Here is a 72,089-nt window from a genome sequence, read left to right as displayed (position 1 = left end):
TTCCTTTCACAAAAAAACAAGGACACCTTGCCCCATGTAGAGAGCATTGCAGTAATCCAGATGAGATGTCACGAGGGCATGAGTGACCGTGCATAGGGCATCCCGGTCTAGGAAGGGGCGCAACTGGAGAACCAGGCGAACCTGGTAAAAAGCTCTCCTTTTGACGGCCGTCAAATGGTCTTCGAAAGACAGCCGTCCATCCAGGAGAACGCCCAAGTTGCGCACCCTTTCCATTGGGGCCAATGACTCGCCCCCAACAGTCAGCCGCAGCTGCAGCTGACTGTACCGGGGTGCTGGCATTCACAGCCACTCTATCTTGGAGGGATTGAGCTTGAGCCTGTTTCTCCCCATCCAGACCCGTACGGCCTCCAGACACCGGGACAGCACTTCGATAGCTATGTTGGGGTGGCCCAGTGTGGAGAAGTACAGCTGAGTATCATCAGCGTAGAGTTGGTACCTCACACCGAAACCACTGATGATCTTACCCAGCGGCTTCATATAGATGTTGAACAGGAGGGGCGAGAGAATCAACCCCTGTGGCACCCCACAAGTAAGGCGCCTCGGGGTTGACCTCTTCCCTCCCGTCAACACCGTCTGTGACCAATCAGAGAGATAGGAGGAGAACCACCGATAAACGGTGCCTCCCACTCCCAATCCCTCCAACCGGTGCAGCAAGATACCATGGTCGATGGTATCAAAAGCCGCTGAGAGGTCTAATAGGACCAAGGCAGAGGAATAACCCCTATCCCTGGCCCTCCAGAGATCATCAACCAATGCGACCAAAGCCGTCTCAGTGCTGTATTCGGGCCGAAAGCCGGACTGGAACGTGTCTAGATAGACAGTTTCATCCAGGTACCGGGGTAATTGACGTGCCACCACAGTCTCTACAACCTGATCTACAACCTTGATCAGTTTCCACCCATTGCTTCTTGTTCTACCCTCAGGTGCTTTGGAGAACAGTGGTATAAATGGATAGAAAGGGCCTCTGGTGGCTCAGACTGCTAAGACAGTCTGTTATTAACAGCAGCTACTTGCAATTACTGCAGGTTCAAGTCCCACAATGCAAATTAAAAAAAAAGGAGAGAGACTTACGTAGCTACTAAGTATAAACAATAGATAAAACAAGAACACAAATACATACAATTTAATGTTTGTAATCCTTGCACGGATTATTGTTATAAGAAAAACTGTTATGTGATATAACCTTTTCTTTTTCTTTTCTATATTTTTAATGTAAAAAAAGTTTAATAAAGTATATTTAAAAAAAAAGAAGAAGAGACTGGACAGCCATTTCTCTGAAATGGTATAGGGTCTCCTGCTTGAGCAGTGGGTTGGACTAGAAGACCTCCAAGGTTCTTTCCAGCTCTGTTATTCTGTTAAAAAGGATAGGTGTTGTTTTAAAACCAAATCAGGAAAATCTCTCTCTTTACTTTAAGAGTTTACTTTAAGAGATTCCCTCTCTTTAAGAAGAGGGAGTCGGGCTGTTCTCCAAAGCACCTGAGGGTAGAACAAGAAGCAATGGGTGGAAACTGATCAAGGTTGTAGATCAGGTTGTAGAGACTGTGGTGGCACGTCAATTACCCCGGTACCTGGATGAAACTGTCTATCTAGACACGTTCCAGTCCGGCTTTCGGCCCGAATACAGCACTGAGACGGCTTTGGTCGCGTTGGTTGATGATCTCTGGAGGGCCAGGGATAGGGGTTATTCCTCTGCCTTGGTCCTATTAGACCTCTCAGCAGCTTTTGATACCATCGACCATGGTATCTTGCTGCACCGGTTGGAGGGATTGGGAGTGGGAGGCACCGTTTATCGGTGGTTCTCCTCCTATCTCTCTGATTGGTCGCAGACGGTGTTGACGGGAGGGAAGAGGTCAACCCCGAGGCGCCTCACTTGTGGGGTGCCACAGGGGTTGATTCTCTCGCCCCTCCTGTTCAACATCTATATGAAGCCGCTGGGTAAGATCATCAGTGGTTTCGGTGTGAGGTACCAACTCTACGCTGATGATACTCAGCTGTACATCTCCACACTGGGCCACCCCAACATAGCTATCGAAGTGCTGTCCCAGTGTCTGGAGGCCGTACGGGTCTGGATGGGGAGAAACAGGCTCAAGCTCAATCCCTCCAAGACAGAGTGGCTGTGAATGCCAGCACCCCGGTACAGTCAGCTGCAGCTGCGGCTGACTGTTGGGGGCGAGTCATTGGCCCCAATGGAAAGGGTGTGCAACTTGGGCGTTCTCCTGGATGGACGGCTGTCTTTTGAAGACCATTTGACGGCCGTCAAAAGGAGAGCTTTTTACCAGGTTCGCCTGGTTCTCCAGTTGCGCCCCTTCCTAGACCGGGATGCCCTATGCACGGTCACTCATGCCCTCGTGACATCTCTTCTGGATTACTGCATTGCTCTCTACATGGGGCTCCCCCAGAAGAGCACCCAGAGGCTCCAGTTAGTCCAGAATGTGGCTGCGCGGGTGATAGAGGGAGCCCCTCGTGGCTCCCATGTGACACCTCTCCTGCACAGACTGCACTGGCTACTTGTGGCCTTTCGGGTGCACTTCAAGGTTTTGATAACTATCTTCAAAGCACTCCATGGCATAGGGCTGGGTTACCTACGGGACCGTCTGCTGCCAGCGATTGCCTCCCACCAACCCATGCGCTCTCACAGGGAGGGATTCCTTAGGGTGCCGTCAGCCAGGCAGTGCCGACTGGCGACACCCAGGGGAAGGGCCTTTTCTGTGGGGGCTCGCACCCTCTGGAATGAACTTCCCCCAGGACTCCGCCAACTTCCTGACCTTCAAACCTTTCGCCGTGAGCTTAAGACACATCTATTTATCTGTGCAGGACTGGACTAGAATTTTAAATTCTAAATTTGGTTTTAATGGGGTTTTATTATTTTTATCGTAATTTTAATATTCGGCCTTATTTAATAAGTTTTTTAATTGGTGTTTTATCTTGTATTTATATTTGTGCTTTTTATCAGGCTGTAAACCGCCCTGAGTCCCTCGGGAGATAGGGCGGTATAAAAATGTGATTAAATAAATAAATAAATAAATAAGGAAATAAGCAACTTAGAACTAAGGAGAAATTTCCTGACAGTTAGAACAATTAATAAGTGGAACGACTTGCCTGCAGAAGTTGTGAATGCTCCAACACTGGAAATTTTTAAGAAAATGTTGGATAACCATCTGACCAAGATGGTGTAGGGTTTCCTGCCTGGGCAGGGGGTTGGACTAGAAGGCCTCCAAGGTCCCTTCCAACTCTGTTGTTATATTATATTATATTATACTGCTGATATTGGCTTATGAATAATCATTTAATGAGTCATGCTTAGCAAGAGTTGCATGAGAAAGAGCTGAGTAATCCATATTTCATATGCCATAGGGCCTTGAATTTCCTGCTGAAGTAGGTTAGGTTTGAAAGTAAATGGTATATTCTTTGATTTCTGAGCTGGTAAATCTATGTCCATTACACTCACAAATCCCAAATTATTTAACACTGAATTTGAATGAAGTCTGAAAAACAGTTAATGCTTGCACAAATACCTAAAAATTTAGAAATGATGAAAGTACTCAAATTAATAATATTGGCAAAAATAACTCAGAGACTTTCCCTTCTTAATTGTTTGCTATATTCTTTAGTTGTCCTATGGGCCCTCACCAGTGATGAATGACATATCCCGAAGAGTTTTCCTTCATCAGATATTTCCAGACATCAACCAACAATATGAGGGGATTCTCCAGTTACTGCTTTTTTTCCAGTGGGTGTGGATTGGAGTGATTTTCATTAAAGATGACAGTGGGGAAAGATTTGTAGCAAATCAGCTCCCCATGTTTGCCCAAGCAGGTATCTGCTTTGATTTTATAGAAACATTTCCTGAAGTAAATTTTTCAACTGAAATCACTGAAATGGTTATGGAAGGAGAGAAAACAACTAGGATCATTATGGACGCCACTGCTAACGTAGTAGTTGTACACGGCGAAATTCAAACAATGGTGGTTTTAAGGGCAATGCTTCATATCTCTGAATTTGAGGAGATCCCAATGAAAACCAAAATATGGATTTTCGTAGCCCAGATAGATTTCACGTCAATGTCTTTTCAACGAAGCTGGTCCATTGATTTCATGCATGGTGCACTCTCTTTCGCAGTCCACAGTGAAGAAGTGCTAGGATTCTATGAGTTCCTTCAGCACAGGAAGCTGACATCTAAAGAGGAAGATGGTTTTTCTAGGGATTTCTGGAAAGAGGCATTTCAGTGTTCTTTCCCCACTGTTCCTGGAGAAACAATGGATGAAGACATCTGCACTGGAGAAGAGGACCTAAGTCAACTTCCTGGCTCAGTTTTTGAAATGAGCATGACCAGCCATAGCTACAGCATCTATAAAGCTGTCCATGTAGTGGCAGAAGCTTTGCAGGCTATGCTCTCATCTTCAATGAAGAAAGGAACAAGACGAGATAAGAAAAAAAATCAGTTTCTCAATCAGCAACCTTGGCAGGTATTTTCCCCGAGATCAATAATATAGAAGAACCCGTGTAGACACAGTTTTTTGTTTCTTCAAATAATGGTGGAATATTATTAGATCTTAGCACTTTTTTTATTTTACTTGTGACTGGATGGAAAAGATTATGGTTAACCTGAATCGATTGGGTTTCAATGTCACAATTAATTTATTGTAAAGGAATCTTCTAGGGACTCGGTGGCTCAGTGGCTAAGATGCTGATCTCATTGATCAAAAGGTTGGCAGTTCAGTGGTTAAAATCCCTAGTGCTGCAGGGTGAGCTCCCATTACTTCTACCAGCTTCTGCCAACTAATATATAGAATCATCTATTACAATGTCCTTCCTGTCGAAGACTACTTCAGCTTCAATTGCAACAATACACGAGCACACAAGAGATTTAAGCTTAATGTTAACCGCTCCAATCTTGATTGCAGAAAATATGACTTCAGTAACAGAGTTGTTAATGCTTGGAATATACTACCTGACTCTGTGGTCTCTTCCCAAAATCCCCAAAGCTTCAACCAAAAACTGTCTACTATTGACCTCACCCCATTCCTAAGAGGTCTGTAAGGGGCGTGCATAAGAGCACAAGAGTGCCTACTGTTCCTGTCCTATTGTTTCCTTTTGTTATATCCAGTTAATATAATTATTACATACTCAAACTTATATATATGCTTATATATTGTATAGTTATTTCATGCTTATGCTTATAAATACTGTGTGACTATATATATATATATATATATTCTGAGGTTTTCGCGGGTGTTTGTATGTAGGTCTTTGGTTATTCGGGTTTTCTCCCGCGTAAAATTGGAAATGTCTTGGCGACGTTTCGACGAAGTCTCATTCGTCATCTTCAGGCTTCAGCTTCATGCTTCTGGGAGCAAATATATATATTTATATATATATAAATATATAAATAATATATAATTTATATATAAACTTCACAGTTTGAAAGCATGTAAAAAATACAAGTAGAAAAATAGGGACCACCTTTGGTGTGAAGGTAACAGCATTCTGTGCACGTTTGGTGTTTGGTCATGTCGGCCACATGACCATAGAGATGTCTTTGGACAGTGCTGGCTCTCTGGCTTTAAAACGGAGATGAGCACCACCCCCTAGAGTCAGGAATGACTAGTACACATTGTTGAATAGAATAATATAGAATAAAAAATTTTATTGACCAAGTATGATTGGACACACAAGGAATTTGTCTTGGTGCATATGCTCTCAGTGTACATAAAAGAAAAGATACCTTCATCAAGGTACAACACTTACAACACTTAATGATAGTCATAGAGTACAAATAAGCAATCAGGAAACAATCAATATTAATATAAATCGTAAGGATACAAGCAACAAAGTTACAGTCATACAATCATAAGTGGAAGGTGATGGGTGATGGGAATGATGAGAAGATTAATAGTAGTGCAGTTTTAGTAAATAGTTTGACAGTGTTGAGGGAATTATTTATTTAGCAGAGTGATGAAAAGTTAGGAAAAAAACTGCCCTTGTGTCTAGTTGTTCCGGTGTGCAGTACTCTATCATTTTGAGAGTAGGAGTTGAAACAAAATATGTCCAGGATGTGAAGGGTCTTTAAATATTTGCATAGCCATCTTTTTGACTCGTGCAGTATACAGGTCCTCAGTGGAAGGCAGGTTGGTAGCCAATGTTTTTTCTGCAGTTCTAATTATCCTCTGAAGTCTGTGTCTGCCTTGTTGGGTTGCAGAACCAAACACATTCCATTTACTAAAATGAAGCAACCCAGTGTAAATTAATATCATACATTCCAATGCTATAATGACTACAAAAAATAATAATATTATTTAGGTCAACAGCAGTTGAATCACCAAAAGAAACCTAGCTAAAATGAATTGAAATTGACTTTTTAAAATCTGAACGGAAGATTTTTTTTTTAACATAAGGAATGCCTTTAAGATTCAATTTGACTGTTAACTGTATTTATTTAGTACAACGCTAAGGAAGAGGTTGATGATTTCTTGCTGTTATTTTCATCTAGCTTCATCCTTTCTTGAGAAGTGTTTCATTTAACAACAGCGCTGGCGAAATGCTTTCCTTTAGCTCCAAAGATGAATTAATAGCAGGATTTGATATTATCAACTGGATCACATTTCCAAATCAGTCCTTTCTTAGAGTCAAAGTTGGGAGAGTGGCGCCACAGGATGTCCCTGGTAAAATATTCACCATTTCTGAAGATGTGATCCAGTGGCCTAAGGCATTTAACCAGGTAGAGCTTGTACTAAGTTGTCTAAATCATTTTCCCACTGTGAATTTATGGATGTTACATGATTCATTGCTTTTCATTCAACCATTAAAAAAGTCCTTTTCATGTTCTCAATTCAATTTGTGGATTATACCTTATTCCACCAGACTTGAAATCCTGGGTTTAGAAAACTTGGAACTCCGTCGCCTTCGACAGGACCTGGGTTTAGCTCATAGAATCATCCATTGTAATGTCCTTCCTGCCAACGACTACTTCAGTTTCAACTACAATAACACAATAGATTTAAACTTAATGTCAACCGCTCCAGTTTGGATTGCAAAAAATATGATTTCTGTAACAGAATTATCTGTGCTTGGAATGCATTACCTGATTCTGTGGTCTCTGTGGTCTCTTCTCATAACCCCAAAAGCTTTAAACAAAATCTATCCACTGTTGACCTCACTCCATTCCTAAGGGGACTCTAAGGGGCGTGCATAAGAGCACAAACGTGCCTACCGTTCCTGTCCTTTTGTTTATATATATATATATATATATATGCTTATACTTCCTTGTTTCTCCTCATATATATGTTTATATATTATATAAGTGCACTCGGAGGCTTCAGTTAGTCCAGAATGCAGCTGCGCGGGTGATAGAGGGAGCTACGCGTAGCTCCCATGTAACACCGCTCCTGCGCAGACTGCACTGGCTACCTGTGGCCTTCTGAGTGCACCAAGTTGTTACGACCTTTAAAGCGCTCCATGGCTTGGGGCCTGGGTACTGCAGGACCGCCTGCTGTTACCACATGCCTCCCACCGACCCGTCGCTCTCACAGAGGGACTTCTCAGTGCGTCCACCAAACAATGTCGGCTGGCGGCCCCAGGAAGGCCCTTCTCTGTGGGGCTCCACCTCTGAACGAGCTTCCCCAGGCTTACGCCAAATACCTGACCTTGGACTTTCCGCGCGAACTGAAGACACACCTCTTTATTATGGGCTCAATTGAATTTTAAATGTCAAATGTTATTAATTTTAAATGGGGTTTTTTAGTGTAAAATTTTTTTAAATTTTCAGGCTAATTTAAATAAGTTTTTTAAATTGCATTTTAATTGTATTTTGTATTGTTTGTTTTATTCTGCCTGTACACCGCCCTGAGTCCTTCGGGAGAAGGGCGGTATAAAAATCAAATTAATAATAATAACAATAATAATAATAATAATAATAATAATAATAATAATAATAATAATAATAATAATAATAATAATAATAATAATATAATCTTTTTGTGTTATGCTTGTGTATATTGTTATGACAAAATTAAATAAATAAATAAAAAATTATACAATTTGCCTACAACATACTCTAGAAACAGTGCAAAGAAGAGCAACACAGATGATTATGGAACTGGAGATGGAACAGAATTAATGGCTAGATGCAACTCCCTGCCAAATCTGTCAAATCACTTTAGTGTATTATTGCACAATTCAGTGAAATCTCAACCAAAAACAGTCATTACTTTTTTTTAAATTGAGGATTCTACTAATATATTGATATAAAGGAGAACAAAGTGTCACATTGACACTTGAATCAAATGAATTTCTTCTGGGAAAACATCTAGCTTCTTTACGGGGAGTGGTGGAATTTAATTTATTTTTATTACCAGTTCTGTGGGTGGGCGTGGCTAGGTGGGCATGGCAGGGGAAGGATACTGCAAAATCTCCATTCCCACCCCACTCCATGGGAAGAATACTGCAAAATCTCCATTTCCACCCCACTCCAGGGGAAGAATACTGCGAAATCCCCATTCACTCCCCACTCCTGGGGGAAGGATATTGCAAAATCTCCATTCCTACCCCATTCTGGAGCCAGCCAGAATGACGTATTTGCTGGTTATCTGAACTAGTCAAAATTTCTGCTACCAGTTCTCCAGAACCTGGCAGAACCTGCTGAATTTAACCCCTGCTTAAGGGGTTTTAAACAAGTGTGATGTTTGAATTTCTTTCATTGTACAGTTCTTTTCAAGAACACCATCTAAAATCTGCCTGGGTATAAGCTAGAGGTAGATACTTGGAAACATGTCTTAGAAGTAATTTCTTATTTCCTGGTAGGAACTTCCCACTTCTCTGTGTAATTCCCATTGCAATTCTGGATACAGCAGGAAAAGGATGGAAGGGAAACCATTTTGCTGCTACAAATGCTATCGATGCCCAGAAGGAAAGATTTCTCATCCAAAGAGTAAGATTTACTGTAGAAAAAATGTATGAAAGCCCTGTCTGTGAACTTCATGTCACTTTATTGTGAGGTTATTAAAAATAGAATAGAATAGAATAGAATAGAATAGAATAGAATAGAATAGAATAGAATAGAATAGAATAGAATAGAATAGAATAGAATAGAATAGAATGTTTTATTGGCCAAGTGTGATTGGACACACAAGGAATTTGTCTTGGTACATATGCTCTGAGTGTACATAAAAGAAAAGATACGTTCATCAAGGTACAACATTTACAACACAATTGATGGTCAATATATCAATATAAATCATAAGGATTGCCAGCAACAAGTTATAGTCATACAGTCATAAGTGGAAAGAGATTGGTGATGGGAACTATGAGACGATTAATAGTAGTGCAGATTCAGTAAATAGTTTGACAGTGTTGATGGAATTATTTGTTTAGCAGAGTGATTGGCCTTGGGAAAAACTGTTCTTGTGTCTTGTTCTGCTGGTGTGCAGTGCTCTATAGCATCGTTTTGAGGATAGGAGTTGAAACAGTTTATGTCCAGGATGCGAGGGGTCTGTAAATATTTTCACGGCCCTCTTCTTCATTCGTGCAGTATACAGGTCTTCAATGGAAGGCAGGTTGGTAGCAATTATTTTTTCTGCAGTTCTAATTATCCTCTGAAGTCTATGTCTTTCTTGTTGGGTTGCAGAACTGAACCAGACAGTTATAGAGGTGCAAATGACAGACTCAATAATTCCTCTGTAGAACTGAATCAGCAGCTCCTTGGGCAGTTTGAGCTTACTGAGCTGGCACAGAAAGAACATTCTTTGTTGTCCTTTTTTAATGATGTTTTTGATGTTAAAAGGGGGTTATGGTTTTGATAAAGGTTTTGATGTTAAAAGGGGGGTAATTTAAGACTACTTTGGAAGAATTAGTTCGAAAAACAATGTATACATCTTGCATTCTTTTCACTTTTTCCATATTAATATTTTTATCAAACTGTTTAGGAATGGGTAAAGTTAAAAGACAAAAATCCACACAAAATAATATTGTGATGAACCAAAATTGGATACCTCTACTAGATGTCCCAAAGGCGTTTTTTCGAAAAGACAACAGCACTTTCTTTGATTTTCTTTCCGTTTTGAAAAAGTTTCACTTTGCATCCTGAAGTTAGAACTGAAAATGTTTCTTGGATGAGAAGTGAAATATTTCAAAAGGAAAAAAACAAACAAGAAAGTCCAGTTGCCGCTTAGAAGCAGTTTGGGGACAACTATGATCTGGATGATTGAGAAGCTCCATAGACACACTTTCATCAGAGATCTGAAACAAAGACATAAGGTGTCTTTGATATCTTAAGTATCAACCCTGAGGTATCTCTTAGTAGGTGGTACCTGGATCAAGAATAGGTAGAATCTTGCTTAATAGTAGTAACCGTGAGAAAGACAATCATTTAAATATGAGCCATTGGTGTGCTGCAGCTGTCAAACAAGCCAATGCCATCCTAGGCTCCATTAACAGAGGGACAGAATCAAGATCACGTGAAGTGTTAATGCCACTTTATGATGCTTTGGTAACTCCACACTTGGAATACTGCATCCAGTTTTGGTCACCATATTATAAAAAAGATGACTCTAGAAAGATTAAAACCGCTCCAGTTTAGATTGCAGAAAACACGATTTCTGTAACAGAATTGTATATGCTTGGAATGCATTACCTGACTCTGTGGTTTCTTCTCATAACCCCAAAGGCTTTACTCAAAAACTGTCCACGGTTGACCTCACCACTTTCCTAAGAGGACTCTAAGGGGCGTGCATAAGAGCACAAACGTGCCTACCGTTCCTGTCCTATTGTTTCTTCCCCTATGTATATATATGTTTATAGTACCTCGTTTCTCCTCATATATACGTTCATATATTATATAACCCTTTATGCAATGCTTGTATATATTGTTATGACAAATAAATAAAATAAATAAATAAATAAAATAAATAGATTGCAAAGAAGATGAGCAAAGATGGTTAGGGGACCGGAGACTAAAACATATGAAGAACAGTTGCAGGAATTCTGCATGTCTAGTTTAATGAAAAGAAGGATTAGGGGTGATATGATAGTAGTGTTCCAATGTCTAAAGGGCTGCCACACAAAAAAGGAATCAACCTATTTTTTTTATTTTATTTTGTCACAACAGTATATATAAGCATAATCATGAAACAACTATACAACATATAAGCGTATATATAATGAAAGGAAACAATAGGACAGGAACGGTAGGCACTTTGGTGCTCTTATGCACGCCCCTTATAGTCCTCTTAGGTATGGGGTGAGGTCAATGGTAGACAGTTTTTGGTTAAAGCTTTTGGGAGTTTGAGAAGAGACCACAGAGTCAGGTAGTGTGTTCCAAGCATTAACAACTCTGTTACAAAAGTCATATTTTCTGCAATCAAGATTGAAGTGGTTGACTTCCAGGTGGCTCCACCTCTTCGCTGAGCCCCTAATTAAAGGGGCTCCGCACTGAACATCGTAAAAGCCAGGAAAAGCCGGCTTTAATCTTTTTCCCTGGATGAAAGGGGAAAGATAAGAGCAGCAGGAAATGTTGGTAGACCTCCCCAGAGGCTTTGTTTTAATTAAGCAGAGCCTCGAAGGGTCAACGGGTCCCATAAATATTCCTGCCCTCCGACTTCAGTGCGTGCCTGCAAAAGCAGGAAAAGAAGAAAGTGTCCATCTCTGCTAATTGTCTTATCTTTATGGATCTCTTTAAGCAGACGGAATGAGTGCCAGCGGACAATTATTGGATTGCAAGTATTTTTGATTTCCTGACTTCTACCTTTTAAAAGAGAACTTTTTCCTTTGTTTTAATTGACTCTTAAAGATGGCGCCTGAGCGGGAGTGAAAGTGATGAATGGAATTTCAAACAGTCTGTGCAACTAAGAAGATAAGAAATGTTATGTGTGGATTTTAATGAAGTGAACTGAGCTCTCCTATACTTAAAGGGAAAAGAAGTTTCTAGACTTATATTTTGTGAATTTTAAAACTGAAATGGCTACTAAACCACCTAAGACTGGGGGCAGAAGGGTTCTGAACCAGCTTTAGAAGATCTGATTAAAGAGCAAGGAAAGTGTCTGAAGAAAGGTTTAAGGAGATTATGGATAATAATGAGAAAATAAGAGAAGAAATAAAGAGAATAATAAAAAATAAGAGAAGATATCTTGATGGCTTTTCAAGGTTTGGCAAAAAGACTGGAGGTGGTGGAGGAGGAGGTGCAAGAAATTGTTCAGTCAAATCAACAAATAGAAAATAGAATGGGGGGAATGCAAATCAAATTGGATAAAAATGAAGATCAAGTGGTGGTGATGCAGTATAGAATGATGGAAGGAGCTCTGAGAATTAGGGGTTTGAATGAGGAGAAAGGGAAGATTTAAAAAATTTTATCAGAAGCTCTGGCTGAATTTATTGAACTTGATCCACAAGAGGTTGCTTATCAAATTGACAAAATTTATAGAGTTAATTCTTGGATTGCTAGGCAAAAGAAACTTCCTAGAGACATTGTGGTTTATTTTTTGAAAAGAACAGTGAGGAATCAAATTTTGCAAGTTGCTTTTCAGAAAAACTTGAAAATAGGGAACAGGAGTTGAAGGTTTTGAAAGAGATTCCTCCCAAGATGTTAAGGGATAGAAAGGACTTTACATTTTTTACACAAGAACTTAAGAAATACCAGATTCAATTTAGATGGGAGGTTCCAGTTGGCTTGACAGTGTATTATCAAGGAAGGAGATATCGTATTGACACAGTGCTTAAGGCCAAAGATTTTCTTTCTACAGTGCTGAAATTTGAAATAGAAATAATAGAAAAAGAATTCAAGAGACTCAAATGGGTGTGGAAGCTGAGGTGATTCCAGTGATGTTACCATCAGAGGAACAACCACAAGAACAAAGACTGACGAGGGAGCCCTTAAGCATAAAGAAAAGGAGCAACAAACTCAAAGTAAAGTTCAGGATTCTGCTACAGAAGCGGTGGAGGAGCACGGCCGAAGATACGGAGGACGATCTTCAGTTGATTGCTCAAAGGCTTCAGCAGCCCAGTAATGGCAAATAAAATCTTGACTTGGAATGTCAATGGTTTGAACTCAGCTCAGAAGAGAAGAAAATATTTCATTATTTGAAACAATTTAAAAATGATGTTATTTGCTTACAAAAGCATATTAAATTATCAGATCAAAAGTACCTAATAAACTCAAAGTTAGGTAAACATTTTGTTGCTTCAGCTTTGGAGAAAAACATGGCATAGTGGTTTATTTGAGAAAAGATATACCAGCCAAGTTAATAGAGGCAGATATTCACGGAAGATATATTGCTATTGAACTTACAATAGAAACAAAAGGACTCTCTTGCTTGGTATATATGCACCCAATCAGCAACAAGAAAAATTTTATAGAATGTTATATGATAAGTTGATCTATGGGATTATAAATCGTGCATTATATTGGGAGATTGGAATGGAGTAATAGATACACGAAAGGACAAGAGAATTTCTTCCAAGAAGATACCTGCACATGCAAAGCTGCCTAAATCCTTTTTTGATATGATAGAAGATTTTGAGTTAAGAGATGTATGGAGACTGCGAATTTGGAGGAAAGAGACTATACTTTTTCTCTGATAGGCATCAATCCTTCTCACGTATTGATTTTATTTTAATTTCTAATGATTTGCTTTTTAGGGTGAAGAAAACTAAGATATTTCCAAGATGTTTGTCTGATCATAGTCCTGTTTGGATGGAATTGCAATATGGAAAAGAGGGTAGAAGAACTTGGAGATTAAATGAAAATTTGTTTAGATATCAGGATAATGTAAATCAATGTAAAAAGCAGATGAAAGAATTTTTTGATTATAATTTGAATAATGAAACATCGATAGAAATGGTTTGGGACTCCAGTAAAGCTTTTATGAGAGGTGTATTAATATATCTTAATAATAGACAGAGAAATAAGCAACAAAGACAGCGTAGGTATTTAGAAGAGGAAATTTATAAGAAACAACAATTATTAATACATAATCCACATGATCAAAAACTTAAAGATGCAATAAAGTTACTACAGAATCAATTTAATATGATAATGGCTGATCAGGTGGCAACAAATATACAATATGCCAAACATAATACTTTTGTAATGCAAATAGACCTGGTAGGTGGTTAGCATACACTTTAAGGAAAAGACAAAACAACGTACTATAGAAAAAAATAGAATATAAAGATAAAGAGAGATATTAACAGGATAAAATTAAAAAAGCTTTTTTAGAATATTATACAAATTTATATCTTAAAGATAATATATTGAACAGGGATATTGATAATTATTTGAAGGAATATAAGGTTAAAATTTAACTTTAGAACAAACGGATGAACTGAATCGGCCTATAACCTCGGAAGAAATTATTTTGGTAATTAAACAATTAAAATGGGAAAACTCCTGGTACGGATGGGCTCACAGTTAGTTATTATAGGAATTTACAGGATGAGATGTTAGGTCCACTTAAGGAATTATTTAATCAGATACAACTAGGAGAATTCCCCTCATGGAGAACCTCTTTTATTTCATTGATACCAAAAGAGGAACAGGATTGTTCTAAACCTGGGAATTATAGGCCAATCTCACTTTTAAATAATGATTATAAGATTTTGTTAAAATAATAGCTAATAGATTAATGTTGATTCTGCAGCGAAGAATTCATAATGATCAATCTGGATTTATAAAAGGGAGACAGATGAGGAATAATGTTAGGCAGATTGTTAATTTACTGGAGTACTTAGAAAAGAAAAATTTTATTCCAGCAGCATTTATTTTTCTCGATGCAGAGAAAGCTTTTGATCGATTGCATTGGGATTTTTTATTTAAATTAATAGAAAAGATGCAATTTGGAGATGGTTTTTTAAGAATAATTAGGGCAATTTATGGAGAGCAAACAGCACAGATTATAATCAATGGTAGCTTAACAGAACCTTTTAAGATTGCGAAAGGAACAAGACAGGGATGTCCTTTATCACCATTATTGTTTATTTTAACTCTAGAACCATTATTGGATAAAATACGAGAAGTAAAGGAGATAGAGGGAATTAGAGTTAGACAGTATGAATATAAGTTAAGAGCTTTTGCAGATGATTTGGTGATTACTTTAACAAACCCTATAAATTCTAGTAAATCTTTGTTGGAAATAATTGATCAATATGGGAATGTCTCAGGGTTTAAGGTAAATCAGAAAAAGACAAAAGTGATAATAAAAAATATGGCCAGACAACAGAAAGAAAAACTAGAGGAAGTAACAGGATTTGAAATTGTAAAGAAGGTTAAGTATTTAGGGGTTTATATTACGTCATCAAATGTGAAATTGTATAAGAATAACTATGAGGTTTTATGGCAAAAAGTTCAGAAGGAGTTGATTGTTTGGAAAAAATTGCAATTATCTTTGCTGGGAGAATTGCTGCTATTAAAATGAATGTTTTACCTAGATTTTTATTCCTCTTTCAGATGATACCAATAATTAAGAAAGATAAGAATCTTGAGGAATGGCAGAAGGGAATTAACAAATTTATATGGGAAGGTAAAAAAGCTAGGGTTAAAATGAAAATAATTCAAGATTCTCGGAAAGGGAGGTTTAAAATGCCTAATATTAAATTATATTATGAAGCAGCTGCTCTCTCTGCAATAAGTGATTGGTTTAATTTAACAGAGGACAGAATTTTGAATATAGAAGGTTATGATTTGCTATATGGATGGCATGCATATTTAATTTATGACAAAAACGTGGATAAGGCCTTTAAAAATCATGTGTTAAGAAATGCCCTTCATGTGTTTGGAAAAATACTCTTATAAACTAAATTATAAGGTTCCTATATGGGCAAGTCCTAGACATACAGTAGAAAATATAAACATAGAACAGAATCAGGAAATGATTACATATAAAGATCTTTTGTATACTGAAAGAGGTAATTTGCAGTTAAAATCTCTGCAAGTATTAAGAGAGGAAGGGAAAAATTATACTTGGTTTCAATATGAGCAACTACGTGCTAGATGGAAGGGAGATCAGAAAATTGGTATAGAGCAGAACGAGGGAAATTTGGTAAAGCAAATTAGAAATCAGTCTCAGGAGCATATAAAGAGATTGTATAATGTGTTACTTGAAATAGATTCTGAAAGGGACTTGGTAAAGGACTGTATGATAAAGTGGGCACAAAATTTTCAGGAGCCAATATTATTGGAAAGCGTGGGAAAAATTTGGGTTAGAAATGTTAAATTCACGCAGGCACAGAATCTGAGGAAAATTTTTATAAAATGTTTTATAGATGGCATCTAGATCCTAAAAATTATCGTATGTATCCAGAAATGCAAGCAAAATGTTGGAGATGTAATTGTGATGACGCTACATATTTTCACATTTGGTGGACTTGTAAGGACATAAAGGCCTTTTGGATAAAAATTTGGTGGATTTTACAAAATGTTCTGAAAAAGAAGATAAAGTTCCTGCCGCAATTTTTCTTGTTGGGAATTATTACGGATTGTACAGTAATTGAGACTAAATTGATTTTAAATCTAATAACTGCAGCAAGATTACTAATAGGACAATATTGGAAGAAAAAGAAGTACCAACAATAGAAGAATGGATATTGAAAGTTGCCAATTTGGCTGAGATGGCTAAGATATCAGCCTTTTGAAAGACAATACGCAAGAAAGATACTTAAAGGAATGGAAAAATGGATTGACTATATTCAACGTAGATATCAGACTAAGAGTTATCAGACTGTTTTGAATGATTATGATGTATTATTTTGATTGCTTTTGGGGAAGTTAGGAATTGATGATTGTAGGGTATAATTAAGTTGGGATGAAAATTTTTAGCATATGTTTGTTTTATTTTAACTATACCTTGTGCTCGTTCCGGGAAGTCGGGGGTTGCGAAGGGAGGGGGAGGGGGAAAGGGGAAATTTTGTAAAACTTTTTGAATAAAAAAAAAAAAGATTGAAGCGGTTAACATTAAGTTTGAATCTATTGTTTGCTCTTGTATTATTGTGATTGAAGCTGAAGTAGTCTTTAACAGGAAGGACATTGCAATAGATGATTCTATGTGTTAACCACAGATCTTGTCGGAGTCGGCGGAGTTCTAAGTTTTCTAATCCCAGGATTTCAAGTCTGGTGGGATAAGGTATTTTGTTGTTTTCAGAGGAGCGGAGAACTCTTCTTGTAAAATATTTCTGGACGCGTTCAATTGTATTAATGTCAGAGATGTGGTATGGGTTCCAGACAGGTGAGCTGTATTCAAGAATAGGTCTAGCAAATGTTTTGTATGCTCTGGTTAGTATGCTCGAAAGCACCTACAGACAGGACAAGAAGCAATGGAAGGAAATTAATCAAGGAGAGAAACAACTAGGAACTAAGAACTAAGAACTAAGGAGGAATTTCTTCATCATTAGAACAATTAATCAATAAAACAACTTGCTTCCAGTGTGGATGCTCCAACACTGGATTTTTTTTTTAAAGAGAAAACGGAGAAGCATTTGTCTGAAATAGTATATGGTGTTTTTTTCTTGAGCAGGGGATTAAACTAGAAGTCCTCCAAGGTCGTTTCCATCTCTTTTATTCTGTTAGATCACAGTTTTGAAAAAGTGCCTATTGTCATTATTCTAAGTAAGGGGCACCTGCATTTTCTCTCTGTCTTGGCAGTTAAAACCAGCAATATTTGCAGTACAAAACAAAAAATATTAAATAAAGTATGTGTACGATGGATTGCCTGTATCTTTTTAGAAGGAGATGAAAAAATAAAACAATATGTTTTTAGGTACTTGATTGAAAAAGAGAAAGAACTTCAGCATTTGGTGACAGCCCAAACATGATTATATATTCAGGTTTTCCTAAAGGTGAACTTATGATCTGTGTTATTGTTGTTTATTGACTCTTTTTTTTTTGGTCACACCTGAGATTCCTTCTGTGTCCAATCACACTTGGCCAATAAAGCATTCTATTTTATGCTATTCTATTTATGTAATAAATTTATTATGCACTCCTAATACAAGGGACGCAGTAGCTTAGTGGTTAAGATGCTGAGCTTGTCGATCGAAAGGTCAGCCGTTCAGTGGTTTGAATCCCTAGTGCCACATAATGGGATGAGCTCCCATTACTTGTCCCACCATCTGCCAACCTAGCAGTTCGAAAGCACGTAAAAAATACAAGTAGAAAAATAGGGACCATCTTTGGTGGGAAAGTAACAGCATTCCGTGCGCCTTTGGCATTGAGTCATGCCGGCCACATGACCACGGGGATGTCTTTGGACAGCGCTGGCTCTTCGGCTTTGAAACGGAGATGAGCACCGCCCCCTAGAGTCAGGAATGACTAGCACATATGTGCGAGGGGAACCTTTACCTTTACCTAATACATATAGTTCTAGTGCATTAAATAGTACATTTGTTTGTTTCAACAGACTTGGATGAGTGCTTCCAGTGTCCAGAAGATCAGTATCCCAACAAAGACCAGAATAGGTGCCTTCCAAAAGTTACCAGCTTCCTCTCATTTGAAGAACCTTTGGGAATCACTCTCAGTCTTTTTGCCCTTTTCTTTTCTTTCCTCAAAGCTTTGGTGCTTCACCTCTTCATTAAGCACCGGGAGACTCCCATTGTCAAAGCCAACAATCAGAACCTCAGCTACGTTCTTCTTGTTGCTCTTTTGTTCTGTTTCCTTTGTACTTTGCTCTTCATTGGACAGCCCACAAAGCTTATGTGTCTCCTTCGACAAACAACCTTTGGCATTATCTTCTCAATAGCCATTTCCTCAGTTTTGGCCAAGACCATCATTGTGGTCCTGGCCTTTGTGGCAACCACACCAGGTGGTGGGATGAGGAAATGGTCTGGAAAGCAAATGGCCAACTCCATTGTCCTCTCCTGCTCTTTGATTCAAGCTTTGATTTTCACTGTGTGGTTGGTAACTACTCCTCCCTTTCCAGATGTTGACATGCACTGGAAGAAATGGAAGAAATGGAAGAAATTATCCTGGGATATAATGAAGGATCTGACACTATGTTTTATATCAACCTGGGTTTTCTGGGCTTCTTGGCTATCATCAGCTTCACAGTGGCCTTCCTGGCCAGGAATCTGCCTGACAGTTTCAATGAAGCCAGGTTTATCACCTTCAGCATGTTGGTCTTCTGCAGTGTCTGGGTGTCCTTTGTTCCGACTTATTTAAGCACAAAGGGCAAATACATGGTGGCCGTGGAGATTTTTTCCATTTTGGCCTCCAGTGCTGGCTTATTGCTCTGCATCTTTTCCCCCAAAATTTATATTCTTTTACTGAAACCTGAGCTGAACTCCAGAAAGCACTTAAGGAGAAGATAATAGTAAAAATTACCTTATAATCCTACCCCTTCTAACCATCTTCTTAGAACCTGAAGCAAATACTGTGCTGGGTACTATCAGGACAAATAGTAAGGTCATGTATCAGGAGAAACTCATATGATGCCTTTGTGGCTTTGCAGTGTGTGGTTGCTATATACATTTTATTATTCTTGTCAATCAAGGGTATTGGAAGATTCCATTAGAAATGTTTTGAACTAAAAAGAGTGGTGAGGTTGGATTGAATTTGAAATTACAATAATAAATAAATACTTCAGGGTATCTAAGGAACCATCTTACCTCATTGGAATTAACTCACCCCATACATTCCAACAGATCCTATTGGCCAAAGAATTTCAGCTAATGTGGTTTAGGGGAAGAATATTTTCTGCCTCTGGCCTCTGGCCTGTGGATTAATCTCCCATCAGTGATGAGATAAATATAAAAGATAACAGATTAACAGAGTTGGAAGGGACCTTTTAGGTCATCTAGTCCAACCCCACCCCCACTCAAGCAGGAGACCTTACACCATTTCTGACAAATGGCAGTCCAATCTCTTCTTGAAAGCCTCCTGTGATGAAGCTCCCACAACTTCTGAATGCAACTTCTGTTCCATTGGTTGATTGTTCTCACTGTCAGAAAATTTCTCCTTATTTCCAGGTTCAATCTCTCCTTGTTCAGTTCCCATCCATTATTCCTTTTCTGGCCCTCAGGTGCTTTGGAAAATTCCTCTTGTGGCAGCCCCTCAAGTATTGGAACACTGCTAACATGTCTCCCTTGGTCCTTCTCTTCACTAGGCTAGCCATGCCCAGTTCCTGCAACCGTTCTTCATATGTTTTAGTCTTAATCGCCTAATCATCCTGGTTGCTCTCCTCTGCATTTTTTCTAGAGTCCCAACATCTTTTTTATAGTGTGGTGAGCAAAACTGGATGCAGTACTCTAGGTGTGGTCTTACTAAAGCTGTATGGAGTGGTATTAGTACCTCACTTGATCTTGCTTGTATCCCTCCGTTAATGCAATTTAGGATTGTATTGGCTTTTTTGGCTGCCGCTGCACACTGCTGTTTCATATTTAGCTGGCTATCCACTAAGACTTCAAGATCTGCCCTCATACTCCTGGCCTCCTGAAAGAATCTGAAAACTTGGGTCTGCTGCTTGGCCTGGGGCATTGACAGTGGTCTGCTACACTGGGGATGGCTGATGGGATAGAGACGATTTTCTCCTCCAGGCTGCCCAACATCCTATTTTGTAATTTTAATTTGTTAAGCTATTTTAATTGATTTTGCACTTTTAAACTTTTATTATTTATTTATTTATTTATTTCATTTAATTTTTATACCGCCCTTCTCCCGAAGGACTCAGGGCGGTGTACAGGCAAAAATAAAACAATACAATATACAGATTAAAATACCATTTAAAAAACTTATTTAAATTAGCCTAAGATTAAAAAATTTCCATACTAAAAACCCCATTTAAAATTAATAAAATTTCCCCTTAAAACTAATTTAAGCCAGCCCATGGATAAAAGATGTGTTTTTAGTTCGCTACAAATGTCCAAGGTCAGGTATTTGACGAACCCGGGGGAAGCTCATTCCAGAGTGTGGGCGCCCCCACAGAGAAGGCCCTTCCCCTGGGGGCCGCCAGCCGGCATTGTTTGGCGGATGGCACCCTGAGAAGTCACTCTCTATGGGAGCGTACGGGTCGGTGGGAGGCATGTGGTAGCAGCAGGCGGTCCCGTAAGTACCCAGGTCCTAAGCCATGGAGCGCTTTAAAGGTCATAACCAACACCTTAAATGCACTCGAAAGCCACAGGCAGCCAGTGCAGCCCGCGCAGGATCGGTGTTACATGGGAGCTACGTGTAGCTCCTCTATAACCCGCAGCTGCATTCTGACTAACTGAAGCCTCCGAGCGCACTTCAAGGGGAGCCCCATGTAGAGAGCATTACAGTAATCCAAGCGAGAGGTAACGAGCGCATGAGTGACCGTGCATAAGGCATCCCGATCAAGGAAGGGGCGCAACTGCCGGACCAGACGGACCTGGTGGAAGGCCCCTGAGACGGCCACAAATGATCTTCAAACGACAGCCGATCGTCCAGGAGGACACCTAAGTTGCGCACCCTATCCTTTGGGGCCAATAACTCACCTCCAACAGCCAGCCGCGGCTGCAGCTGACTGAATCAGGGTGCCGGCATCCACAGCCACTCCGTCTTGGAGGGATTAAGATTGTAAAATGCCCAGAGTCTGTGTGTCAGGATTCCGAGTGGTGATCCCAACCAAGTCAGAACTCTGAGACTGCAACTCTTCTCAAAGATTCTATTTATTGGGTGCATCATATTGGCACATTCATATTTAAAGCCAACTCTAGTTGGTTCCCATGATTCAGTATAATTAAAAGAGTAAATGATTCCCTCCCCCCAAGAATAATTTATCACATTGTTCAGCTAGGCCGGGTGTTGGCAACCTGTGGCTCTGGAGCTGCATGCGGCTCTTTAGTCTCCATTGTGGGGCTCCCTATCAGCTGAATCCACTACTGGCTGGCCCTGCCCATCACCCTTCCCTCTCAGTCACTCCTCACCTGAGAAGGTAAGGGTGATGGTGGTGGATGGAGACTCGCTCTGTTGTGTCCTCCTCCCCCTCTGATGACCGGGTCTGGGAAGTCTGTATCAAGCATGGCCATGAAGCCTCTGCAGCTTTGCCAAATTCCTTTCAGATTTCTCAGGGCAGGCAGGAACCCAAGGTGTGACTTCAGCAAACCAGATGAGACTTTGCTTGACTCAAGGAATGCCAAAAATAAGATTACCAAGCTAATCCAAAAAGAACCCCCCACTAAAATCCAAGACAGAGAACAAGAAAACGGCACAGCCCTCCTCCCATATATAAAAGGCACCACAGACAGAATCAGCAAGATCCTCCACAAACACAACATCAAGACAGCATTCTGCACAAACAGAAAAATATCCACCATCCTAAGAAACCCCAAAGAAAAAATTGAGTTAGAAAATCAAGGAGTATATGAAATCCCATGCACCGCCTGCCCCACCACATACATCGGACAAACCAACAGAAGAATAAGTGCACGCATTGAAGAACACAAGAACTCAGTCAAAAAAGAGGAACCAACTTCTTCCCTGGTCCAACACTTTAAAGTCACAGGACATGATATTGACTTTAAAAAGACCAGAACTATCACCAAAACTGAACACTTTAACAACAGAATAATCAGAGAAGCCATTGAGATAGAAAAACGCCCACACAGCATGAACAAACGAGATGATACCTCCCACCTACCAGCCATTTGGAAACCCGCCCTTATTGACAAACGAGTCCCTAACACGAGGAGTGAAACCAGACCCACACTCACGAGGTCCACACAGGATGTCACCAGCGCACATCCACCCAGAAAGCAGACCCAAACCCACACTGATCATGAAGCATGACCAAGGACCAGAGGCCAGACCGCAGCTGCGACATTAGCCATTTCAAACCCCTCCGGTCCGTGCATGCAGCGGACTGGCACCCACTGTGAGGATGTAGCACGACCACAAAGCCAGACGACAGCTGTGCAGCTCACCAGCTCAAATCCCCCTGCAATACAGACTAAACTGAGCACAACCAAGCCCCCACCCAAACAGGACATACCCCCAGCCAATCAGAGCACAAAAAAACCCCATCCAATCAGAGCACAGCCAAGCTCCCACCCAATTAGTTCAAACCCACTAGCAGTTAAAAGGAAGAAACAGCTGCGATCACACATTGCTCCCAGAAGCACGAAGCTGAAGCCTGAAGATGACGAATGAGACTTCGTCGAAACGTCGCCAAGACACTTCCAATTTTACACGGGAGAAAACCCGAACCACCAAAGACCTACATACAAACACCCGTGAAAACCTCAGAAAACAAATATATATATATATATATATATATATAATTTTATTTATTTTGTTATACAGTATATATAAGCATAAGCATGAAATAACTATACAATATATAAGCATATATATAAGCATGAGTATGTAATAACTATATTAATTGGAAATAACGAGAAGAACAATAGGACAGGAATGGTAGGCACACTTGTGCTCTTATCCACGCCCCTTACAGACCTCTTAGGAATGGGGTGAGGTCAATAGTAGACAGTTTTTGGTTGAAGCTTTGGGGATTTTGGGAAGAGACCACAGAGTCAGGAAGTGTATTCCAAGCATTAACAACTCTGTTACTGAAGTCATATTTTCTGCAATCAAGATTGGAGCAGTTAACATTAAGCTTAAATCTATTGTTTGCTCTTATATTATTGCGATTGAAGCTGATGTAGTCTTCGACAGGAAGGACATTGTAATAGTTGATTCTATAGTTAAACTCAGGTCATGTCGAAGGCAGCGTAGTTCTAAATTTTCTAAACCCAGGATTTCAAGTCTGGTAGCATAAGGTATTTTGTTGTATTCAGAGGAGTGGAGAACTCTTATGTAATGTTATGTCTGTTACATGTTTTTAATGTGCTTTTTGTTTTCTGTTGTATTTTTCTTTATTTTGTTTTTAAAAGTTAAAAGTTTAAAATTATTCTAGATTAAGGATATATAATCACATTTCTCAGAAAAGTTTGTCACCTTCCCCATTTTCTATTTAAATTTAGTTTTCCTAATACAAATTCATTTTTTTAGAATTATTGATTATTGTCACATAATTAGGAGAAAAGTGGGTAATGGACATTTCAAGGATTTCTTCTCAGAACAACGAAATGTGGTTTTAGCATAGCCGAGAAGTTGAGGATGAGGAAGATAGAACAACAGGAGAAATGGATGATGTAAGACAATGTGGGTGATGTCATTGACCAGATATTGGAGCTGAGATTAATGTGAATCTGACTAATATTGCTTGTGAAGGATTCTCCGAAGACTCAGGGTGGCTTACAGTGTGTAAGGCAATAGTCTCATTCTATTTGTATATTTACAAAGTCAACTTATTGCCCCCCCAACAATCTGGGTCCTCATTCTACCTACCTTATAAAGGATGGAAGGCTGAGTCAACCTTGGACCTGGTGGGACTAGAACCTGCAGTAATTGCAGGCAGCTGTGTTTTAATAACAGGCTTCTTACAGCCTGAGCCACACCGTGGCCCTGATGCAACATTTAGCTTTGGTAATAGTGTATACCACTTGAGGTAAAAGCATTAAAACCAAGGTTCTAAACATCACCATTTTGAATAAAAACATTCTTACTATGAGCTGATATTATATTTCATTAAATATATTTCTGCTTGTTCTTATAGCTATGACAAGCTCCCTGGACAAAGAGGTGAAGTTCAAATAACTATGTATGAATGGATAATTAAATGGAATAGGCATCAATTCAGAATCCAAATCCTAGGAGACCTTCTACTGTTTTTCTCATCTGAGTAGACATGTCCACTGGTTTTCCTCAGTGACATGGCAAAAGAGAAACAAATTGCAATTACCAGTAGTAAGAAAACAATCCTAACGTCAAATGAGAACTTCAGAATACTTTTCCATATTTTGTTGGACAACTGATCCCAAAATTTCTGTTGCTAAGTGAAACATTTGTTATGTAAATGTTGCCCCATTTTACAACCTTTCTTGCCACAGTTGTTAAGTGAATAGTAATTGTAGTAGTAATTTAATAACATGGTTGTAGTAGTAGTAGTAGTAGTAGTAGTAATTTAATAACATGGTTGTTAAATGATTCTGGTTCGCCCATTGACTTTGCTTGTCAGAAGATCACAAAAGGTGATCACATGACCCTGGGACACTGCAACCATCATAAATATGAGTCAGTTGCTAAACATCTGGATTTTGATCATGTGCCCAACAGGATGTTGTGTGAAAAACAATCATAAGTTTTTCAGTGCAGTTGTAACATTAACTGTCACTAAATGAATCTAGTTGAGGACTAACTACATCAGAATATATAACTCCTATGTTAAAATTGTATTAACATTACAAACAAAAAAAGAATGGAAAAATAGTTCAGATCACAGCAAAATCTATTGAACATAACTATGGTTAATTGAACACAAATGAAACATTATATCAGAATTACAATGATTATTTTACCTACAAGCAATTAAATATTGAAGAAATTGAAAGGGCTTACATAGTTCTAATAACTTTAAATGTTACAGTTATCATATATATTATGTACGTATGTATGTATGTATGTATGTATGTATGCAGGCCATCACTCTGCTAAACAAATAATTCCATCAACACTGTCAGACTATTTACTGAATCTGCACTACTATTAATTGTTTCATAGTTCCCATCACCAATCTCTTTCCACTTATGACTGCATGACTATAACTTGTTGCTGGCAATCCTTATGATTTATATTGATATATTGACCATCAATTGTGTTGTAAATGTTGTACCTTGATGAACGTATCTTTTCTTTTATGTACACTGAGAGCCTATGCACCAAGACAAATTCCTTGTGTGTCCAATCACACTTGGCCAATAAAATTCTATTCTATGTATGTATGTATGTATATATGTATAATTTCAAGATGACTTTGCTAAAAGTAAAGGTCCAAGAAGAGAGAGAAAGTAATGGAATATAATTGCAAATTCCCATTAGCAAAGTAACCAAAGAAGCAAACAGGAAAATAAGGTAAGGTTAAATCCAAAGGTACTTTTTCAAGAGGCAACTGGACTTTCTGTTTTTTCTTTGAAAACATTTCGCTTCTTATCCAAGAGCTGAAGATATTCAGTTGCCTCTTGAAAAAGCACCGGTTGACATCACGGCAATATCAGACACAGGGAATGGGACCCTGTTGGTGGGTTCCAAGAGAAGCCAAAGCTGCCTTGTAGGGGTGGTGAAGCAAAGAGGGACACCCTGTGAGGTCGAGGAGAGTCGCAGCTCTCCTGTCTGACTCAGGCTTCTTTTTCCCTCTTAGCCACGCAAGGGCAAGAGACAGTCTAACCCTAACCTTTGGGACAATCGTGACTTGGAATATTGAGAATCTCCATAGACAAAGTAAGGTTAAAAAAAAATAACCTGGCTTCATTGAAAGAATCAGAAGTCATCTGTCTACTTGGAAGGGCTTCTGTTGTCTTACAAGAGAAGACATATTTTGAAAGATGAGAGAAGGTATATTTGCAAAGAGAAGCAGTTAGAGAGCCACATTATCTATTCCTGAACCTGATGCAGTAGTTGGCTTTTACTGGTAACAGGTCAATTAGAAATTGCTAATCTGCTCTCAGACCATTTCAAGGTGTAGATGTTGGTCTGTTGCAGTGATGAAATCCTCTGTGGTTTTCTACCAGTTTGCTGCCCATACATATGTGCAGTGCATCCCAAATGCATGCTGTGTGTGTATGTGCAGTGTGTGCCAAATGCGCACTTTGCATGGAAAAAGGATGCTTTCTAAGGTAAATAGAACAGTGAGGGGAGGGAACAGCTGTGCTACACTATTTAGATTCACTAGAAAGCAGGATTTCCTGCTTTCTAGCAAATATAAATCACGCAGCACAGCTGATCATCGAAAATATTGGTTTGGACCAACTGGTAGCTTTTTTTTACTACCAGTTCATTGAACCAGTAGCTGTTATTACTAATGGTTCTCCCGAACTGATGCGAAGCAGTAGGATTTCACCAATGGTCTGTTGCCTCCTTATGGCTCAGGTAATCAGTTGAAAACAGGTGACTCTCTTAAGCTAAGAAATCTGACCAAACCACATTGCTTTATGGTCCCAAGGCAGTTGCACAATCTAAAAAAGGCAGCATACTGAAGGGCTGTCTCACTTACTTTGGCCATGTCATGCAGGATAATTCAATTTTGGAGAAAGCAATTTTGTTTGGAAGAGTTAATAAACTCTTTAAAAACGAAAACCAGGCTACCAAAGAACATAGTGGCTGGACACCATCAATGCTGAATCAGCCAGAGCATAAAAAAACTTGAACAAATAGTCCAAGATCAGAAGTTATGGACAGACCTGGCCTGTAGAAACACCACGAGTCAGACACAACTGAATGGATAATTTTATTAGCATCACTGAAGGGGTTTAACTCAGTGTCTCTAAACCCCAGCAACTTCCTTGATGTGAGGCTGTAAGACCAACTTCTTAAAGAACTCTATCAGGTTACTCTTAATAGGAAATCACACTGAATAGTATCCAATAGGGGTGGGGGAAATGTGAACAGCCTGCCTTCAAGGGGGTTTGTGCTAGAGATGAGCAAAACAACTGAGAGATGTGGGGGGTGGGTTGTTTTCTTCTTTTCAGGAAGAGAAGTGGCTCCTGAAATCAGTGTTTGATCACTGTATGAAATAAAGAATTGATCATTGTATATGAACTTTGCAAAATCAGTATGTAAAACTATTAAAAGTTAAATCATGTAAACTCAGTTTCAAGGAACAATACCATGGGATCAATTATGGAGGTAGCGCAAGTGATATCACTTTGCCAGGATTTTTAAAAAATTCATCCATCCATCCATCCATTTGTAGCATTTATTTTCTATGGCTTTCAGAGGGACTCCCCCTTCACTGTTATAAATAGAATATTGCAAATGACTTGGACTTTTATGGCTGCATTTATTTGTCTTGTTCATTCTTGCTGTTTTGAAGCTTGCTGTAAAATACCATTATCACTTGGTGTCAGATAGAGATTTTGTTTTGAGATATGACAGACTAACTATTCCTTCTTATTCAAGGTCCCTCAGGGCCTGGGAGTTGGTGGTTATCTCAAAGGTAATAACCAGTATAAGCATGAAGACATTAAAAAAAACCTATAATCAGAAGACAGGGAGAAACCTCAAATAGATCAAAATCTGTTAATTCCTGCACCTGAAACATCCCCATCTGCAATTCCAGTTAGCCACTCCTTTACCACACATGATTTTTATCCCAAAGTCTGAGCTTTCCAATTTTTCCATACACATAGAAACAAAAGACAAAGACAAATACAGAAGCATACAACAAATTTTCCTTAAGAATCTAGAAGGACAAGAAAAGGTGGAGAAAGGTGACACATTCAAAAATGAATTGTTTTCTTCTACGTATTATGTCCACAACGTTGCTATCAATGCTTTGTCCACAAGGAATGTGCCAGCTTTCTCATAGTAAATGCAGCACTGCAGATCCTCTGCCTATTCTCCACAAGCAATACCAGTCAGGGGACATCCACTTTGCTAGCATCATTTCTCAGATCTTCCTGTTTTATATGATGATGGACTTCAAGACACCGCCTTCTACGAACCTCTTTGAGGAAACTTTGTAAGTATTGCGTTATGGCCAGAGAGATATATGTCAAACAGACCTGAAGATGAGTGAGTGAAATGAGTGAGTGAATCATGTTAGGTAAGTAATATAATTACATGCATGCTGATGTCTTGCATCAAATTCGTGTAAGTATTCAGTTATGGTGAGAGGGAGAGAGATAAAATAGACTTGAAGGTGAGTATGTAAAAGGGTATTGTATAAATTGTATTATGCATATGATATAGTTACATGTGTGCTGATAATTTGCATTAAATTCACCATGTAGTCTTGAATCATCTGTAGAGCATGAAATAATTGCTGGTTATATTTTTTTTAAATTTGAATTTATATCCCGCCCTTCTCCGAAGACTCAGGGCAGCTTACACTATGTCAAGCAATAGTCTTCATCCATTTGTATATTATATACAAAGTCAACTTATTGCCCCCAACAATTTGGGTCCTCATTTTACCTACCTTATAAAGGATGGAAGGCTGAGTCAACCTTGGGCCTGGTGGGGCTTGAACCTGCAGTAATTGCAAGCAGCTGCTGTTAATAACAGACTGTCTTACCAGTCTGAGCCACAGAGGCCCTTATATGTGTTATAGCTGTATATTTATGATGTCCCTGCATCTACATAATGATTTTATGCACTTTCTCTATATTGGGTGCCTTTATCTGCTTGATTGACGTTGATGCCAAACAAAGAATGTTAGAGAATGGATGTATATTTCTGTCCAGCTAAGTCTTTGTCGTTGTCCCCCTCCCCTAAATTTCACCAAGATTAGATTTGGTCTACGGAATCCAGGTTCTTTTCTTTGGAGATAATGTACAATGCACTTTATTTAATTATCAGTAAGCTCAAACTGCCCAAGGAGCTGCTGATCCAATTCTACAGAGAAATTATTGAGTCTGTCATTTGCACCTCTATAACTGTCTGGTTCGGTTCTGCAACCCAACAAGAAAAACACAGACTTCAGAGGATAATTAGAACTGCAGAAAAAATAATTGCTACCAACCTGCCTTCCATTGAGGACCTGTATACTGCACGAATCAAGAAGAGGGCCGTGAATATTTGCAGACCCCTCGCATCCTGGACATAAACTGTTTCAACTCCTACCCTCAAAATGACGCTATAGAGCACTGCACACCAGAACAACTAGACACAAGAACAGTTTTTTCCCGAAGGCCATCACTCTGCTAAACAAATAATTCCATCAACACTGTCAGACTATTTACTGAATCTGCACTACTATTAATCGTTTCATAGTTCCCATCACCAATCTCTTTCCACTTATGACTGTATGACTATAACTTGTTGCTGGCAATCCTTATGATTTATATTGATATATTGACCATCAATTGTGTTGTAAATGTTGTACCTTGATGAACGTATCTTTTCTTTTATGTACACTGAGAGCATATGCACCAAGACAAATTCCTTGTGTGTCCAATCACACTTGGCCAATAAATTCTATTCTATTCTATTCTATTCTATTTTTGAATGTTTATATTTATTTATATATATGTTATTCTTCTTTCACAATGACAAAGCTCCATGGGGGGAATTGAGAGCCAAGGTTCCTTCCCTAGTAACTTCTTATGATGAACATCCTAGCCTAATCTAACAAGTAGTACTATCCTAGTCTTGCCATGTAAGTATTTCCAGAGCAAAGATGGATTTGAAGAAAAGGTGGAAAAAGGACTCCATTATAGATCTCATCGGCAACACTCATTTTTTAAAAAAAGCCCAAGAGATTGATGTTCACTGTAGCTTCCCGGATCAATAGTGATTGCATCACTGACATGCTAATAATATTCTCCTAGAATAAAAATCTTGAGATACCAGGCCGAAGAAGTAAATCTGATGGCCACTATGTATTTCAACAAGAGTGCTTTGATTATTTTATTAGCTTAAATAAGTGCAATTAATGAAACGTATTGCTTCTTACATATGTAGACTGGATCAACTCCTTATACTATATTTGAAAGGAGTGGCAAAATAGATATCATATTCTGCAAGAAATGAGTTATAGCAGATCATGTTTCTCTCTCTTCAGGGTCATAACGCAGATTTACCAACATATCCTGGCTTTAGTATTTGCTGTTAAGGAAATCAATGTTAATCCCCATATCTTACCTAATATTACCCTGGGCTTTCAAATCTATAACAGCCATTTTACTTCAAAATGGATGTACCATGCCTCAATGGAACTCCTTTCCTCGAAAAGCAGATTAATCCCCAATTACAACTGTGACATCCATAAATATCCAGTAGCAATAATTGGAGGACCTGACACTGACGTATGTCTTCATGTGGCCATCATTCTACACATCTACAAATTTCCTCAGGTAACCATGTATGTGTAGTATGGATGCAATCCAATTAAATTTTTCATTTTATTTAGATAAGACTTGATCGCTGGCATAAAGTAAAAATATACTGAAATCAAGAGGAGCATTTTAACAATTGTTAAAAGTTGGATGTTCCATGTGAGGATGGCAAACCTCAACCACGTTAACTGGATGAGAAAGTTCCTAGTGCACTAAATGTTATTGAATGAATTCACGAACTAATTTAATAAATAAATTTCTATTCAGTGCTTAAACTATTGACTGCACTAAACATGAAGGTTTATATAGGAAAGGAAGCCCCAAAGAAATCAAAGCAAAATTTAGGCAAAAAAATTTATTTAATTTTTTTTTTAAAAAAAAATACATTTAGGCAAAAAAAACAAAATGCACAGGTACCATATATGTGGTACCTTGCTCAATAGTAGTACCTGTGAGAGGGATCTTGGAGTCCTAGTGGATAACCATTTAGATATGAGCCAGCAGTATGCAGCAGCTGCTAAAAAAGCCAACACAGTTCTGGGCTGCATAAACAGAGGGATAGAATCAAGATCACGTGAAGTGTTAGTGCCACTTCATATTGCCTTGGTAAGGCCACACTTGGAATATTGCATCCAGTTTTGGTCGTCATGATGTAAAAAAGATGTTGAGACTCTAGAAAGAGTGCAACAAAAATGATTAGGGGACTGGAGGCTAAAACATATGAAGAACGGTTGCAGGAACTCGGTATGTCTAGTTTAATAAAAAGAAGGACTAGGGGAGACATGATAGCAGTGTTCCAATATCTCAGGGGTTGCCACAAAGAAGAGGGAGTCGGGCTGTTCTCCAAAGCACCTGAGGGTAGAACAAGAAGCAATGGGTGGAAACTGATCAAAGAAAGAAGCAACTTAGAACTAAGGAGAAATTTCCTGACAGTTAGAACAATTAATAAGTGGAACGACTTGCCTGCAGAAGTTGTGAATGCTCCAACACTGCAAATTTTTAAGAAAATGTTGGATAACCATCTGACTGAGATAGTGTAGGGTTTCCTGCCTGGGCAGGGGGGTGGACTAGAAGGCCTCCAAGGTCCCTTCCAACTCTGTTGTTATATTTTATTATATTATATAAAATTGAACCAAAAAGAAAAAAGAAAGGAAAAGAAAAGAAAGAAAAGATAAATTGTGTACAACTAGTCTTAAAAGATTATGGATTATGCTTGAAAGTGTTAGAAGATCTAAGCCTCTAAATATGTAATGGAAATAAACCTTTGCTTTGTGTACTATAATGAGAAGAAAATATATATTAATGTACTTTAAAAAAAATCAAAGCCAATTGTTTCCTTTCTTAATTCTTCTGTTGTTGTTTTTTCTATAGTTTATGTATGGCTCTGCTCCAGTGACAAATAAGGACAAACAGGCTGGTTTTTATCACCAAATGTTTCCAAATATGGACCTTCAGTATAAGGGAATTCTTCAGCTACTGCAGCATTTTAAATGGACATGGATTGGGGTACTATCTGTGAATAATCACAATGGGGAGAAGTTTGTACAAAACGTGATACCAATATTTTCCCGAAATGGGATTTGCTTTGACTTCATTGAAAGATTTCCTGTAATTTCTTATTCTACTGATATTGTCACAATGGTGAAGGAAGGGGTGCAAATGTACAGCGTTGTCATGAACAGCACCATCAATGCAGTTTTAACTCAAGGTGAAATTGATATAATGATAATTTTGAGAATGTTTCCCACTATGTCCAAATTTGAAGAGATACCATTACAACTAAATAGTAAAATCTGGATTATGACAGCTCAAATGGATTTCACATCTCTCCCCTTCCAGAGATGGGAAGACCTAGATTTTCTCCATGGTGCTCTATCCTTTGCGGTTCATTCAAGAGAAGTCCTAGGGTTTCGGGAATTTCTTCGGACAAGAAAACCAAACTCTAATGAAGAAGATGACTTTATTAGGGTTTTCTGGGAAGAGGCATTTGGATGTGTGTTCTCAGGCACCTTAGTTGATGAGAAGACCAACTCTGGGATAGACAGTCAACCAATTTGCACTGGGGGTGAGAAGCTGGAGACCCTCCCTGTATCCATTTTTGAAATGGAGATGACTGGCCACAGCTATAGCATCTACAATGCAGTCTATATTTTGGCACAAGCATTACATGTTGCTTATTCAACAACCTTCAAAAACAGAGCAAGAATAGGCAAAGTTGAACTCCTCAAACTTCATCCATGGAAGGTAATGTCTCAAATCATAAGGCTTTCTTCTTCAATATCATTTTGCTTTGGTTATAGTTTGTTTCCTCTCCAATAAAATAAAATACTAAAAAACAGATTGTTGTTGTTGTTGTTAGTTGCGAAGTCGTGTCCGACCCATCGCGATCCCATGGACAACATTCCTCCAGGCCTTCCTGTCCTCTACCATCCTCTGGAGTCCATTTAGACTCATGCCTACTGCTTCAGTGACTCCATTCAGCCACCTCGTTCTCTGTTGTCCCATTCTTCTTTTGCCCTCAATCTTTCCCAGCATTAGGCTCTTCTCCAGTGAGTCCTTTTTTCTCATTAGGTGGCCAAAGTATTTCAGTTTCATCTTCAGGATCTGGCCTTCTAAAGAGCAGTCAGGATTGATCTCCTCTAAAACTGACTTGTTTGTTCGCCTTGCAGTCCAAGGGACTCACAGGAGTCTTCTCCAGCACCAGAGTTCAAAGGTCTCAATTCTTTGGCGCTCAGCCTTTCTTATGGTCCAACCTTCACAGCCATACATTGCAACTGGGAAAACCATAGCTTTGACTATACGCACTTTTGTTGGCAGGGTGATGTCTCTGCTTTTTAGTACGCAGTCTAGATTTGCCATAGCTTTCCTCCCCAGGAGCAAGCATCTTTTAATTTCTTGGCTGCAGTTCCCATCTGCGGTGATCTTGGAGCCCAGGAAAATAAAATCAGCCCAGGAAATTAAAATCTAAAAAACAGATAGGGTCTGGAAAAAAGCAAAATGCCTTTCTATGAACACACAGGATTCATACTGAATACCTTGAGCTATATTCCTTTCTGCTTGGCATTTATGTTAATATCTCTTAGACAAACAAAAACAATATTCCAGTATTGCAATGCATTAATGCATCTCTGGAGGGCCAGGGATAGGGGTTATTCCTCTGCCCTGGTCCTATTAGACCTCTCAGCGGCTTTCGATACCATCGACCATGGTATCCTGCTGCGCCGGTTGGGGGGATTGGGAGTGGGAGGCACCGTTTATCGGTGGTTCTCCTCCTATCTTTCCGACCGGTCGCAGACGGTGTTGACGGGCAGAGGTCAGCGGCGCCTCACTTGTGGTGCCGCAGGGCCCATTCTCTCGCCTTCTGTTCAACATCTATATGAAGCCGCTGGGTGAGATCATCAGTGGCTTCGTGTGAGGTACCAGCTGTACGCTGATGACACCCAGCTGTACCACACCGGCCACCCCAATGAAGCTATCAAGTGCTGTCCCGGTGTTTGGAAGCCGACGGGTCTGGATGGGGAGAACAGGCTCAAGCTCAATCCTCCAAGACGGAGTGGCTGTGGATGCCGGCATCCCGCACAGTCAGCTGAGTCCGCGGCTGACTGTCGGGAGCGAGTCATTGGCCCCGGCGGAGAGGGTGCGCACTTGGCTCTCCTGGATGAACGGCTGTCTTTGAAGACCATTTGACGGCCGCTCCAGGAGAGCTTTCCACCAGGTCCGCCTGGTGCGCCAGTTGCGCCTTTCTAGACCGGGATGCCTTGTGCACAGTCACCACGCCTTGTGACGCCTCGCCTGACTACTGCAATGCTCTCTACATGGGGCTCCTTGAGGGGCATCCGGAGGCTACAGTTAGTCCAGAATGCAGCTGCTGGTGATTGAGGGAGCCCTCGTGGCTCCCAGTGACACCTATCCTCGCAGGCTGCACTGGCTACCTGTGGCCTTCCGGTGCGCTTCAAGGTGTTGGTGAATGTCTTTAAAGCGCTCCGTGGCTTAGGACCGGGATATTTACCAGACCGCCTTCTGCTACCAGTTGCCTCCCATCGACGGTGCACTCCCACAGAGAGGGTCTCTTCAGGTGCCATCGGCGCGACAGTGAGCCTGGCGACACCCAGGGAAGGGCCTTCTGTGGGGGCTCGCCTCTGGAACGAACTCCCCAGGACTTCGTCAACTTCCTGACCTCCGGACCTTTCACGCGAGCTTAAACCTACTTATTCATCTGCGCTGGACTGGGTTAGTGTTTTAATGGGTTTTAATGGGTTTTAGTTCTAAATTTTAATTTGGCCAATTTTAATAAGTTTTTAACTGTATTTTAATTTGTATTTATTGTATTGTATTTTTTATGGCTGTGAACCGCCCTGAGTCCTTGGAGAAGAGGTATAAATTAAATAATAAATAAAATAAAATAAAATAAAATAAATTAAAGATTTTTTCCTGTTTCTATTTCTTTTTATATGTTGCAAAATGTTTAGTAACTGAATTTAATTATTAGATGACATTTTCCTCATGATTATATCTAAAAGCATTTAAATTACAAGAGTTATGCCCTCGTCACTTCGCCTGGACTACTGCAATGCTCTCTACATGGGGCTTCCCTTGAAGAGCACCCGGAGGCTCCAGTTGGTCCAGAATGCAGGTGCACGGGTGATAGAGCGAGCCCCTCAAGGCTCCCATATAACACCTATCCTGCGCAGGCTGCATTGGCTTCCTGTGGTCTTCCGGGTGCACTTCAAAGTGTTGATTACCACCTTTAAAGCGCTCCGTGGCTTAGGACCGGGATATTTACCAGACCGCCTTCTGCTACCAGTTGCCTCCCATCGACCGGTGCACTCCCACAGAGAGGGTCTCTTCAGGGTGCCGTCAGCCAAACATGCTTTGGAAAGAAATAGAAACACCTACTGGAATGAGTTCCTCCAGGACTTCGTCAACTTCCTGACCTCCGGACCTTTCACATGAGCTGAAACTATTTATCCTAGGACTGGCATAAAATGGGTTTTAATGGGTTTTAATGGGTTTTAATGGGTTTTAGTTCTAAATTTTAATTTGTATTTATTGTATTGTATTTTTACTTGGCTGTGAACCGCCCTGAGTCCTTCGGGAGAAGGGCGGTATACAAATTTAAATAATAAATAAATAAATAAATAAATTAAAGACCCTGGGTTTTTTTCCTGTTTCTATTTCTTTTTTATATGTTGCAAAATGTTTAGTAACTGAATTTAATTATTAGATGACATTTTCCTCATGATTATATCTAAAAGCATTTAAATTCCCTGTGCACAGTCACTCATGCCCTCGTCACTTCTCGCCTGGACTACTGCAATGCTCTCTACATGGGGCTTCCCTTGAAGAGCACCCGGAGGCTCCAGTTGGTCCAGAATGCAGGTGCACGGGTGATAGAGCGAGCCCCTCAAGGCTCCCATATAACACCTATCCTGCGCAGGCTGCATTGGCTTCCTGTGGTCTTCCGGGTGCACTTCAAAGTGTTGATTACCACCTTTAAAGCGCTCCGTGGCTTAGGACCGGGATATTTACCAGACCGCCTTCTGTTACCAGTTGCCTCCCATCGACCGGTGCACTCCCACAGAGAGGGTCTCTTCAGGGTGCCGTCAGCCAAACAATGTCGGCTGGCGACCCCAGGGGGAGAGCCTTCCTTGTGGGAGCACCTACCCTCTGGAATGAGCTTCCTCCAGGACTTCGTCAACTTCCTGACCTCCGGACCTTTCACCGCGAGCTGAAGACGTATTTATTTTTCCGCACAGGACTGGCATAAAAATGGGTTTTAATAGGATTTTAAATGGGATTTTAAATTGGGTTTTATTTTATGTATTGTATTTTAAATTATTGCCTAAATTGAATGAGTTTTTTAATTTTGGTTTTATTGTATTGTATGTTATTGTTATTTTATCTGGCTGTTAACTGCCCTGAGTCCTTCGGAAGAAGGGAGGTATAAAAATTATATTATTATTATTATTATTATTATTATTATTATTATTATTATTATTATTATTATTATTATTATTATTATTATTATTATTAAATATTTATCTCCCTTTTAATTTTGTTATGAGACTAGTGGAAATTTTCTGAATTGGTTGAATGACAGCATGCAAATACAATAAGGTGAAACAATTAAATTTCTTTCTTCTGCATTTGGCTTTAATATTTAATTAATTGCAGAATCCCTGGTTTGTCCATTTGTTTGACACTTTCAGCTGAAAAGTTTTCCAAACAACATACTTCTAAAGAAAATCAATGCTCCTTCTGAATTTTTCCTGAATATCTGAATTTAGAATAGATATGAATGAACTGTATAAATTGCTTTACTAGTATAGGTTTAACTACCTAACTTTATTCTCAATAGAGTTAATTAACAGGGTTTAATGAAGCTTACCTTCATTAAAGTAGCCATGGTGGCTCAGTGGTTAGAGTGCAGTACTGCAGGCTACTTCTGCTGATCACTGGCTGCCAGCACTTTGGCAGATTGAATCTCACCAGGATCAAGGCTCTTTCAGCCTTCCATCCTTCTGAGGTGGGTAAAATGAGGGCCCAGATTGTTGGGGGCAATATGCTGACTCTGTAAACCTCTTAGAGAGGGCTTTAAAGCACTGTGAAGTAGTATATAAGTCGCTATTACCTGGCAATTTGGTAATTGCCACAAAGAAGAGGGAGACAAACTGTTCTCCAAAGCACCTGAAGGCAGGACTAGAAGCAATGGGTGGAAACTAATCAAGGAGAGAAGCAACTTAGAACTAAGGAGAAATTTCCTAACAATTAGAACAATTAATCTAGAACAACTTGCCTCCAGAAGTTGTTAATGCTCCAACACTGGAAGTTTTTAAGAAGAGATTAGATAACCATTTGTCTGAAGTGGTGTAGGGTTTCTTGCCTAACCAGGGGGTTGGACTAGAAGACCTCCAAGATCCCTTCCAACTCTGTTATTCTATTTTATTTGTCTTGGCTGCTTTCTTCTACACCACAACTCTGATGAAAGTCTCACACAAACTGTGAAAAAAAACTTGTAGTGTTTTCCAAGACTCAGATTATAAGGTTTAAGTATGCCGTACTGTATATTTTGAGAACTTGTCATAGGATGGTAGACATTGTTCGTCCCTTCCATTAAAATATAACTTACATCTAAAATTGTATTTCCTTTCCCATATTTCTGAAATGGATCACTTTACAGATCCTGTTTGTCACTTCTCTTTAGTCTGTTTTTTTGTTTTTTGTTTTTTGTAGTTCAATCAAATTGTAAGAAGCATCTCATTCAATAATACTGCAGGAGAAGCACTATCTTTTAATCAAAATGGAGAACTAGAGGCTGGATTGGATGTCATTAATTGGGTCACATTCCCAAATAAATCCTTCCTGAAAGTCAAAGTTGGGGGAATAGGATCTGTGACTTCCCAAGAGGATATATTAAAAATTGATGAAGAAGCCATCATTTGGCCAAGCAGGTTTAACCAGGTTTGGACAATCCAGAATGAGGTTATCAACGTTTAACTGAATGTACATGACCTGTTCCAGTGATTTTTTTTCTTGCTTTCTCTTGACTGAAATACTAAAAGATATGTCAGGGAATAATACTTGAAATGATGAATTTTAACGGATGGGTTGTTTAATTGACAATACTCCCACCACATTAAAAAAGAAAAAAACCTTCAGAAGAGATGTAATAATATAAATTAGCTGGACTGGCTTGATTTAAAAAATTTTAATTTACTTTTATGGGTTTTAAATTTTTGTTAATTTTTATAGGGTGTTATAGTATTTTAAATTTTTGGCCAATTGAATAAGTTTTTTAAGGGGTGTTCTTAATATTATATGTATTGTTTCTCTTTGTATTTTTATTCTGGCTGTGCACCGCCCTGAGTCCTTCGGGAGAAGGGCGGCATACAAATTAAATTATTATTATTATTATTATTATTATTATTATTATTATTATTATTATTATTATTATTATTATTATTATTATTATCATCATCATCATCATCATCATCATCATTATCATTATCATTATTATTATTATTATTATTATTATTATTATTATTATTATTATTATTAAATATGTAAACAAATCTTTTGTGTGCACACAGTATTGAAAAGTGGAATAATTGAATTATAACCAAAATAATTCCAAAAATTAGTATAACTATCTGAATCTATTCTATAAAACCCTCTGAATTATATAATCCATATTATTATATAATATACAGTATATAATCTTAAATCACAGCAGGAATCAGCATCTAACACAGGGCTGTGAAAGTCGCAGCTCGTGGGCCGAATGCATCATACTCTGGCCATGCTTACACCCAGGCATGGCCAGAGGGGAAACAAACAGGGGTGAAATCTAAAAAAATTCCCTACTGGTTCTGTGGGCATGGCTTAATTGGTGGGTGTGGCTTGGTGGTCAGATGACTGGCTGGGCGTGGCCAATAACAATAAATAATAAAAATAATAAAAAAGGATACAAAACAATAAGAGGTACCAAAAACCAACTGTCACACTTTACACATACACAACACAACACAACACAACTGACTCACACACAATGTAAAAGCAGCTGCACATCACCCAAAATGACCCCTGCAACAAGCAGGAACCTCACACAGCCACAAAAAGCTCAAAAACCAACTTTCACACTTTACACACACACAACACAACACAACACAATATAACTGACTCACACATACACACAAAATGTCACATACAGCTTTGTGAGATCTTGTGTGTTTGTGTAGTTAGAGTGAAACACTACAGAAACGGGTTTACGCCAAATATTCGGACCTTCCGCCGCGAATTGAAAACACATCTATTTATTCACGCGGGGCTGGCCTAAATTTTATTGGTTTTAAATTTATTACTAATTTTAATGGGGGTTTTAATTTTATATATTTTTAAAGTTTTTAGGCCAACTATATAATAAGTTTTTTAATTTGTATTTTAATTGTATATTTTTGTATCGTTTTTGTTTTATCTTGGCTGTACACCACCCTGAATCCTTTGGGAGAAGGGTGGTATAAAAATTGAATAAATAATAATAATAATAATAAACACCAAATCTCAGAAAGCTGCACAAATATTTTATTATTTTATTTTATTTTATTTATATTTTTAGATAAAAGCAGTTAAATTTAAAACTTCTTTTTAAATTTAGAGGTAGCAATTTAAAGTTAATTGCTATGTCTAAAAAAAAACTCTTTAAAAAAACCCAATTAACTATTTTTTTAAAGCTCTCTCCCCCCCCCTCCCCCAGTTACTTACCCATTCAAGAGACAAGGCAGGCAGATTGAGTTGTTCACCGATGAGATGGATTGCAGGCAGGCAGATTGAGTTGCTAGCTGATGCAATTGATTGCAGCAGATGAAGAAAAGCAAGGCAGGAGTGAGCCCGAAAGAAGCAGCAAGTAGGCAAGTGGGGACCGAGTGATTGGGTGGATATGGGTGGGGGTGGGTGAGCAGGGATTTTTGCTACTGGTTCTCCGAACTACCCGCCCCCATCGCTACCGGATCACGCGATCCGGTCCGAACCAGGAGCATTTCACCCGTGTGCTCTCACAGAGAGAGTCTTCTCAGGGTGCCGTCCGCCAAACAATGTCGGCTGGTGGCCCCCAGGGGAAGGGCCTTCTCTGTGGGAGCACGTACTCTCTGGAACGAACTTCCCCCTGGTTTACGCCAATTGCCTGACTTTCGGACCTTTCGCCGGGAACTGAAATATTATTTATTTATCCAAGCGGGACTGGCCTGATTTTTAAATTCCAAATTTTAAATTTTAAATTTTTTAATTGTAATTTTATTGGGTATTTTATATGGTCAATTGGACGGTTTTAATTTCGGCCTTCTATTGAATAAGTTTTTTAATTGTTATTTTAGTGTGTATATTAATTGTTTTAATGTAGGCTGTACACCGCCCTGAGTCCTTCGGGAGAAGGGCGGTATAAAAGTTTAATTAAATAAATAAATAAAATAAATAAATAAATAAATAAAATTTCACCCCTGGAAAAAAGTCACAATATGTAATAGGACAATGCAGTTACAACTTAAGTTTGACATCCCTGATCTAACACATCTTGTTGATGGTGATAGAACCTAAATGATGTGGTTTGTCTTGGTAGTTATTAACCAGAACACTAGAAAAGTCCAAGGCCCTAGAAAGTTGAAAAAAACACAAAGAAGACAAGTAAATTACCTTTGTTCAATGGTCAAGCTATGTGGATGTATTTTTATGTCTGTAGAAGATGACCTTGATTCAAGGAGGTTTTTATTTTAGCATCAATAAAAATACACAGCAGAGACTCTGTGTGGAGCTCTGTAAATGCCATGGTATTTTCCTCCCCTTGTTACTTTGCATTGACAGCATTCACAAGGTTTTCCCCCAAACCTGATACAAAGTGGGAGCTTTGTAGATAATACAAATACCGCACAATTTTGGAAAATGAAAAGCATTCTCTTCTATCCTTTATCAACAGATCCGGCCACTTTCTCTGTGTAATAACTATTGCCCTGTGGGTTATGCTAAGACCAAAATAGAAGGGAAGCCATTTTGTTGTTACAATTGTCTTCACTGTCCAGAAGGGAAGATTTCCAATCTGATAGGTGAGTGGTGAAAGCAAATTTTCAAGATGTAGTGATATTAAGTATTGTAGATATTTACTTCTCTGCAGCCAAAACTTTCTCACAGTTTATAGATGTAGTGTAAATGTATATTATGATATGAATACACACAGTGGTGGGCTCCAATTTTTTTAACAACCGGTTTTCTGCTGGGTGGGAGTGGCTGGGGGGGTGTCATTTTTTTAAATTTTTTAAATGCAACAACCGGTTTTCTGCTGGGTGGGAGTGGCTGGTGGGGTCATTTTTTTTAAATTTTTAAATTTTTATTTATTTTATTTGCATTTATATCCCGCTCTTCTCCGAAGACTCAGGGCGGCTTACACTATGTCAAGCAATAGTCTTCATCCATTTGTATATTATATACAAAGTCAACTTATTGCCCCCAACAATCTGGGTCCTCATTTTTCCTACCTTATAAAGGATGGAAGGCTGAGTCAACCTTGGGCCTGGTGGGACTCGAACCTGCAGTAATTGCAAGCAGCTGCTGTTAATAACAGACTACATTAGTCTGTTGAGCCACCAGAGCCCCTTGTGAGTTAGTGGGGGAGTGGGAGGAAAGAAAGATTCAACTTGTTTGTGTGCACGTGTGCGTGCACAACACATGTGTGTGTGACAGAGAGATTGCGTCAAGCTAGACTGGGAAAACTGGCTGCGAGAGGAAGAGAAGCTGGAGAAGCTGGACCCAAATACTTCCCGGGTCCCCTCGTCTCAGAAGCAGCAATCTCACACTCTCCCCTCTCTTCTAGCCCCCTTCTTCACATGGGATCGGCCAGCAGTGGAGACAGGGAGGGAGAAGGGGGCAGCAGCAGCCACTAGCATTGAACCACTCACAGAAGGTGGAGCACACAGAAACATCAGCCCTGTTGTGCCTTGCTTGCCCCCCCCCACAGCCGGGCCCCTCTCATCTCCTGCTATCTCAGCCAGAGACTGATAGTACAGGAGAATGTCCTGGCATGCCTCCAGCCCCCAGCCCTGGCACCATGCCCGGACAAACCAAGCAAACAAACCTCCCTCCGATAGCATGTGCGCCTGAAGCCAGCCATGAGCTGGGATTACCAACAGCTGGAGACGAAACGATGCAATGGATAGATCCACGCTTCCAGAGAATGCAGAGGCGACGTCAGCAAAAGGAAGGGAGGGGCAGGCCTGGATAAGTGCTGAGTCATGGAGCCACACCCCATGGCCTATATAAAGGATCTGCTTTCTGGCATTCTCTGAGTCAGGCAAAGTCTCATCTGGATTGCTGAAGTCACACCTTGGATACCTGCCTGCCCTGAGGACTCTGATAGGACTTTGGCAGAGCTGCAGAGGCACGCTTGATACGGACTTCCCCGATCTGGCCGTCAGCAGAGGAGTGGGACACGACAGGCCCCTTCTCCCTCTCCATTGCTGGGCAATCCCATGGTAGCACAGAGGGGAGAAGTTGCTGCTTCTGGGACGATGGGACCTGGGACACATCTGGGTCCATCTCACCTGGCTTCTCTTTCTCCTACAGTCAGCTTTTTTGAACCATTTCCAGGCCATTTCTTGGGCTATTTTCAGGCCATTTCTCAGGATGTTTTTTTCGGGCTGATTTCAGGCTGTTTTTGGGCCAATTCTGGCCAGAAAAACAGCCTAAAAACAATCCAAAAATGGCCTTATTTTTGGCCATTTTTCAGGCCGGGTTTTTTTTTGGGGGGGGAGTGATTTTGGCCAAAAAAAGGTCTGAAAATAGCCTGAAAAAATGGGTGGGAGCAGGACCAGCTGGTGGTCAAATTTGCTGGTTCTCCAACCAGCATAGAATCAGAACAACTGGTTTGGGTGAAGCGGTCTGAACTGGCAGCAGCCCATCTCTGAATACACATCTTAACACTATTTTATCACCTAGTAGAAAGATCTCTATTTATTTTTATTTATTGGTGGGATGAGATAGATCAGACTGAGATAACAAAACTTCATGCTATCCTCAGAGCACTACATTCATATTCTTTCAGTTTAATTTTAGAACAATTATGTTTCTAACCTGGTTTTTTTCCTAGATATGGATGACTGTTTTCCATGTCCAGAAGATCAGTATCCAAACAAGGAACAGAATTCATGTCTTCCAAAAACTGTAACATTCCTGATGTATGAGGAAACTTTGGGGTCCATCTTGGCCATTTGTTCTCTTTCTTCCTCTTTTATTGTATTGTTGGTTCTGGGTATCTTCATTAAGTACCAGGATACGCCCATCGTCAAGGCCAACAACCAAAACCTTACCTACATCCTTCTCATTTCTCTCCTGTTTTCCTTCCTTTGTGCGTTACTATTTATTGGCAAACCTCATAAAGTGACCTGTCTCCTTCGACAAAGTGCTTTTGGTGTCATTTTTACTGTAGCTGTATCATGTGTGTTAGCAAAAACTATTGTGGTGATTTTAGCTTTCATGGCCACCCAACCAAAGTCTACCATGAGGAAATGGGTGGGGAAAAGATTGGCCATTTCCATTGTATTTTTCTGCTCTTTCATTCAAGTAGTTCTTTGTACTGTCTGGCTGTTGACTTTTCCTCCCTTCCCTGATTTCAACATGCACTTAATGGCAGAAGAAATTATTCTGGAATGTAATGAAAATTCCTTTGTCCTGTTCTACTGTGTCTTGGGCTTCATGTTCCTGTTAGCCCTTATCAGCTTTACTGTAGCTTTCTTTGCCAGGAAATTACCAGACTCTTTTAACGAAGCCAAATTTATCACCTTCAGCATGTTGATTTTCTGCAGTGTTTGGCTCTCCTTTGTTCCTAGTTATCTGACTATAGGAGGCAAACGAATGGTGGCTGTCGAGATCTTCTCAATTATAACATCCAGTGCAGGGCTTCTTGTATGCATCTTCTTCCCTAAATGCTTTATCATCATACTGAGGCCAGAACTGAATAGCAAGCAGCAACTGAGACAAAGAAACACCTAAAATATCTAGAACTTTATTGCCTTTTTTAAAATTTATCGATACAAAAGCACTAAGAATTATAGCCCTTCCCAATCAATCAATCAATCAATCAATCAATCTAAAGAATAATACCTGCTTGCATGGAAGGATCAATTAATATCTTCCAGAACTTAAGGAAGAATCTTACCTATTTTGTTATCTAAGTGCAACATTGTATTTGCTAAGTAAAAGTCCTGATTTTTTTCAAACTAGCTTTTACTGAAATCTTCATAATAATCTTAACTGAACCTACTTAATGTTTTTTGGAGGTGCTTACTGTTTTAAAGCCGTAGCCTCAATTCTTTTATATATATGTGTGTGTGTGTGTGTGTATGTGTGTGTGTGTGTGTGTGTGTGTTTTCTGAGGTTTTTGCGGGTGTTTGTATGTAGGTCAAATTTGCTCCTAGAAGCACGAAGCTGTAGACACCAGCCTGAAGGTGATGAATGAGACTTCATCGAAACATCACCAAGACACTTCCAATTTTATGCGGGAGAAAACCCAAATAACCAAAGACCTACATACATACATACATACATACATACATACATACATACATACATACATACATATACATACATACATATATGTATACATACATACATACATACATACATGTATATATACATACATACATACATATATATTTGTTTTCTGAGGTTTTCGCGGGTGTTTGTATGTAGGTCTTTGGTTATTCGGGTTTTCGCCCGCATAAAATTGGAAGTGTCTTGGCGACATTTCGACGAAGTCTCATTTGTCATCTTCAGGCTTCAGCTTCGTGCTTCTGGGAGCAATGTGTGATTGCAGCCCGTTTCTTCCTTTTTAACTGCTAGTGGGGGTTTGAACTGATTGGGTGGGAGCTTGGCTGTGCTCTGATTGGATGGGGGGTTTTTTTGTGCTCTGATTGGATGGGGGTGTGTCCTGTTTGGGTGGGGGCTTGGTTGTGCTCAGATTAGTCTGAGTTGCAGGGGGATTTGAGCTGGTGAGCTGCATTGCTGTTGTTTGGCTTTGTGTTTGTGGTCGTGCTACATCTTCATAGTGGGTGTCAGTCTGCTGCATGTATGGATTGGAGGGGTTTGAAATGGCTAATGTTGCAGCTGCGGTCTGGCTTCTGGTCCTTGGTTGTGCTTCCTGATCAGTGTGGGTTTGGATCTGCTTTCTGCGTGGATGTGTAGTGGTGACACACTACCAGATTCTGTGGTCTCTTCCCAAAATCCCAAAAGCTTTAACCAAAAGTTATCTACTATTGACCTCACACCATTCCTACGAGATCTGTAAGGGGCGTGCATAAGAGCACCAACGTGCCTACCGTTCCTGTCCTAATGTTCCCTTTGATTGTATCCAATTTTATATAATCATTACATTATTATGATTATATATATGCTTATATATCATATAGTTATTTCATGCTTATGCTTATATATACAGTTGTGACAAAATAAATAAATAAATAAATAAATATAATAAATAAATGAATGAATCCCAAATCCCAAGAGGTTTTCCTTCATCAATTATATCCATATGTTGACCATCAGTATATTGAGTCCATTATTTATTTATTTATTTATTTATTTATTTATTTATTTATTTATTTATTTATTTATTTATTTATTTATTTATTTATTTATTAAATTTTTATACCGCCCTTCTTCCAAAGGACTCAGGGCGGTGTACAGCCAAAAGATAAAAAACACAAAACAACAATTTAAAACCGAGCATATTAGAAAAAATGGCCAACATTTAAAAAATTAAAATTTAAAATTATAAACCCTAAAATAATAAAACCCCAGTTAAAAATTTAGAAATATTAAAAATATTAAAAATATTATGCCAGTCTCGCTTGAATAAATAAGTGTGTTTTCAGCTCACAGAGAAAGGTCCGAAGATCAGGCACTTAACGTAGTCCAGGAGGAAGTTCGTTCCAGAGCGTAGGAGCTTCCACAGAGAAGGCCCTGCCCCTGGGGGCCGCCAGCTGACATTGTTTGGCGGACGGCACCCTGAGAAGACCCTTTCTGTGAGAGCGTACGGGTCGGTGGGAGGCATGAGGTAACAGCAGGCAGTCCCGTAAGTACCCGGGCCCTAAGCCATGGAGCGCTTTGAAGGTGGTGACCAGAATCTTAAAGCGCACCCGAAAGACCACAGGAAGCCAGTGAAAGCCGCGCAGGATTGGTGTTACATGGGAGCAACGAGTTGCTCCCACTATTATCCGCGCAGCTGCATTCTGGACTAGCTGCAGCCTCCGGGTGCACTTCAAGGGCAGCCCCATGTAGAGATCATTGCAATAATCCAAACGGTAAGTGACAAGAGCGTGAGTGACCGTGCATAAGGCATCCCGGTCAAGGAATGCCTTAATTATTAATTATTTCAATTCAGAAACTTTACACCAGAAAAAGTTGCTGCCCCCCCACCCCCAGGATTTTTGGGAAGAGCCATTTCAGTACTCTTTTTTTAATCTCAATGTCAAAATAAAAAGAAACTGCATTGGAAAAGAAATGTCAGAAATGGGTTCTGAATCTATAATGCTTTTCATGCAATGGCAGGTGACATTCATGATATGTATGTCTCTATGCTTTGATAGTAGACAAAATAGTGATAAGCATGGAGGAAGAAGGAAGCTTCTCAATCAGCAATCATAGAAGGTACCTCTTTATGAATATTAAAACAGAAAACCAAATGGCTTTTTTCACTAGCTACAATAGTGACTATTGTAGTGGTAGAGCCAGTTTGATATACTGGTTAAGGCACTAGGCTAGAGACAGTGAACTCTATTTCTGCCTTAGGCATGAAAGCCAGCAAAATGATTTTGGGCCAACTCTCTGAGCCCAACTCAGCTCACAGGGTTGTTGTTGTGGGATGGAAAATAGAAAGAAGAAATAGTATTAGATACGTTTACTGCCTTGAGTTGCATATATATATATATATATATATATATATATATATATATATATATATATATATATATATATATATATATATATATATATATATATATATATATATATATATATATATATATATATATATATATATATATATATATATATATATATATATATGTCAAGATACTCTCAACCTTACATGGGAAAAGTCCCGAAAATGCCAAGACCTACATATATATATATTTGTTTCCTGAGGTTTTTGCGGGTGTTTGCATGTAGGTCTTTGGTTATTCGGGTTTTCTCCCGCGTAAAATTGGAAGTGTCTTGGCGACGTTTCGACGAAGTCTCATTCGTCATCTTCAGGCTTCAGCTTCGTGCTTCTGGGAGCAATGTGTGATTGCAGCTTTTTCTTCCTTTTTAACTGCTAGTGGGGGTTTGAACTGATTGGGTGGGAGCTTGGCTGCTAGTGGGGGTTTGAACTGATTGGGTGGGAGCTTGCCAAGCTCCCACCCAATCAATTCAAACCCCCACTAGCAGTTAAAAAGGAAGAAACAGCTGCAATCACACATTGCTCCCAGAAGCACGAAGCTGAAGCCTGAAGATGACGAATGAGACTTCGCCGAAACGTCGCCAAGACACTTCCAATTTTACGTGGGAGAAAACCCGAATAACCAAAGACCTACATACAAACACCCGCAAAAACCTCAGAAAACAAATATTGCACCTCTACGGGGAGGAAATCCACCATCTGACCAGGACCTATGAAAAACTAGAAGTCCAAAGAGCTTCCATTTTATGTGACCTTGCATTCCTACGAAACTGCCGAGATCAAAATTTAATCCCCACATGCTTCCAATTGAAATTCAACTCCAACTCTGCAGCCGCCAAACGCATTCTAAAAAGAACAGAATTGGCCCTAATCAGAAATGAACTTCAAACAAAAAGATTCCTCCTAGATCAAATCAACAAAGATCTCCTCACACTTCACCTCAAACTCAGCAACAAGATCCACCCTGCACTTTGGGACAAATCCAAACAACTCGCCGTCTGGAGAGCCGAAACACAGACCACCCTCAAGACAGACACACACACCAACAAACTCCGAAGACTACAAGAACGCCAGAAACAAACCCCTCGCCCCTCACAGCCACACATGAAACAAACAGTGCATAACATCTCAGATAGGATCCTCACCAAAGCTGAAACCGATGTCCTTTCCAAAGGATTCAATTTTGCAGTCACTCCCAAATACATCCCCACTGAAACCATTATATGCGGAGTTGAAACCAGCCTGACCAAAATCAACCCCGATGACGCTAACAAAATCAGACTCGAAATCACCAACATCCTCTGAAGCAGCAAGCCACCCAAAAGCAACTTACCCAAAGAGGAACAGACAGCACTACTTAACCTGAAAAAAGACACCAGCATAATAATCCTACCAGCAGACAAGGGAAACGCCACGGTGGTTATGAACACATCTGACTACCAAACCAAATTAACCAACCTACTCCAAGACCCTGCATACAAGCCCCTAAAACAGACCCCACCACCTACCTAGAAAAAACCACTAGATCCAAAATAAAAGCCTCCCCCATCAGCGAAGAAATCCAACAAAGAATCATTCCCAGAGAGAAATCATCCAGATGCCCTAAGCTCTACGGCCTCCCCAAGATACACAAAGAAGGAATCCCACTCAGACCCATAGTCAGCTCCATAGGCTCACCTCTACAAAACCTAGCCAAATTTCTCGCCAAACAACTACAGCCCTATGCAGAATCCATTGCCTCACACGTAAAAAACTCATTCCAGTTCATAGAGATCATAAAGAAACAAAACTTACAGCCCAGCGACCTACTCGTGAGCTTTGATGTCATATCCCTCTTCACCCAAGTGCCAATCAAAGAAGCCTTGACAGCTATCCAAAACAAATATAACCCCCCCAAGCACATCCTAGATCTGACCAACCACTGCCTATCCAACACATACTTCATCTATAATGGACAAAAATACAAACAAATAGAAGGCGCACCCATGGGATCACCCCTCTCACCTGTCATTGCCAACCTCTACATGGAACACTTTGAAACCCAAGCACTAGAAAAATCTGATCACAAACCCAAACTCTGGCTCAGATACGTAGACGACACCTTCATAATCTGGCCACACGGGAAAGAAAAACTTGACAACTTCCTCACACACCTCAATAGCCTACACCCCAAAATACAGTTCACCATGGAAACAGAAGTTAACAACCAACTTCCCTTCCTAGATGTCTTAGTCTACAAGAAACCCAATGGCTCCCTAGGACACACCATCTACCAGAAGAAAACACACACAAACCGCTATCTGCACGCACTCTCACACCACCACCCAGCACAGATCAACTCCGTAGCCAAGACACTCATCTCTAGAACAAAATGCTTAGCTGACGAACAACACCTAAAAACCGAACTACACACTCTCACAAACGTACTAACATCCAATGGATTCCAGAGAAATAAGATTACCAAACTAATCCAAAAAGAACCCCCCACTAAAACACAAGACAGAGAACAAGAAAACGGCACAGCCCTCCTCCCATATATAAAAGGCACCACAGACAGAATCATCAAGATCCTCCACAAACATAACATCAAGACAGCATTCTGCACAAACCAAAAAATATCCACCATCCTAAGAAACCCCAAAGAAAAAATTGAGTTAGAAAATCAAGGAGTATATGAAATCTCATGCACCGCCTGCCCCACCACATACATTGGACAAACCAACAGAAGAATAAGTGCACGCATTGAACAACACAAGAACTCAATCAAAAAAGAGGAACCAACTTCTTCCCTGGTCCAACACCTTAAAGCCACAGGACACGATATTGACTTTAAAAAGACCAGAACTATCGCCAAAACTGAACATTTTAACAACAGAATAATCAGAGAAGCCATTGAGATAGAAAAACGCCCACACAGCATGAACAACGGGATGATACCTCCCACCTACCAGCCATTTGGAAACCCGCCCTTATTGACAAACGAGTCCTTAACACGAGGAATGACACCAGACCCACACTCACGAGGTCCACACAGGATGTCACCACCACACATCCACCCAGAAAGCAGACCCAAACCCACACTGATCATGAAGCACGACCAAGGACCAGAAACCAGACCGCAGCTGCAACATTAGCCATTTCAAACCCCTCCAATCCATACATGCAGCAGACTGACACCCACTATGAAGATGTAGCACGACCACGAACACGAAGCCAAACAACAACTATGCAGCTCACCAGCTCAAATCCCCCTGCAGCTCAGACTAATTTGAGCACAACCAAGCCCCCACCCAAACAGGACACACCCCCAGCCAATCAGAGCACCAAAAAAAAACCCCATCCAATCAGAGCACAGCCAAGCTCCCACCCAATCAGTTCAAACCCCTACTAGCAGTTAAAAAGGAAGACACAGCTGCAATCACACATTGCTCTCAGAAGCACGAAGCTGAAGCCTGAAGATGACGAATGAGACTTCATCGAAACATCGCCAAGACACTTCCAATTTTACGCAGGAGAAAACCCAAATAACCAAAGACCTATATATATATACATACATACATACATACATACATATATATATCTTTATGTAGGTCTTTGGTTTTTCGGAGTAGGAGGGAGGTATTAGAAGAGTTATTGTTGTGACCCAGGTTCCTGGACCCGGACTCCTGGACTCGGATGATTCAGAAAGTGAGGGAGAAGACTGGCAAGCCCTGTTTCTCTTGAGCCCTTTCCCTCCCTGGCACCCACTCAAAGGGAGGAGGAGGGGCTGGCAAGACCTGATTCCCTGGAGCCTTCTTCTGATTTGGCAACGCCCCAAGAACAGTTTTGGAGTGATGCAAGACTGCGCAGACGTGATCGGCGTGCGCAGCAGCGGAAGAGTTGGGGGAAAGCCAAGTCATAATTGTCATGCAGTGACATCTGCAGAGACTATAAATAGGAGGCGGGACTTCCTGGTTTTTTGTCTTGGACAAAGCAATGAAGGGAAGAATATAGTCGTGAGTAATTCTGGCCTTATCTATAATTTCCTCGTTATCTCCAGAAACTTGGCAGGCCCGTGGGTAGACGTGGCCAGGACATATATCTATGTAAATAAAAGGAGAAAAGAAGGCCTCTGACTGACTCTTTGCTGGGAGTATTGGGGGGAGGGAAACAGAACAGTTATCTTATGTTCAAGCCCATAGATATTTAGGGAATAATGATCAGAAATAATATATGCAGGTACTTATACAGTTGTGGTGAAAGCAGGAGTGGCTTATAAGAAGCAGATGTTAGGAAGAGGTACAGTAAGTGGGTTGATGCAAAATAGATTGAATTATCCCAAAGGTGCTTTTTTAAGAGGCAACTGGACTTTCTTTCTTTTTCCTTGAAGATATTTCACTTCTCATCCAAGCAGCTTCTTGAGTTCTGATTGGATGGTGGAAAATAGGCTTTATATTTCATTGCAGTCATCTGGTCATTGGTTTGAAAGAGGAGGCAAAGAGGACATCTACACTAAGACTGAACTTCCCCTTTCAACAAAGGAGGAGGGATATGACACTACCTATCTCCTGTTTACAACACAGTCCTTTCAGCAGTTCCAAGAAGTTTCCACACCCATTTGCACTATTCAGATGACTCTGAGGGCACAAATAAACCTCCAACTGCCCTCAACAACTCTCAGAAAGGGTCCTAACAAATAGATGATGATGATGATGATGATGATAATAATAATAATAACAAAAACAACAACAACAACAACAACAGAGTTGGAAGGGACATTGGAGGTCTTCTAGTCCAACCCCCTGCCCAGGCAGGAAACCCTACACCATTTCAGACAAATGGTTATCCAATGTTTTCTTAAAAATTTCCAGTGTTGAAGCATTCACAAGTTCAGCAGGCAAGTTGTTCCACTTATTAATTGTTATAACTGTCAGGAAATTTCTCCTTAGTTCTAAGTTGCTTCTTTCCTTGATTAGTTTCCACCCATTGCGTCTTGTTCTACCCTCAGGTGGTTTGGAGAATAGTTTGACTCCCTCTTCTTTGTGGCAACCCCTGAGATATTGGAACACTGCTATCATGTCTTCCCTAGTCCTTCTTTTCATTAAACTAGATATACCGAGTTCCTGCAACCGTTCTTCATGTTTTAGCCTCCAGTCCCCTAATCATCTTTGTTGCTCTACTCTGCACTCTTTCTAGAGTCTCAGCATCTTTTTTACATTGTGGCGACCAAAACTGTATGCAATATTCCAAGTGTGGCCTTACCAAGACATTATAAAGTGGCACTAACACTTCACGTGATCTTGATTCTATCCCTCTGTTTATGCAGCCCAGAACTGTGTTGGCTTTTTTAGCAGCTGTTGCACACTGCTGGCTCATATCTAAATGGTTGTCCAGTAGGACTCCAAAATCCCTCTCACAGTTACTACTATTGAGCTATTGATGACTGGAAGGAATATAAATCCTTCCATTCTCCATGAGTCACTCAAAACTGAAGAAGCTTCTTGGATGAGAAGTGGAATATCTTCAAGGAAAAAACAAAGGAAGTCCAGTTGCCTTTTGAAAAAGAACTTTTTGGACAACCACGACCTGGACGATTGAGACTCCCCATAGACATTTAGATTGAATTTTATTTTTGCTTATCTTTTTAATTTCTTTTGTTTGCTGCTTCTTATTCTGTTGCTGTAAGTGCATATAATTTGAAAGTGATTTGTCTAATGAACCCTAACCCTAACCCTGCTAATAAAATATCAACATTGAACAAAGCAGCATCTCAAAATGTAACGTGTAGAGTAAATCAGTAAACAGTAAACAGTAAACTTTACTATAATACAATAAGTTTTCCACGTTGAAAAATATCATGAATTACATACATCTTATTCTATATGAAAAAAGATACATTGTAATTCATTTAAATTGAATATTAATACATATTGGGTGGTCTTATGTTCTTAAAGGCTTTAAATATAGTAAAATCGAATTCCACCCAGAAGCCAAATGGAAAACAGGATAAACTCATGCAGTTATGAGAAATGGCAGAAAAAGGGTAGGTAAAGTTCTAATTTTTGATTGGTCTTCAATGTATTTATGTATGTACTATAGGTAAAGTTCTAATTTTTGATTGGTTTTCAATGTATGTATCTTTCACTGAAACAATATTATGGAATTATATTCCTTCTCTCTTGCCTCTCATTAACTGCTTTTTATTGTTCAGATCAGGCCTTACTAGAATAACAAAGCATTTGGGGAAAAAGATGCAACCCAGTGACCCTACACTGGAAGATAATATAGAAAAGATCTCCACAGCCACCATGTATTTCCCCTTGGTGCTCAGATAGGTTGGAAAAAAGGACAACCAGACACTACAAAAACACAACAGGCTGAAGGAGATAAACTTGGTCTCATTAAAACTGTCTGGTAAATGCCGGGCTTGGAAAGCCACACTGAAACCAACAATGGCAAGGAAAAGCAGGTAGAATAAGACACAGTAAAACATGAGAGTAGATCCTTCATTACATCCCAGGATGATTTCATCTGCCACTAAGTTCATCTCAGCATCTGGATATGGGGGTGAGGTTATAAGCCATGCAGTGCAAAGAATGACTTGAACAAAGGAGCAAGAAAGAACAATGTAATTATCTAACTGTTTGCCCAGCCAGCTCCTCATCTTGGATCCTGGCATTGAAGCCATGAAAGCTAAAATGACAATGATGGTTTTCGCCAATATACAAGAAATGGCTACTGAGAAGACAATCCCAAAAGCAGTTTGTCGCAAAAGGCAGGTCACCTTTTCAGGTTTTCCAATGAATAAAAAACTGCAAAGGAATGAGAGCACAAGCGAGATGAGGAGAAGGTAGGTGATGTTTCGGTTGTTGGCCTTGACAATGGGAGTGTCCTGGTATTTGATGAAGATCCCAAGCACCACAGTAGCAATGCAAGCAAAGACAATTGCCATAATGGCCAAACTGGTGCCTAACACATCTTCATACGACAAGAAAGTTATATGTTTTGGAAGGCACGAGTCATGGTTGTTATTTGGATATTGTCCTTCTGGGCATGGTAAACAATCATCCATGTCTGCAAAAGAAAATGTTATTATTACAGAAATATTATTACAAAAAATGTTAATATTACAGAAATTATTACAGAAATAGAGCACAACAATGATGAAAATTATCTTGAATGCATTTGGGTCAATATTAAAGTGGGGGGGAAGGACATTGTCATAAGTCTACACTATAGGCCGCCCAACCAAACAGAGGAATTAGATGAACTTTTTGCTAGTCAGCTAACTAAGGTATGTAGGAAGCACAATAGTAATGTGAGATTTTAACCCTGATACCCTGATATCAACTGGGAGACAAACTCTGTACCAAGTGGAAGATCCAACAGGTTCCTAACAACTAGTAGGCAAGTTTGTTTCCCTAAAAGTAGAGAACAAGGGGATCAGCCATATTGGACTTAATTCTCACTAAAAGATGAAATGATAGAAGGTGTTGAAGCTACAGGAACCTTGGGGACAAGTGATCATGCAATATTGGAATTCAACATTATGCAAACACAAGTAGTAGAACAAAGTCAAAGTAGAGTCTTGGATTTTAAGAGAGCTAATTTCAATAAACTTACAGAGAGCTTCAGAAGGATTCCATGGATGAGAATCCTCAAGGGGAAAACAACTCAAGAAGCTTGGGAAATTTTGAAAAGTGAGATTATAAAAGCCCAGTCTAGCACAATACCTGCACTCTTTCTAGAGTTGAGAGTCTAGAAAGAGTGCAGAGAAGAGCAACAAAGATGATTAGGGGACTGGAGGCTAAAATATATGAAGAACAGTTGCAGGAACTGGGTATGTCTAGTTTAATGAAAAGAAGGACTAGGGGAGACATGATAACAGTGTTTCAATATCTCAGGGGTTGCCACAAAAAAGAGGGAGTCAAACTATTTTCCAAAGCATCTGAGGGTAGAACAAGAAGCAATGGATGGAAACTGATCAAGGAAAGAAGCAACTTAGAACTAAGGAGAAATTTCCTGACAGTTATAACAATTAATAAGTGAAACAACTTGCCTGCAGATGTTGTGAATGCTCCAACACTGGAAATTTTTAAGAAAACATTGGATAACCATTTGTCTGAAGTGGTGTAGGGTTTCCTGCCTGGGCTGGGAGCTGGACTAGAAGACTTCCAAGGTCTCTTCCAACTCTGTTATATTATTATTATTATTATTATTATTATTATTATTATTATTATTATTATTATTATTATTATTATTATTATTATTATTATTATTATTATTATACAGTGTGGAAGATATTGCATTAATGAAGATACGGTTAATACTGACTTAAGTAAGAATTTTAGTACAGTCAGCTCAGTTTAATAGATTTGTTTGGCATAATCTGTTCTCGACAAAGCCATAGTGGCTTCCGTTTATAACTTGTGAACAACTAGAAACAAATCAAGTTATAACTAGAAGCCAGCACAGATTTGTTAAAAACCGATCATGCCAACCCAATCTTCTTTCATTCTTTGATAAAGTGACCAAACTAGCAGACCAGCAAAATGCTGTGGACATGGTATACTTAGATCTTAATACTTCAGTGGGAGGCTGCCTGGTAGTTACAGAACTGTTGCTAGACTTTAAACACTAATAAATCACTTCTATAATACAGTCAATGAATGTGGATAGAATTAGACTCAAGTCAAATTTATGTTTACTTCCCCCTCCCCTTTATTAATCTACTAAATATTCAAACTGATGAACAATTAGACTAGTCAATATTGTAATTGTTGTAATTCAATGTAAAGTTCATCAGATTAAATTACAGCAGTATAAGAAGCCATAGAAATTTCTTATCGTGATATGGAAAAAATGAGTAATAAAATATTTTTTTTAAAAAAAATATCCATGCAGACCAATGACTGGAAAATGAATTTTTTACCCTTCTGTGAATATATATTTCAGACATATTATCTAACTGTAACATTTTTAAAATACAACATGGAAATACATTCCGAAGAAAAAATTTCTCTCACAAATTTTCACATGGATATATTTAAATTGAAGACCAGCTCACAATTTCATTGAAGGACAGAATGTTTATTTATTGTAGTGATTTTAGAGGGAAGGATACAAAGCAGCAGTGAAATTGCCTCCTTGCAGCAAACAGCAAACAGCAAACAGCCTGCTTTAGTTTCATTTTCATTTTCAGCACAGCCTGATTAGCACAAGGGAAAAAAATCTGCCTCACAGCAATTTGCCTCCTTACAGCAAGCAGCAGTGACCTGCACGGCAATGGGCAATGGCAATCCCTGCAGTCTGAAACAGCTGAGGGTCAGGAAGCTGATCCCAACGACAATCAGCTGCTTGTGCTAATCAGGCTGTGCTGAAGCTGAAACAGGCTGCTTGCTGCAAGGAGGTAAATTGCTGGGAGGCAAAGGCCAAAGGGTGGGGGCCAGAGGGTGGGTGGGGCTATATTTGGTGTATAAGATGACCCAAATTTTCACCATCTTTTAGGTGGGGAAGTGCATCTTATACTCCAAAAAATACAGTATTTCAAATGAATGTTGGAAATGCAAATGTAAAGAAGGGACATTTTATCACTGATGGTGGGCATGTGACAAAGCAAAGAGACATTGAAATAGGATTCACATCTTTTGAGATTTTCAAAGTGAACATAAAGATAAAACCAGAAATGCTTCTTTGGGGTTTAATGGATAAAAACTTGTAAAAAAAAATGGCAACTTTGATGTTATATTATATTGATGGCAGCAAGATTATGCACAAAAATGGAAGGATGCTTTTATTCTTAGATGGGTTACTTGGAACCCTGACAGTGAGGTTTCAAGAGAAATGGCACTGATGTTTCAAAGCATTAGTGTTCTGTCCCCTCCCGGCCTCAGCCACGCCAGCTGGTTAAACAAGCCAGTAATTGAGTTAATGGCTGCTATCAGTCCTGGCAGAGAATCTGCAGCTGCCTGCCAAAGTCTCCCTTATCTTGGGGTTGCCAAGCAACCAGGAAGTCAGCAATCCAGGACGAATGTTTGATTTCCAATCAAACGTGTGCATCTACTGCAGAGATTTTAGAAAGCACATTTGTGACGGCCACAAATGGATGCTTAGATGACTAAATTGACTGCTTTGATTAACCCACCCACCCCACCCACCCCAAAAAAACACAATTATTTTTGATTCTACTTGGAAATTGCTTCTGGACTTTGTGCTTGAGGTAGAAAAAAAATGAAACTTTGATTTTGGATTTTACCAATTGCTGGTAGACAGGTAGAAATGGCTGGTTTACATTATTATCCAAAATTAAAGAGTTGAGGTGTGATGCTATTATCTTGTTCTACTGCACCAAAGGGAGTCAGAAGTCAATATCTTTTCTTTCTTTTTTCCTTTGCTCTGCACTTTTTCCTTTCCTTCTCCCTCCCGTACTTTCCCACTAATTTCATTTATATTTTTTTGTACTTTATATTATAAACTAAAAAAGAAAAGCAACAGAACAATGATTAGGACCAACTGATCAACAGGCAATCCAGACTAAAATGTAATAATAAAATCCACACACACACAAAGAGAGACCATTAAACAATGACAAACATCAATCCCAGACCTGGAACAAAAGGGATTACGGAGTGGATGGAATGTTCTGATTTATTTCATTCATCCCCATCAGCATCATTTTTTCTTCATATAATATAATATATATATAATTATATAATATTTAACTAGAATAGAATAGAATAGAATAGAATAGAATAGAGTAACAGAGTTCAAAGGGACCTTGGAGGTCTTCTAGTCCAACCTCCTGCTTAGGCAGGAAACCCTACACCTCTTCAGACAAATGGTTATCCAACATCTTCTTAAAAACTTCCAGTGTTGGAGCATTCACAACTTCTGGAGGCAAGTTGTTCCACTGATCTAACAGTCAGAAAATTTCTCTTCAGTTCTAAGTTGCTTTTCTCCTTGATTAGTTTCCACCCATTGTTTCTTGTCCTACCCTCAGGTACTCTGGAGAATAGCTTGGCTCCTTTGTGGCAGCCCCTGAGATATTGTAACACTGCTATCAAGTCACTTCTAGTCTTCCTTTTTACTAGACTAGACATACCCAGTTCCTGCAACCGTTCTTCATATGTTTTCGTCTCCAGTCCCCTAATCATCTTTGTTGCTATTCTCTGCACTCTTTCTAGAGTCTCAACATCTTTTTTACATCGTGAAATGTATATGAATGAATAAATTCCATTGGCTTACCTTCCACCCAGGTTACCAAGGAATGTTTGATGTTATAAGAGGAATATAACTTACCTTTTTGATTTGCAATCTTTCCCTCTGGACATGAATGGCACCTATAACAGCAAAAGGGTTTCCCTTCTATCTTGGTCTTACTGGAACCTGAGTGACAATTGTCATTGCACAGTGAATGGGGTCTTTTCTGAAATGAACGTGAATGGATTAAGAATCAATTTGCCATTCCATGAGAGTATTTGTTCTTGTAAACAAGACACACACAAATAAAATATGAAAAAATCACTAACTTCTTTTCTAGCATATTGTGAAGATTTTTGGAAAATACTTTCATGGTGTTTTTTTAATTGAGTGTAACTCATTAAATTTTTCTGCACAATAACCAACAATACTTACAGTATTTACTTTTAAATGATGATGGATGACATCTAAGCTGCTGTTTCTTATGTTAATTAATTCTGCTTTCCTGTGTGCAAGAATGGAGTTGATTTTTTTTTTCCAACTAAAGCTTTATCTACTAGTTTCTCCATCACATATAATGGGTTGAATCCAGATATTACGGGTTTTTGAAGCAATTGTACATGTAATGAGGTAATTGTAATTGATGATGAAGTACAAGTGACTGGATGCTATATTCAATCATCATTGAAGGGCCTCTGGTGGCTCAACAGACTAATGCAGTCTGTTATTAACAGCAGCTGTTTGCAATTACTGCAGTTTCAAGTCCCACCAGGCCCAAGGTTGACTCAGCCTTCTAAGATAGGTAAAATGAGGACCCAGATTGTTGGGGGCAATTAAGTTGACTTTGTATATAATATACAAATGGATGAAGACTATTGCTTGACATAGTGTAAGCCGCCCTGAGTCTTCGGAGAAGGGCGGGATATAAATGCAAATAAAAAAAAATCATATTAAAGACCAGAAAAGCCAATGTGATTAATATGCCTCACCCAAAAAGGCATATTAAAGCTCTCTTCTTTAAAGCTCAAACTACAATTTCCAAGCACAAGAAAGCACAAATATTACTACATTTTAATGCCCACTCAGCAGCTGTTCTGTTTGCTTTTATCTTTAATTTGATTTGAAACAGAAATTGTTTCTTCACTTTGATCATCTGGAGAATTCTACTTTGACTGGAATACATAGTGATAGTATAAGCAGCAACAATAATTTATCTAAGGCTCTGTGGCTAAGATGCTGAGCTTGTCGATCGAAAGGTCAGCAGTTCAGTGATTCGAATCCCTAGTGCCGCATAACAGGGTTACTCATCCCAGCTTCTGGCAACCTAGCAGTTCGAAAACATGTTAAAAAAATGTCACTAGAAAAATAGGGACCATCTTTGGTGGGAAGGTAACAGCGTTCCATGTGCCTTTGGCATTTAGTCATGCCGACAACATGATCACAAAGACGTCTTCGGACAGCGCTGGCTCTTTGGCTTTGAAATAGAGATGAGCACCAACCCCTAGAGTCGGGAATGACTAGCACATATGTGTGAGGGGAATCTTTACTTTTACCTTTAATGTTATTACTAAAACCTCTTGTTTCTATTAGGACCAATAAACCAGCTTATTAAAAGCTTATGGAAAGGAACACTCTGAACATTCAAAATGTGAATTAAACTATCCCCAGATCTGTGCAAAATATATACCTGGTTAAATCTAGTGGGCCATACAATGGAATCTTCATGAATGTTGAACAATTTAGATGAGAATGAATTTGGGTCTATCCATCCAACCTTGACTTTTCTAAATGTGTTATTTAAATATGTGATCCAGTTGAAAATATCGAATTCGGCCATTATATGTCCATCGTCATCAAAAGAAATGTTTTCTCCAGCACTGTTTTTAAAGAAAGTACTTCTCAGGAACTTGTGGAGCTAAATTGGGGAGATGGTGGAGAGACATAATATCACAAAATTCTGTACTGTTTAGAATAGTCCTATCAAAGTTGAAAAGTATGGGTTTTGGCCATCATTCTGCTTAACAACTGTCAACACAACACTGTCAAATAATTTACTAAGACTGTATTACTATTATTCTACTCTTCCTTACTAGTATCTATCTCTTCCCAGTTATTACTATAACCATGCTGCTTGTATCTTTCAATTATATTGTTTTTATTTGCATCCTAGTATGATTTGATAGCTTATTAGTAACCTTGACTATCACTAAGTGTATCTTTTTATTCTTTACGAATGTATTTTATTCTCCTGATATACACTGAGAGCATATACACCAAAGACAAATTCCTTGTGTGTCCAATCAAACTTGGCCAATAAAGAATTTTATTCTAATAGAGAAAACACATTGCTGCAGAGGACAAGAATTAGACATTCTAGAGATACGTTTGTACTCATGATACTCATTACAGTTAGGAGGAGGAGGAGGAGGAGGAAGGGAAGGGAAGGGAAGGGAAGGGAAGGAAGGAAGGAAGGAAGGAAGGAAGGAAGGAAGGAAGGAAGGAAGGAAGGAAGGAAGGAAGGAAGGAAGGAAGGCGGGGAACAGTGTCCAAATGAGCTGTACAGGTAATGTGATGACAGGTTGTCAGATTTGAAAAAGTAAGGTAAAGATAAAGGTTCCCCTCGCACATACGTGCTAGTCATTGCCGACTCTAGGGACGGTGCTCATTTCCATTTCAAAGCCGAAGAGCCAGCGCTGTCTAAAGACGTCTCCATGGTCATGTGCCGGCATGACTCAATGCCAAAGGCTCATGGAACGCTGTTACCTTCCCACCAAAGGTGGTCCCTATTTTTTCTACTTTCATTTTTACTTGCTTTCGAAACTGCTAGGTTGGCAGAAGCTGGGACAAGTAACGGGAGCTCACCCCATTACACTAGGGATTTGAACCGCTGAGCTGCCGACCTTTCGATCGACAAGCTTAACGTCCTAGCCCCTGAGCCACCGTTAGGAGGAGGCGGAGGAGGAAGGGAAGGGAAGGGAAGGGAAGGGAAGGGAAGGAAGGAAGGAAGGAAGGAAGGAAGGAAGGAAGGAAGGAAGGAAGGAAGGAACTACTTTTGGAAAAGTAGTTGCATTTAATATATTATATTTGTTAATATAATAAAAACATATTTGTTCAGAAAAGTTTATTCTCTCTAAGTCAGAAACCATAGTTTCAAAACATGAATGTTTTTATCAAATTTACTCAGCAGAAACTTAACAATACAAAAAAAAAATTAAGATATTCATCCACAGGGACTAAACGAGAGGTATGAACTTTTATACTTATATTGCAACATACAATGTCTATTCAAAGAATAAGTTAAGAAAAGGAATCCTTTTGGGTATAGAAATATTGAAATATTCAATATGATTCTTTTACACATCTATACATCTATCTCTAACATTCCAGTAATATCTATAAATTCTTTGAGAAAATACGATCTTAAAATTCTACCTAGTGATGATCCTCAGGTCAATTATGAATGCAACTGTTTGTTTGTTTTTTGGATCTGTCATAAATATCTTTCCTGGCACTTACTGTACAGTGGACAATCTGTCCATATTCTCTTCTTTTCACCAGATCTTTCACCAGATCTGGCACTAATTCTTCTACAGGTGTATGCTTTTGCAAAATACCTGCCATGGTTCCTGATTTAATTGAACTTGTCCGATCTGTTTCATCTTTCCTCTTTGTTTTCTCTTGGATGAAGTTATTGCATGCAAAGCATATGCCATAATGTAAACTGCATTGTAGATGCTATAACTGTGACCAGACATGCTTGTGTCAAAAAGGGTCATAGGGAGATTCTCCAGCTTTTCCTCCCCACTGCAGATCTCCTCATCCTTCTCTTCTAGAGGGGAATCTGAGAAACCACAATTAAATGCGTCTTTCCACAAGACTCTGATAAAGACATCTCTATTCTCTGAAGCAGGATTCCTTTCCTTCAGAAAGCTCTGGAATCCTCTAGGTGAGTTTGTGTGAACTGCAAGGGACAGAGCTCCATGGAGGCATTGAACGTCAGAATCTCTTAGAAAACTGGGAGATGCAAAATCCGTCTGGGCTGTCATGATCCACACTCGACTCTCAATTGCTGTATCATAAAATTGTGCAAAGTGGAAAATTAATCTTAAAACACCAATAGTGTGTATTTCGCCTTGTATAATAACAGTATTAGCTGTGCTTCCTGTGACAATATGTGACGTTGCAAACCATTTTGTTACTATTTCAGCAAATTCACCTGAGAAAGCCGTTTTGGGCATCGTTTCTAAGAAAGCCACACAGATACCATGCTGAGAATATATGGGAAGTATATTCTGTACAAATATCTCTCCTTGACGATTGTCATCATCAGAAGCAACTACACCAATCCAGAACCAATTGAAATACAGTAGCAACTCAAGAATCCCCATATACTGAAGGCTCCTTTCTGGAAACATCTGGTGGAAGAAATCTTCTTTGGTCTTGTCATTTATCACTGGTGATGAACCGTATAAGATCTTGAGATAGAACACATGGAAGATGAGAATCATGACGCTAAATCATACGATGCACTCATTTGAAAGGTTAAGTTAGTCCTCAACTTATGACCACAACTGAGCCCAAAATTTCTGTAGCTAAGTGAGACATTTGTTAACTGACTTTTGCCCCATTTTATGACCTTTCTCGTTACATTTGTTAATTTAGCATGTTATGTTAGATCAAGGTTGTCAAACTTGATTTAACTGAGGGCCACATCAGGGTGGTGTTTGGGAGGATGGGGGGATGGCCAGAGTGGGTGTAAACATCAGTTTTCAGCTGCGATGGCCACCTGCAGCCCTCTGCCATGGAAAACAGAGCTCACAGGGCCACCTGCAGCCCCCTGGGCTCTGTTTTTGGCCTCCTGCAGCCTGTTGTGACCTAGGCCCGTGTAGTTATTATCAGACACAATCAGTCCTAAACAAAAATATTTTATTAGAACAGCTGAGAATTACTTCATTCTCAGCTTAGTGCAAATTAAGTACAAAACAAAGTCCTTCAGAAAAAGTCCTTCGGCCTTATCACAAACCTTTAACTTCTTTGGCACTCTGCCAAAGGCTTTTCTTGGCAAGAACTCCACAGAGTTCAGAAACAGGAGGCAAGAAACAATTGTAGCAATGTTGCTTTCCTACAAAGAACCCAAGAGCTATTGCTGCTCTTTTAAGCCTTATGGGAGGGACCAATCATCTGCTCTTACTCCCGAGCCATCCTTTTTGCTTTAGCTGCTCTTGCCTTCTGGCAGCTCTTCACATGCATGCACTAGGAACAGGCAACTCCTCTTCCTCTGCCTCTCTGCTGTATGCCTCTGGAGGCTCTGTGCATTGCTCCCAGATGGCCTGTGCCCTATCTCTGCCACCGACACAGATCCTTCATCCGGGCCTTCCCCTGACTCCAAGACTGACCCATTGTCCTCCCAGCCTCCTCACTGTCTGACTCCACTGCCCGCTCTGCAGATTGCTGGTGGAGCACAACACAGCCCTCTGCCAATGAAAACATAGCTCAGAGCCCCCCCCCGGGCTCTGTTTTTGGCTGCGATGACCCCTTGCAGCCCTCTGCCAGTGAAAATGGGGCTCGGGAGGTCCCAGCTCCATTTTCAATGGCAGAAGCCATGCAGGCCGACCCTTTGTTGTTTCCAAGGTGGCCCCATGGGCCAGATGTAAGCACCCCATGGGCGGATCCAGTCTGGGGGCCTTGAGTTTGACACTCCTCAGTTAGATGAATATGGCTTCCCCATTGACTTGGCTTGTCATAAGGTCACAGAAGATGTTCACATAAACCCAAGACCACCATCATATAAGTCAGTTGCCAAGATCTGGATTTTGATCTTGTGACCATGGGCTGCTGCAATGGCCATAAATGTGAAAAATAGTGATAAGCCACTTTTTTCAGGGCTGTTTTAACTTTCAGTGTTCACTAATTGAACTGTTGTAAGTTGAGGGTCACCTGTACCAGCTGCTTTGCTACATAAATTTGCCATACAAAATTTTTTGCTGATTAACTATATGCATTCTTTAAATCCCCACCTTTGGATATATGGATTGTACTGGACTAAGTGCAAAATGAAACAGAGATAATACAAATCATATGCAATCTATTCTACTTTCAGAAATATTGAAGAAAGGCTAAGGTTTAATTTTCCCCTTCTAATTCAGTAGTAGATCTGATCTCAGTCTCTGCCTTTTTATTTATTTTTAAATTTGTTTTGTTTTGTCCTTTTTCTGTAAAATAATCATTCTGTATGGAACATGAACATTTCTGCTGGTGTTGATCTCCTCTCAGTTGCTGAGATGTTACCAGACATGGCACTACAACATCTGGGCTACCGATTGTAGGCAAAGAGCTGATGGAACAAAAGATGATTTTCTCTGTTTTTGTTACAATTTACTGGTTGCCTGAATTACAAAGCTCAGATATGATGCACCTCTGTTAGAACTTTAGGTGAGATAGTTGAAGGATCCCTTGGGAAAAATCAGAGACTGATTCTGTCTGAAGAAACAGACATGATACATGACTGTGTATATGTATTAAAAAAAACAGACAGGCATCTAAAAAATTAAGAAGGAAATAGAAATGCCGGTTCTAGGAACTATGTGAAATAATTTCTTCTTGGTAGATCTACAAAAGAGGCTTTTTAAAGTATTGAAGAAATTCAAGACAAATGATAATAGTCATTCAAATAAATTAAAGAGCAAGACTGATTTTTGTAAAAAGAAAGAATATAAAATTGGCTTATTTGGTAGTGGTTAAAATGGTTCATGTCTGACTTTGAGGGAGTTATCTGGGTTGGGAATTATTGGTGTTATCTGCCTCTAGTTAAGAGTTGAGTAGTGGGATGAAGATTTTTATATTTGTTAACTACAAGAGAGAGTGAAATTGTTTATAGTTGTTCATTTTAATTTTTTCCTTTTCTCTTTCTATTATTTTCTGTTTTACTTTCCTGCATCTTTTTCTTCTTCTATCTCTATTCTTCCCTTTGGTTTACCTGACTCTGTGGTCTCTTCCCATAATCCCAAAAGTTTTGACCAAAAACTTTCTACTATTGATCTCACTCCGTTCCTAAAAGGACTATAAGGGGCGTGCATAAGAGCATTCCTGTCCATTCCTGTCCTATTCCTGTCCTATTGTTTTTCTTTTTCTTCTTATATATATATGCTTATACTTCCTTATATTTCCTCATATATATGTTTATATACTGTATAATCTTTTTGTGTGATGCCTATATATATTGTTGTGACAAATAAATAAATATAAATATAATATTATTATTGTGCTTAAAACTTTTAACAAAATTGTTAGCAAAATAATAATAATAACCCTTTTTTTTGTAAAAAAGAGCATATTTAATAAATTTGATATATTCTTGGTTAAAAGGTAGGTTCCTGGGACTGTTTTGGTTTCCTCACTGTTTAGATTTTTTCTGTTGAGCTTTTAAAAGGAAATACAGAAACCTTTTTTGAATACTACTATGACAAGAAAGCCTAAGGTTTTCAAAGTCCCTCAAGAAAGCTCTTAGCCAAGTCGATGAATTGATGTCTGAATAGCAAGATTGAGATTGAGCTCATGTAAAAATACATTATGTCTTAATGACTAATCAATAAAGTGATTGTTTCAATTGTTATAATTGCTTACATTAGTAAAGTTATTGATTCAGTTTAATGAACTCTTCATTGTGCACCCTTCACATACATGTACAAAAGCACCACCATACAAATTCTTTTTAAAAACCACTTACTAAAGAGCTTTCCATATTCTAACATCCATGAAAAAAACCTTAAACTTTAGACTCTTCCTAACTGTTGTTCCATGATTACCACTTACCTGTGGAATTTTGTAGAGGCTCAGGATGCTTGTCATGTGGAGACAGACTTCAGAATTAGGTCCCCCAATGACTCCCAAAATATCATTGTGAGTATCACATTTGTAGTTAGGAATGAATTTGTCCTTTGTGGATAGTAGTTCCATAGAGGCAAGGTAGGTCCATCTTGCAAGGAAATGGCTGTTTAAAATATGGAAGCCTAAACTCACATTGGGTAAGAGTTGGGCATTCTCATTGATTTCCTTCACAGCAAATACCAAGGCCAGAATGTGCTGATAATTCTGAGTAAGCATCCTACGTCACGGGAAATAGTTTTGGGTTAGATCACAGTTTTGAATGCATATTTTATGTAAACATAACCATATCAACAACATCCCATTCATGGAAAACCCAGCACTTCAAGTCAACTGCATGGATCAATTATAAAAATATTTTCTCAAAGCAAATGAGGTTTGAAAATTATTAAATAACAGGGTCACTCTCACAGTTACACCTGCCCAATTTCAACCCAATTCATAACAGTCTGTATTTTCTTTGCAGATTTTATAGTGATACTTACTAAATACGAAAACATGAGCTAAAGAGAAGTAACCTCTTTCATTTTTTGCATGCTTTGAACAATATAACCAGAGCACTCAAACTGCTTTACGATTTATATTGATTGTTTTCTAGTATGGTTTGATTGCTTATTTGTACCCTATGATTATCATTAAATGTTGTACCTTATGATTCTTGACATTTGTATCTTGTCCTTTTATTTTCACTGAGAGCATATGCACCAAAAGCAAATTCCTTGTCCACACTTGGCCAATAAAAAATTGAATTCTATTCTATTCTATTCTATTCTATTCTATTCTATTCTATTCTATTCTATTCTATTCTATTCTATTCTTTAACATAGAGAACGTGTATAATTTAGGGAAACAATGATGTTCTTGCACTTCTAATAAAGACATTCTTTTAGGATGTGTTTTACTATTGTACATTTCATGTGTCCTATCATCTCTCTCATAATATTTTGTTTTGCTTTTTTTATTACATTGAGTCAGTGTTGACTTTTGGCAACTGCTTGGAGAAGTTGCTACATTTTCTTGGGAAGGTTTTTCAGAAATATTTTGCCATTGCTTCCTTCCTAAGGTTAAGAGAGAGGGGTGGGGGTGAGGCCAAAGTCAGCCACTTGATTTCATGCCTAAGATTGGAGTGGAACTCAGGGTCTCCTAGTTTCTAGTCTGGTGTTTTAACCATTACACCAAATTATAGATCCTAATCTATATCCTCCCCAAGTTCCCATGCTTCAATTAACTCCACTGGATTTAATGAAATGTAGAGTTACCATTACCATTATGGATATAAAATTATTGAAATATTTTCTTCCTCATCTGTACTATCCCTTTCTCCTTGAAAAATAAGACATGAATTAGAAGACATAGACAAAAACATACATTTACATTGTCTAAACAACTGAAAAGATTTCTCATTGCATTCTCTAGCCTTTTCCACTCCATGTTGTAGCTATAAATGAAAACCCTACAAATAAGTTGAATTACTTGAGAACTTCATTGCATTTCATGTCTTAAACCCAAGCTGCTTACACATGGTCATCCAAACTTTCTTCAGAAGGCGGCATTTCGTAACTGATTGGACTCGAAAAAATGTAGATCTGAGAGAAAATGCCTGCAATGATGAAATGGCCTGGCTGGTAATACTTGTGGAGAATAGAAAGAGGTTCCCCAACAGGACACTTAGCATCAGGGACTTTGTGTGGAGCATGAAGCAGAGCTTGTATAGCTATCATCAGAGCCACAAATACCACCACTTTGTCTGAGAGTCTCTTTGTCTCTTCCAACATGCTTGCTCCTTATTGCTAATAAAATGCTGTTCATACCAGTGGCAATGCTCAGCTTCTCTAAAGCCAGACCTATGCAATATCTATTTCCAGTAATGGCAGTAGTATAGCTTTACCAGTCTCTTGCTCCAATTTTGCTTGAAGCATGAAATATTAATATAGTTAACCTTTGTATTTCCCTCATGTCCCAAGGGAATGTTCAAGGACCAGGAAGAGATCACATAGATCATACTTATTGAATAGTTATGGTCAAATAGGGGAATAGTGCCCACTTTGGAATGCTGAGTTCAAAATAATCTTTTCCAAAGTCAACATGTTGATGTTTATCACAGCTCAATCAGTATAATCTTAATTTCTGAACTCATGAGAAATACCATGTATGTAATTTCCTTCACTAAATAGACTCAGAAAAGAAAAGAAAAATAAGTATAAAAACTGTTCAAGAAAAGGGAGATATATATTTATGTAAACATAAATAAATATAAATATATGTCAATAACAAAATAGATGGTAGGATAGGATAGGATAGGACAGAATAGAATAGAATAGAATAGAATAGAATAGAATAGAATAGAATAGAATAGAATAGAATAGAATAGAATAGAATAGAATTCTTTATTAGCCAAATGTGATTGGACACATAAGAAGTTTGTCTTTGGTGCATATGCTTTCAGTGTACATAATAGATGGATGGATGGATGAATGGATGGATGGATGGATGGATGGATGGAGGGATGGAGGGATGGAGGGACGGACGGACAGACAAGCAGACAGACAGACAGCAACAATGACCAGAAACAATAAGAACAATGTATTGGCTATATAAAATGTAAAAATTTAATAAGGAAAAATAATCTAGTTTACAACACATTCACCCAGCATGATAAAACATCCATTCCTATTATTCACAATTTATAATAGATGCTAGTGACTGTGCATCTTTATTAACACCAAGCTGATAAGACTGTTGAAATTGGAGGACATTCACATCTAATAAACTCATATTCATGTATTGAACAGTAAAGAAGTCCCGAGGGAATGTTCATGAACCAGGAATAGATCGTATGGATCATGCTTATTTAATAGTTATGGTCAGGGGAACACTGTCCAATTTGGAATGTTGCGTTTACAATGATCTTTTCAGAAGTCAACATATTGATGTTTATCACAGCTCAACCAGTATAATCTTAATTTCTGAACTTGTGAGAAATACCATGTCTTTCCTTCACTGAAGTAGAAAAGAAAAAATGAGTATAAAAAGTGATCAAGAAAAGGGAGATATATATGTATCTCCCTTTTCTTGACCACTTTTTATACTCATTTTTTCTTATATATGTATATAAACATAAATATATATAAACATAAATATATGTGCATAACAAAATGATAGATAGATAGATAGATAGATAGATAGATAGATAGATAGATAGATAGATAGATAGATGGATGGATGGATTGATAGAAAGACAGACGGACAGACAGACAGACACAATGACCAGAAACAATAAGAACACTGCATTGGCTATATAGAATGTAAAAATTGAATAAGGGATTGAATAAGGAAAAAAGTCTAGCTTACGTCACATTCACTAAGCAGGATAAAACATCCATTCTTATTATTCACATTTTATAATAGCTGCTACTGACTGTGCATCTTTATTAATAGCAAGCTGATAAGATTGTTGAAATTGGAGGACATTCACATCTAATAAACTCATATTGACTTATTGAACTATAAAGTGTCCTTCAACTATAGAGTGTCCTTCAATTCTTTTCCTGTGATGGTTCTATATTGGTGATTGATAATTTACAATCTTCATCTTTTAGATAGTACAATTTTTCAGAGCAAACAATAGGGCTCTAAGAAGTATCAAGTATACTATTATTCATAACAAGGTAAATCTAGAAAGGGTAGAAAAGAAAAAAGAGGGGAAAATATAGGACCTACAATCTTGCAGAAGGAATAGAACTTTAGTTTGGAAAATGTCATCAAAGTTTGGCAACTTCTAAACCTGGACAATTTTTATACTTGCAATATGTGTGGAATATCAGTTATCCTAGTGCAGATATACAATAATTATCTCATTTATCATCATCAAATTAGACATATCAAATGATTTCACATGAGCTCACTTTTTCAGTAAAATATCTTATGAAAGAAATGGACATACAAAAACCATAAAATTAAAACATAAAGAAAGGTATATGGGGTCCTCATAATATTTATAGTTTTTCCATCATGTACTTTTGTGAGAAGATGAGGAATGGCTCCCTAATCAGGTGGAAAACGATTATGAACTAGAATAAAAATATTGGTGAAGTTACATGGAGGAAGGATGGACCATGGTATCCTGCTGCGCCAGTTGGAGGGATTGGGAGTGGGAGGCACCGTTTATCGGTGGTTCTCCTCCTATCTCTCCGACCGGTCGCAGACGGTGTTGACAGGGGGGCAGAGGTCGACCCCAAGGCACCTCACTTGTGGGGTGCCACAGGGGTTGATTCTCTCGCCCGTTCTGTTCAACATCTATATGAAGCCACTGGGTGAGATCATCAGTGGCTTTGGTGTGAGGTACCAGCTGTACGCTGATGACACCCAGCTGTACTTTTCCACACCGGGCCACCCCAATGAAGCTATCAAAGTGCTGTCCCGGTGTTTGGAAGCCGTACAGGTCTGGATGGGGAGAAACAGGCTCAAGCTCAATCCCTCCAAGACAGAGTGGCTGTGGATGCCGGCATCCCGGTACAGTCAGCTGAGTCCACGGCTGACTGTTGGGGGCGAGTCATTGGCTCCGATGGAGAGGGTGCGCAACTTGGGCGTCCTCCTGGATGAACGGCTGTCTTTTGAAGATCACTTGACGGCCGTCTCCAGGAGAGCTTTCTACCAGGTTCGCCTGGTGCGCCAGTTGCGCCCCTTTCTAGACCGGGATGCCTTATGCACGGTCACTTACGCCCTTGTGACGTCTCGTCTGGATTACTGCAATGCTCTCTACATGAGGCTCCCCTTGAGGGGCATCCGGAGGCTTCAGTTAGTTCAGAATGCGGCTGCGCGGGTGATAGAGGGAGCCCCTCGTGGCTCCCGTGTGACACCTATCCTGCGCAGACTGCACTGGCTACCTGTGGCCTTCCGGGTGCGCTTCAAGGTTTTGGTAACCATCTTTAAAGCGCTCCATGGCATAGGGCCGGGTTACTTACGGGACCGCCTACTGCTACCGAATACCTCTCACCGACCCGTGCGCTCTCACAGAGAGGGACTCCTCAGGGTGCCGTCAGCTAGACAATGCCGTCTGGCGACACCCAGGGGAAGGGCCTTCTCTGTGGGGGCTCCCACCCTCTGGAACGAACTCTCCCCAGGACTTCGTCAACTTCCGGACCTCCGAACCTTCCGTCGTGAGCTTAAAACACATTTGTTTATCTGCGCAGGACTGGATTAGATTTTAAATTTATACTGGTTTTAATGGGTTTTATTATTTATATTGCTTTTTAATAATTCGGCCATGTAGAATAAGTTTTTTAACTGTTATTTTAGTCTGTATTTATATGTACTTTTTTACTTGCCTGTGAACCGCCCTGAGTCCCTAGGGAGATAGGGCGGTATATAAATGTGATAAAATAAATAAATAAATAAATAAATAGCCTTGCTTCCCTGTATAGTCTGGGTGTCGGCAGTCGGTGGCTCCAGAGCCACATGCGGCTCTTTGGTCCCCCTGCTCTGGCTCCCTGTCGGCTGAACCCACCACTGGCTGACCCCACCCCTGAGTGAGAGAGAGATGAGAGACTGATGACAGATAAAGAGACAGAGAGATGAGAGAGAGAAAGAAAGAGAAAGAGAGAGAGAGAGGGTGGGAGAGGGAGAGAGAGAGAGAGATGAGGGGGACACCGTTTCCCAGAGAAAAGAAAACAATGGGAGCCACAAAACCTGGGTAGGTGTGGCTGGGGGG

General features: G+C 39.4%; 2 protein-coding genes and 1 pseudogene across 2 annotated transcripts; 2 read left to right on the top strand and 1 right to left on the bottom strand.

Moving 5' to 3' along the window:
- LOC131197954 (vomeronasal type-2 receptor 26-like) overlaps window positions 1-19,305 on the top strand; it is a 21,235-nt pseudogene extending 1,930 nt beyond the window's left edge.
- Window positions 19,306-28,314: 9,009 nt separating this feature from the next.
- LOC131197953 (vomeronasal type-2 receptor 26-like) lies at window positions 28,315-44,373 on the top strand. The gene is made up of 5 exons (XM_058182460.1): window positions 28,315-28,526; window positions 30,570-30,861; window positions 32,215-33,087; window positions 41,309-41,435; window positions 43,472-44,373. The coding sequence occupies exons 1-5, from the start codon at window positions 28,315-28,317 to the stop codon at window positions 44,371-44,373; spliced, it is 2,406 nt and encodes an 801-aa protein (XP_058038443.1).
- A 9,086-nt stretch (window positions 44,374-53,459) lies between these two features.
- Window positions 53,460-68,154, bottom strand: LOC131197952 (vomeronasal type-2 receptor 26-like). Its single transcript, XM_058182459.1, has 5 exons — window positions 67,898-68,154; window positions 66,308-66,599; window positions 62,110-62,970; window positions 58,595-58,721; window positions 53,460-54,370 (listed from the first exon to the last, which is right to left on the bottom strand). The coding sequence occupies exons 1-5, from the start codon at window positions 68,152-68,154 to the stop codon at window positions 53,460-53,462; spliced, it is 2,448 nt and encodes an 815-aa protein (XP_058038442.1).
- Window positions 68,155-72,089: the final 3,935 nt, after the last annotated feature.

Source organism: Ahaetulla prasina, chromosome 4 (genome assembly GCF_028640845.1).
Source record: "Ahaetulla prasina isolate Xishuangbanna chromosome 4, ASM2864084v1, whole genome shotgun sequence".
NCBI classification, from domain to species: domain Eukaryota; kingdom Metazoa; phylum Chordata; class Lepidosauria; order Squamata; family Colubridae; genus Ahaetulla; species Ahaetulla prasina.
This window is presented reverse-complemented; position numbering and strand designations above follow the sequence as displayed.

What these genes read in the sequence shown, in the direction of transcription:
- LOC131197953 (XM_058182460.1), top strand. Translation starts at nt 28,315, where the DNA reads ATGTCCACAACGTTGCTATCAATGCTTTGTCCACAAGGAATGTGCCAG. An exon ending in AACCTCTTTGAGGAAACTTT is followed by an intron (nt 28,527 to 30,569) that starts GTAAGTATTGCG and finishes CTCTCTCTTCAG; the next exon opens with GGTCATAACGCAGATTTACC. An exon ending in ACATCTACAAATTTCCTCAG is followed by an intron (nt 30,862 to 32,214) that starts GTAACCATGTAT and finishes TTTTTTCTATAG; the next exon opens with TTTATGTATGGCTCTGCTCC.
- LOC131197952 (XM_058182459.1), bottom strand. Translation starts at nt 68,154, where the DNA reads ATGTTGGAAGAGACAAAGAGACTCTCAGACAAAGTGGTGGTATTTGTG. An exon ending in GAAAGTTTGGATGACCATGT is followed by an intron (nt 66,600 to 67,897) that starts GTAAGCAGCTTG and finishes CCCGTGACGTAG; the next exon opens with GATGCTTACTCAGAATTATC. An exon ending in GCCTCTACAAAATTCCACAG is followed by an intron (nt 62,971 to 66,307) that starts GTAAGTGGTAAT and finishes TTCTATCTCAAG; the next exon opens with ATCTTATACGGTTCATCACC.